General features: G+C 34.5%; 2 protein-coding genes and 2 pseudogenes across 2 annotated transcripts; all 4 read left to right on the forward strand.

Annotated features, from left to right (window-relative positions):
- Positions 1-3008: 3008 nt before the first annotated feature.
- On the forward strand, positions 3009-5046 carry LOC120122369 (G-type lectin S-receptor-like serine/threonine-protein kinase LECRK1). Its single transcript, XM_039141498.1, has 3 exons — positions 3009-3609; positions 3718-3768; positions 3917-5046. The coding sequence occupies exons 1-3, from the start codon at positions 3009-3011 to the stop codon at positions 5044-5046; spliced, it is 1782 nt and encodes a 593-aa protein (XP_038997429.1).
- Positions 5047-7082: 2036 nt separating this feature from the next.
- Positions 7083-9678, forward strand: LOC120122370 (G-type lectin S-receptor-like serine/threonine-protein kinase LECRK1). The gene has a single exon (XM_039141499.1). It carries the CDS (start codon positions 7083-7085, stop codon positions 9360-9362), a length of 2280 nt encoding a protein of 759 aa, XP_038997430.1. The 3' UTR covers positions 9363-9678.
- Positions 9679-11697: 2019 nt separating this feature from the next.
- Positions 11698-15352, forward strand: LOC120122371 (annotated as a pseudogene).
- A 42352-nt stretch (positions 15353-57704) lies between these two features.
- Positions 57705-58248, forward strand: LOC120122372 (annotated as a pseudogene).
- The last annotated feature ends 13841 nt before the right edge of the window (positions 58249-72089 follow it).

Genomic DNA, 72089 nt, shown 5'->3' on the forward strand with positions numbered 1-72089 from the left:
AAAAGCTTTCAAGTTCAGTCTCAACCATTTCTTAGTGCCAATATTGCACATGTGCAGAACAACAATCAAAGGAAATTCTCTAATCAGTTTGCTGATCAGCAGTACACTGGAAATGAGAGAATGTCACAGCAGTACTCTCGTGGTCGAACAGGTACGCGAGGCCGTGGCAGAGCTAGAGTGCAGTGTCAATTGTGTGGAAAGATAAGACACACCGTGGATCGATGTTGGCATCGGTTTGATCAGTCATTTTCTGGAGTCTTGGCTGATAAGCATGAGTCTTACAATACACAGGTAACTAACTTTGAAAGTGATTGCTACACTTGTAGTAATAATGCATGTACCCTAGTATAGAACACATCTTCAGCACCTGATAGCTCGGATAAATGGATTATAGACTCCGGTGCTACTCATCATATCACCCCAGACAGCTCCAAACTTAACAATGGTTCTGACTATTCTGGAACAGGTAAGTTGGTTGTGGGAAATGGCCAGAATCTAGATATATATAAGACTGGTTCATCTCTTATTCAAACCAGGTCTCGAGCACTTTACATTAATAATCTTCTGCATGTTCCTGATGTAACTAAGAATCTTTTATCTGTCTCTAAGTTTGCTAGAGAGAATGGAGTATTTTTTGAGTTTCATGCAAGTCACTGCCTAGTGAAGGATGAAAAGACTAGAGATGTGTTGTTGCAAGGATGTGAGACTGCTGGTTTATATCAGTTTGCTACTGATCATACGTCTTGTAACAAGGAGTCGAATTCAATAATAGTAAATGTAGCCACTAGCATAAACACATATGACTTGTGGCATCAAAGGCTTGGGCATCCTGCTCATGCATCATTGATGCAAGTTTGTAAACAAATTGGGGTCAATATTGCCTCAGCATTTAATAAAGAATGTTCAAATGTTTGTGTAGCTGTCGAATGGGGAAAAGCCATAAAATGTCATTTCATGAGTCAACCACCGTGTATGACAAACCTTTTCAGTTAGTATTTTCTGATCTATGGGGACCTTCGCACATAATCTCGAACGGTTTCAGGTATTATGTGTCCTTTGTGGATGTGTGTACAAGGCATTGTTGGATATATTTACTCAAAAACAAGGACCAAACAATGCATGCATTTCAGCTGTTTCATGCCTTTGTGAAAACTCAATTCGAAACTGAGATAAGGGAGCTACAAACTGACTGGGGTGGAGAGTACAGGCCGTTAACAGCAATGTTGGCAAATATGGGAATCCACCATCGTTTATCTTGCCCTCATACCTCGGAGCAAAACGGTGTGGTGGAGCGAAAGCATAGGCATGTGATTGAATCTGCATTAGTCTTAATGGCACAAGCCTCATTACCTTTAAAGTTATGGTCATATGCAGTGAGTACAGTTGTGTATCTTATAAACCGGTTACCCACTAAGGTCTTACATGGCAAGTCACCATTTGAGGCTCTTTACAACAAGCAACCAGATTACAGTAATATACGTGTTTTTGGGTACAGGCGCTTCCCACATCTTCGAATGTTTCAGCAACATAAGCTGGACTTCAGATATCAACCGTGCACATTCCTTGGCTACAGTGCACATCACAAAGGATATCAATGTTTGGCATCAAGTGGAAAAATTTACATCTCTAGGCATGTGGTTTTTGATGAATCTTGTTTTCCCTTTGCAGGAAATAGTGAAAAGGCATCCAACAAGAGTCAGATGCTCCCTCGAAAGCTGGATGTAATTAATGGTGCACATAGAGTGTGTGCCCGAGCAGATGATTACATACACTTAGGACAGAATTTACAGGTTAATACTCAACTACCTGAAGGCAGTTCTGTTCAATGTTCTGAATATAGACTGATGAACCAGTCTGTTGAAGCTGAAGATACAAGTTCGGTCCAGCATAACGTAACTAACAATGTTGCTGAAGAGACTGAAATAGAGCAACATGTAAATGCTGAACATTATACTCAGTCAGACTTAGAAGTTAAACCAAGCTCCAGTAGAGTACAAGGGCATCATATGATAACTAGAAGCAAGACTGAGTGTGCAAGATGATGATGAAGAAGAACCACGTTTGGTTCATGTTGCATTTAAGTCTGTTAAATGGAGAACTGTTGTTCAAGAAGAATTGATGCCTTGGTCAGAAACAACACATGGACATTGGTAAGACTACCAGAGGGCAGACTCCCAGTTGGATGCAAATGGTTGTTTAAAATAAAGAGAAATGCTGATGGCACACTACAAAGGTACAAAGCCAGATTAGTGGCTAGGGGCTTTTCTCAAATCCCTGACCAAGATTTTCAGGATACTTTTAGTTCAGTAGCTAAATCCTCCATGATCAATGTAATACTTGCTGTAGTTGTTCAAAAGAAGTGGTGCTTGAGGCAGGTAGATATAAATAATGCGTTTTTAAATGGAGATTTGCAGGAAGAAGTATATATGCAACAGCCTGAAGGGTTTGAAGAGGTTGATTTAGATGGAACTCTCTTAGTGTGTAAGTTAAATAAAGCTTTATATGGACTAAGGCAAGCCCCTCGAAACTGGTATGTTAAGCTTAAGGAATACTTGGTGCGTATTGGCTTTGAAGCATCACTTGCTGATTACTCGTTGTTTGTAATGAAAAAAGAAGAATATGTAGTCTATGTTCTAGTATATGTGGATGACATAATTGTTACTGGCGGTATGAGTTGCAAAGTTGAAGAGGTTGTTAACCTGCTTGGAGAGAAATTTTCTCTAAAAGACTTGGGGCAGCTTAGTTTCTTTCTTGGAATTGAAGTTAAATATGTAGGCGACAGCATATTCTTGAGTCAAAGGAAGTATGTGATGGAATTGTTGGATAAAGCACAAATGAGCAGTGCTTCATCGATGCCCAAGCCAATGGTCTAATCGCTCAAGCTGAACAGAGAAGCTGGCAGTCCACTCAAATATCCAAAGCAGTATAGGAGTCTTGTAGGATCGTTGTTATATGCATGTCACACAAGGTCAGACATAGCGTATAGTGTCAATAAGCTGGCACAGTTTATGCATGCACCATGTGAGCAACATTTGTCTGCTGTGAAACGTATACTCAGATATTTAAATGGCACCCTAGACTATGGACTTGTTCTATCTAAAAAGGAGTTGCCTTTTCAGCTTCTTGCATTTGCAGATGTTGATTGGGCAAGTATTGTGGATGATCGAAGATCAATCTCAGGCAATTGCGTATATCTTGTTGGTAATATAATCACATGGAGTTCCAAGAAGCAGAAGACAGTGTCCAGATCTACAACTGAAGCTGAGTATAGAAGCTTAGTTGATGCATCCTCTGATGCTACATGGGTAGCCACATTACTTGACAGCATGGGAATTAAGCTGCAAGGCACACCTGTAATCTGGAGTGATAATTCAAGTGTAATTTCGATGAGTGCAAATCCAATTTATCACTCTAAAACTAAACATGTGGAGTTGGATGTGTATTTCGTAAGGGAAAAGGTGGCAGCAAACAAATTGAAGATAAACTATGTCCCTTCCTCGAATCAAATAGTTGATGGCTTCACCAAGGCACTATCAAAAGACTATTTTCATACATTCAGACAAAGGTTGGGTGTCATTTCATTAAAAGAAGTTGAAGATGGAAGAAGCAGTAAGCATATTGGATAAGAGAATAGCATACACGAGCATGCAGCGTAGTTCAACTTAGCATTGCTTATCTGCTGATGTTAGTTTGCAGTATAACTGCTTTCTGTTACAGCTGTTATAGCTGTTAAACAGTTACTAATTCTTGTATATAAAGAACTGCTATGTAACTTGAATTCATCAAGAATCAATATTCATTTTTCCTTCTATAGAGATCTTTCATCATGGTGGGGTTCTCTATTCTATCCCAAACTGCAACATGTTTAGACTACCGCTCAAATATGGTAAAAGACATGAAAATATAAACACCACAGCCTTCATCAAGGTGATTGTCGGTTCCTCATCTGAAATCAGGCCAACATTGATAAACGAATCAAACCGAAGCCTGATTTTAACCATGGGATTAAGTCTGGGTTCCGTTGCAAGCTTGTCTTTCATGATGGCGTTGTGCAGCTTCTTGCTATACAGACATAGAGTCAAAAGTTACGAGAAGCTTTCAGAAAATACAAGTCGAGTTTTAACCGAGCAGTTTACACTACGATCATTCACTTTCAATAAGCTAGATGAAGCAACACATTGCTTCGATGATGAGTTAGGTAGAGGCTCGTTCGGAGCAGTTTATAAAGGAATTTTGCCAGGGGATGGTAAAAGTATTGTGGTCAAGAGATTGCCGAAAGTTAACGAAGGAGAAACGGATCGTATTCGAACCGAGATGATTGTCATCGGAAGAACTAACCACAGGAACTTGGTTCGATTGCTCGGTTTTTGTGTGGAGGATTCAAAGAAGCTCCTTGTTTATGAATACTTGAGCAATGGCTCACTGGCAGACTTTCTATTCAACATGAATGGACGCCCAGTTTGGAAAGAGAGAACCAGAATTGCATTGGACATGGCTAAAGGTATTCTTTATTTACATGAAGAGTGTGAGGCGTGCATCATCCATTGCAACCTCAAGCCCCACAACATACTATTGGATGATTCATTGACTGCAAAGATCTCGGATTTCGGATTTGCAAAGTTATTGAGGCCTAATCATGCAAGAAGTACCACTGGGACCAATGGGACAGAATGGTACTCAGCACCCGAACGACAAAGCAGTGCATCGGTATCGAAAAAAGTTGATATATACAGTTTTGGAGTGATACTATTGGAGATCATATGTTGCAGAAGCAACATAGAAGTACAAGTTTGTAGTGCAGACGAGATACTGCTTTCAACATGGGTATACAATTGCTTTGTTGGGGGAGAGTTGAACAAGCTTGTGGAAGGTGAAGAAGAGGTGGACATGAGAATGGTGGAAATGTTTGTGAAGGTGGGGCTGTGGTGCATTCAAGATGATCCAACTTTGCGTCCACTGATGAAGAGTGTGACCTTGATGCTGGAAGGAACAATGAATGTACCCATCCCTCCATCTCCATCACTTCCCTTGTTACTACTTAGCTAATGTTGTTATTTGGTTTAGTACTTGTCTTAATTATGATTTTCATGTAATGTATGATGTTTTTTCTAATTGTTTGGGGTGATTATAAAATAATATATGTTCAAAATTTTTGTTAGCCAATGATAACATTTATACACCTTATGGACGCAACTGCTTGAACATGACTCTTTTAACAAAAATAACACTACATTCTACTACTGATATCACTCAATGAGTTATTTTATTTAATATAGTTGAAGAATGTAATGTAAACTAAGAGATAAACTCTAGTAAATTATATTTATAATAGTTACAAAAGAGAAAACAATAATATAATGTCTTTCATGAAATATATATAATAATATAGAAATTACATTGCCAATGAATATTGGTACAAGTGGTTGGGATTCAGGAATTTGAGCTTGTGATTCAGGAATTTGAGCTTGTGAGGCAAAGTGGTGGGCAATCTGTAAATTCCTATATAAATCTCAATTGAGTTTTAGATATGTCATGCCCGTGGACTGGGGAGCCACCCTGACCTAAACTTTTATTTTACCAAAAAAAAAAAATTACACTATTTTTTCTAACTTTTTATTAAGATTACACTATTTAAATTGTTATACTATTATAATATTTATGTTAATGATAAATTTATTTTATGCTATAAATAATTTTATGTTAGTAATTGTGTGGTGCAAGAGATAGCAATAGCAAAGTTGTTCTCTCGCAACGAAGTGCTAAACACTTCCACATATTTGTTGGTCCTATCAATTAAATGGAAAGAGGAGAACAGACTTAATATCCGGTCGGTCAACCCAGAGCTGTTGCCAATCTTTTTCCATAGAAAACTCATTGGAGACCTCACCCATCTATTTGGTTACGCGCAAAAAATTTCATCATTCCTTGAATGAGTCCTAATATCATATGATGAATGGAAATATTCAAGTTGTGTTAATTACAAATAAGTCATTGAACTTTTTAAATAATTCAATTTAGTCCCCAGACATGATTTTAAGTTAAGAATGCTTAATAATTTGTTAGTAAGAGAAATTGAATGAGAATTAAGGATAAAATGATTGATATTCATGATTCTACTTCTTGTTTGGTTTCGTCTTAATTTTGTGACATTTTTATTTAAATTGGATTGAGGGTGTTATAAAATATATATTTAAACAAATATCACGCTCAAACTATAAACTTAAGTAAGCTTATAGAAAAAAAATTATAAGTGGAAAGATACTATTTAAATATTTATTTTTTATTCTTATAATATTTTAAAATTAAGATAAAAATAAAATATATCTTTTTTAATTAAGATAAAAATAAAATATATTTTTAAATTAAAATAAGAATAAAATATACGTTTTAAGTTAAAATAATAATAAATAATACTTAATAATTTAAGGTAAGAATAGATTATATTTAATAATTTAAATTAATAATATAATATATGTAATAAGTTAAGATAAAAATTAAATATATTTTTAAAAGTTAAGATAAAAATAAAATATATATTTTTAAGTTAAGATAAGATTAAAATATATTTTTTAGTTAAGATAAAAATAAAACATATTTTTTTAGTTAAGATAAGAATAATATATATTTAATAAGTTAAGATAAAAAATAAAATATATTTTAAAAAAATAAAAAATGGTGGTGAAAATGAAAAGAGACAATAATTAGATAGTCAATGGTATAGTTTACCCTATATAGTAATAAGAAAATTGCACCCTTTTTTTAACTTTTATTAAAATTAAACTATTTAAATTGTTATACTTTTACAATATTTATGTAAATAATTAAATTATTTTTAGGCTATAAATAATTAGTTCCATAATTGTGTGAGTAGACCTGAAATAACTGAGTGTGCGGTGCGCAAGAGCTAGCAGGTAAATATTTCCACGTTTGTTGGTCCTACGAATTAGTTGGAAAGAGTAAAAAAGACTTAATATACAGTAAACTCAGTGCTGTTTCCAATCTTTTTCCATACAAAACTCTTATTCGAGACCTCAGCCATCTATTTGTACCAGTTCCAAATTAGAAGAGACAAATTATTTCCCATGGCCTTGGTGTCGGCTCTTCTTTTGCTCCTTTCTTCTCTGTGTGTGCAGCAGTCAAGCTGCATCATCCCGTTGGGAGCTTCTCTTTCCTCGGCCACTCAAACAACCTCATGGACTTCGCCTTCTCGTCGCTTTGCGTTCGGTTTTTACAATCGAGGCAATGGCCTTTATGTTGGAGTTTGGTTGGACGGCAATGGAAAGAAGGCTAACAAAGTAATATGGACAACAAACCGTGATGATCCGCCCTTCACTTCAGATGCTACTCTGAAGTTAAATGAGAAAGGAGTGATTGTTTCGACGGCTGAGAGCGGAGAGATGTTTATTGCTAATGGAAACCACTCGGATGCCTACTCTGCCTCCATGCTAGATTCAGGCAATTTCGTTATCTACAACAAAGATAATCATATCATTTGGGAGAGTTTCCAGCATCCTACTGATACCATTCTAGGTGGTCAGAGTCTACTAACTAATAGTCAGTTGATCTCCAGTTTATCAGAAAATGATCCCTCAGCTGGAAGGTATCATCTCAGTATGCAAAACGATGGGAATCTTGTTCTATACCCTCTAGAATCCGAAGATTCTCCTACAACTGCCTACTGGAGCACAGATACTTTTAAGACGAATTCGTCGCTTCGCCTTAACTCGACAGGCGTCCTACAACTCATCAACAACTTTGATTCGTCCGTCTACAGCACAATTCAATTACCTAATCAAGAGGAGAGCTACAGTGACTTCACCGAGAGCAGCAGCAACAACAACAAGAGTATTGTTTACAGTGCAAGCCTTGATGTTGATGGGAATTTCCGGTTATATGCTCATGTGTTTGAGCCAAATGGTGGATTCCAAACTTACGCAATGTTGCGTGCGTTGGTAAATTCCTGTAAAATCAAAGGCTTTTGCGGTTTCAACAGCTATTGCACCTTCAATGATAACCGGCCTTACTGTGCATGCCTTCCCGGGACTGATTTTATCGATCCTAATCAGAACACCATCGGCTGCAAGAGAAATTATTCGGAAGCACACTGCAAAGGAGGGAAGGCCAATATACCCCTTTATAACATCACCTCAATGCAAGGTATAGAATGGACTTCGGGTAGATTTTACAGTAAAGAGCGATTGAGCAAGGATGCCTGCATCCGAACATGTCTGGAAGACTGCAATTGCGAGGCAGCGCAGTTCGATGGAGTTTGCAAGAAACAAAAGCTTCCACTCAGGTATTTGCTACGAGATATCGATGCTCAAATGAATTCCACTGTTTTATTGAAGGTGGGAATCATATGCCTTGAAGCAAATAACGACACTGCTTCCCCTGATTTAAAGTTCCTAATCAAACGGGAAATTTCGGTCGTGCAGATTCTTGTTTTATCTTCCATTCTCGTTGCATGTTCATGTGCTTTTCTTACAGCCTCTGGTGTATTCATCTATAAATTTCGAGTTCTAAGATACAAAAGGCTGCTGGAATTGGGAGATTTGGGCCTAGCCAGAGAGCTTATGTTGACGTCGTTTTCATACAAGGAACTCAAGAGAGCCACAAATGGATTTAAACAAGAGTTGGGTAAGGGATCGTTTGGAGCAGTCTACAAAGGAACTCTAGACCGAGGAAGAAAGCCGATCGCCGTGAAGAGACTGGAGAAGTTAGTGGAAGAAGGTGAAAAAGAGTTCCAAGCAGAAACAAGAGCAATCGGTAGAGCTCACCACAGAAATTTAGTTCGACTATTGGGATACTGTGTCGAGGATTCCAAGAGGCTTTTGGTGTATGAGTACATGGGCAATGGGTCCCTTGCAGACCTATTTTTCAAGTCAACAAGGCGCCCATCTTGGAATGAAAGAAGGAGAGTAGCCCTAGATGTTGCTAGAGGACTCCTCTACTTACATGAGGAATGTGAGACACCAATCATTCACTGTGATATAAAGCCGCAAAACATATTGATGGATGATTCATGGAGAGCTAAAATTTCAGACTTCGGGCTGGCAAAACTGTTGATGGGAGATCATACAAGGACATTCACAGTAGTGAGGGGAACTAGAGGGTACATGGCACCAGAATGGAATAGAAACACTCCGATCTCGGTGAAGGCCGACATTTACAGTTTCGGAATCGTGCTACTGGAAACGGTGTTTTGCCGACGAAACTTGGACACCAATGTGTCAAAACCAGAGGAGATCATTCTGTCGAGACTGGTGTATAGATGCTTGGTTGAAAGAGAGGTGGATAAGCTTGTGGGTGATGAACAAGTGGACAAGGAAAGCTTGGAAAGAATGGTGATGGTGGCACTCTGATGCATTCAAGACGAACCAGCTCTTCGTCCTTCAATAAATACTGTAGTTATGATGCTGGAAGGGATTACTGATATATGTATTCCTCCATGTCCAGATGCTTCCTCCATGTGATGTGATGGCCCAGACATCAATCATCTCACTCAAACTGCTCTTGCAGACACTGAATGTATGTAAGGATTGCATCATGTTTGTGTTTTCTTTTATTTGTCAATAAATCTGTAAAATTCTTTGTGCAGTGTACGTCGCCCGTGGTTTGTAGCTGTGGTAATTGTATTCGAGTTGTCTTCTTTCAGTTAATTTATTATTACTCAATAATATATATAAGTGTAATAGTCGATTTTTACTACATTTTTTCTTTTAAAAATGGTGATATTTCATTTTTATCCAGATCGTTTCATTTTATCCAACCCGTTTAATTTATCGACCCTTGGTTTTTTTTATTAATCTGAGATAAGTATAAGGCAATATTTGTTCAAAGATAACTCTCAACCATTTGATATTGAACACCTATTTATTCTCTCATTTTGGTGTATTAAGAGCTAAGAACGCTCATTTTAGTGTCCGAAAGAATAGAAATTTGCTGACCAAAACTTGTAGCCCTTTCCATTTCCTTTCGAGGATTAAGAGATTTCAACCTATTGATATTGATTTTCAGAACTTATGCGATTGGATCGATAATGATTTTAATTCCAATTTCCTTGATAATTAGGATGTACTCTTTCATTTTTGTAAACGAATCTATGTATATGATAATTTTGAGTTAAGAACGGATATTTTTAGTAAAGCTTATGGTAGATTGATCTCTATTCATCCCGGATCTATTAAGATGTATAAAGAATTTTTAGAGATTTAATTGTGCTCATGCATGAGAATAGGGCGTCATCAAATTTATTTTAACCGATAATCAAAATTGGATGGATCGAAAACATAAGGGGCCATATAGTTTACCCAAAAATTTAATTAATCTGAATTTTTAAATTTGTTACTAAAAAATATAATGAAAAAAAAAGATGGACCATGAATTTAATGTAAACTTAACATTCAAAATTTTTGTCCATTTCTTTAGTTTTGAATTTTAATCAAATTGTGTGGTATACATTTATATCACTTTTGATATGGGTATTATATATCCTCTATATTTTTTTGGTAAAATAGGAAACTAAACTAATATACTAATATTCACATTCTTCATTCCTTAAAATCTCAATTATTTCTGCTGGAGGTGAGTTCAACATTCAACATTCAACATCCAGTTTCGCCTCTTTGCACTAGTTTTGTCAACCTATCCGCCGCTCGGTTACTTTCTCTGTGCACATGCACCGTCTTCACTTCCCAATCTCTCTTTAACATCCTATTAATGTGATGCATTATTGTTAGTTCCATTGTTGCTGTTGATGTTCCATTCATGTTTCTTCATACTTCTTTGTTATCATCCTCCAGGATAATCTTCCTTACTCCTATATCCCAAGCAATCTTTTGTCCTTCGAGTGCTCCCCATAGTTCGGCCTCTAGCGACGAGCAAACTCCTATGAACTTGTGGAACCCCATCATCCATTGGCTTCTATCGTTCCTAATCAGTCCCCCACATGCTACCTCACCATTGCTTCTATTACTCGCACAATCATTATTAATTTTTACCCATCCTATTGGGGGAGGCACCCACTTTGCTTCTTGGCGATGAATGAAACTAACGTTGGTGCGCAGAGTTTTAGCTGTAGCTTCAGCTCTTTCTGTTTCTGCCACTAATCTTCTACTTTTATCCATAATTGGTTCCCTCTCTATGTAATCTGGATTGAAAATACTAATGTTTCTTTGTTTCCATGCATTCCAAACTATGATTCCAAATAATATAGTAGCATTTTTAGCGGTGTTTTTAGCGGCGTTTTGAGAGTAAACGCCACTAACTTTAAACATATAGTGGCGTTTACATTAAAAATACCACAAAATGTATAGTTTAGCGGCGTTTTTTTACAAACGCCGTAATAAGGTTCATCTATAATGGTATTTTTTTGACAAACGCCGCAATAGGATTCACTTATAGTGGCGTTTTTCATTAAACGCCTCAACAGATTAGAACTTTAGCAGTATTTTTAAACAAATGCCGCAATAATATTTACCTATAGTGGTGCTTTTCAATAAACGCCACAACATACGCCGCTAAAGACTCATTTTTTTTTAGGGATTTTTATACAAACGCCGCAATTTATCTGTTCTGTTTCTTTACTCTCTTTTTTAAGATTTTTCTGGCCTATAAGATAAAATAATTACGAGATTGGTCTAAAATTTTGTTCACTGATTTTAGAATAATTTTGGTTGAAATTACTTGGGAGTTTCCTGTGTGGCAAGAAATACTAACAGTAGAGACTAGAAAGAGAGGCGAAGAAGCCAAAGCAAATCAAGCAGAAAAAGCTTACACTTTCGCAGAGATAAATCAAAGAGGAAAAACAAAGAAGAAAAAAAGGGTAAATAGAAATGAATGTGATCAAAACCCAGCAAATATCATCTCGGCCAATCGAGAAGGTGATAGTTCATCCTTTGGTTCTTCTAAGCATCGTCGACAACTAGAATCGCGTCGCTAAAGACACCCGCAAGCGCGTCGCTAAAGACACCCGCAAGCGCGTCGTCGGAGTCCTTCTTGGCACCTCCTTCAAAGGCACCGTTGACGTCACCAACAGCTACGCAGGTTCTTCCCCCTTCTTTTCTTTATGTTTGTTCCTTCGAATTTCGTTCTAGATCTGATTTTTTTTTATTTCTGATTACATAATGCCGTTATTTTGTTTTTGTTGTTGAAATCTTATATTCATACCTTGCGAGTTTGGGTTTTAGGGTTTTTACCTTTAAAATGTTTAATTTGAATTGAAGGCAATTTGTTAGATTCCTTGACCTAAATTTCCATTTATAGTTTCTTTTTTTAAACGGATGTGGAAATGTATGTAATTGAAGGTGCTTTCATTAGAGAAGCATTTGATTAAGCTCTCTGGCCAACCTCATGCATTGATGCTTTAGTTTATTAAGATTGAGCTTGTATTAAGGCTTTTTCACCATTATTATTATTGTTATCAGTGCCTTTTGAGGAAGATGAGAAGGACCCGAGCATATGGTTCCTTGACCACAACTACCATGAATCAATGTTTTCGATGTTTAAGAGGATTAATGGTAACTCTTTTCTCAACTCAGAGTAAATAATGGTGCCAATTTTAATTTTTTATTTCTCTCCTTTCTTGTTTTGTCTGGGAAGGGGAGGGGGAAGTGTCATCCTTCATTACATGATATGTGAACCTCTTATATTTGTTGCAGCGAAGGAGCATGTTGTTGGTTGGTATAGTACAGGCCCAAAATTACGGGAGAATGATCTAGACATTCAGAGATTATTCCACAAGTACGACTATTAGTTTTCGCTTATTATTCTGTTCTTTATTTTATTTTATTTTTTACTTCATTCGATTAATCAAGTTCTTCTGGTGTTCAGCTATGTCCCAAATCCTATCATGGTGATTATTGATGTCCAACCTAAGGAGTTGGGGATACCCACTAAGGCGTACTATGATGTTGAGGAGGTTAAGGAGGTACGAACAATCTGAGTGCATCTTTTTCTTTTTATCTTGTGGAACCAAGGGGCTTACCTGTTGAGGCAGACATGCACCCCTTTGGATGTTGAGAATAACTGCAACTAACGATACTTTTTTAAAGAAGCTGCCACCTTTGGTCATACTGGGGGAGCATTTTAACTAATATGCCAGTATTGTTGCAGAATGGCACTCAAAAGAGCCAAAAGTTTTTTGTTCATGTTCCTTCTGAAATTGCTGCTCACGAAGTTGAGGAGATTGGTATGCCATTTGATGAAATTTAGTGTTATCGTTTCAGGATAGTATCCTTGTGGTTAAGATGCTCTAATAGTTTGGATTAGTTAACCATTAATTTGGTTGCTTATTACTCCTTTTTCACTCTTAAACAGGAGTGGAACACTTGCTTAGGGATGTAAAGGATACAACCATCAGTACACTAGCAAATGAGGTTTCTTTCTTTCTTTCTTTCTTAGTTTTATTTTACTGTCAAATCTAATTACATTCATAATAAAAGCTCTTAGCGTTGAAGCTTTCTTTGAACTATGAGAAAGAGAGTGTACATAGACCATGGTCTTTTCTACAGGTCACTGGAAAACTCACTGCTTTGAAGGGTTTGGATGCAAGGTTACGAGAGATACGTGCTTTCCTTGGTCTTGTTATTGATGAGAAGCTTCATTTGAATCATAAAATACTTTACCATTTACAGGTAAACTAAGTTGTTAAAGTTAACATTGAAGCTTAAGACATTTTGCAATTGTGAACTTTAAGTTTTAATATCCTGGGTAAGCTAAATGTCCCTTTGACGTTACTTACCCGATTATAACATATTCTGAATATGCGATAGAGTATATAATTGTGAATGTGTTCTGGTTAATGTTCATCTTACATGTGGTCTACCATGTTAAACCTGCAGGATGTATTTTGTCAGCATTTCTTAATGTTAAAGCTTGAGTAGGTTTCTGATTTCTTTTCTTTGAGCATGGTTGCGAGTATCTTTACTCTAAGAAGTTAGTGTCTAATTTTCTGAAGCTCTCTACTCTAAGAAACATTTCATTATAAAATACTGTGGTTTGCAATAGAGAACTTAAACGGGGTTCATTTGTTTATACTTTATAGTACTCATAGTTTCAGACAGCATTCGTATTTATTTATCAAATTCATGGATTTGTTGGATGCTTCATGAATTTTCTGGCCATTAGAGAGACTAGAACAAGTTTAATGACATATGCTTCTTGAGTTTTTCTATCCCACATTAGATGAGCAATCGAAGAACTGTAAGGTGTGATATCATTAAACCTAAATGGATTTAGGGTGATTGTTGAGAATTTGGCTTAGGATCATTTGTTGATTTATTCTGTTATTGGTAGCATGGAACAGGGATAGATCCTGTTTTCTTGAATTTGAAATTTGGTTGGGACATCATTGTTGAGGTTTATAGGCATTTTCTCTTCCTTGAGGAAAATAAAGTTTTCTTTATTGCATAAGCTATGGTATTGATGATTGTGATTAACTGTTATTCTAGGACGTCAAGGAAAACACTGTGATGATTTGCATGAAAGGGGTACCTGATTTTTCTCAATGTGGATTCAGCTCTTTGGCAGTGTTAAAGCACCACAGTAAGTGTTAGTTGTTCCTGACAAGAATATTTTCCTCGCATCCCACTTCGGCTTTTGATTGGTAATTAATATATTCATGGATGATTCTGCATTTGTTTTACCTTGCTTATGTATCTCTCTGGATATGACCCATATTTTGTCTTTAGAATAAAATAACATGATCAAAAGGATTTACGCCTGCTCTGTCTTTGATGAATGCTCCATGCACGTCCGTTTAACTTGATGTATTTTTGTTAACAAATGCATTTAGCCGATTTTTTTTCTTATCAAATTTCTGTCTGATGCAGATATTCCTTTAAGTGCAAGAAATATCCTGGAAGATCCTGAGCTGAGAAGTGCTGTCAAAGCCTTCAGGTAACTCCACTTTTATTAGTATTTTACTTTGAAGGCTAACCTTATTGTGATCTCGATAAAAAAAATGAACACTCAAACTCTCCTTTTTAACCTAAGGTTCTCTCATTTTGTGGTTTGAACATGATACCTTTTGTATTTACATTTTTTCTTAGTAAAATAACTTGTTGAATGCCGATAGTCATCTATTAATGAAGCCTGTTCTGTGGTCTGGGTGGGCTGTCTATTTTTGTTCCATCAATATTTATTGTATCTTGTGAAAAGTTAAAATTCTCTTCAGAGTTATGGATTTCTGCTGGTTGATTATATGCCAAATGTTTCCTTTTTTTCTCTATATTAAGCTTCCTGTTGATTCTTATTAGTATTTCTTATATTTTTGTATCTTCCAGACTCCTTGTTTGCGTTTTGGTTGAAGCAAAAGTCCGCGCAAGGAGACTTCTTGGTGAACCGGAGCTAGGGGATTTTTACTTCCTTTCCCCACGAAGGAGCAATGAAGACTAAATTGTAGTAAACAATATTTTTTTAATTGAAAGTGAAAGAAAGTAGACTAAATTCTAGAGAACAATGTCAAACTACATTACATTTAATTTTAATATTTATAAATTTTAATTTATTTTGTTGTTAAGTATTTTTTTGCATAACTCGTGTCTTTATTAAAATGTATGGTTGTTAATTTGATAAAGCTAGATGATATTAAATTTAGGTAATGTAGAGCAGAAATGAAATATGCAAAATCATCTTAGCTAAAGAAAGGTAATTAGCAGGTTTGTATCTAAAAACGCCGCTATAGATTTGACCTTTTGCGGCGTTTGTTCCAAAACGCCGTTATAGATCTCGATCTTTTGCGTCGTTTGTTCCAAAAATGCTGCTATAGATCTGACCTTTTGTGGGGTTTGTTCAAAAAATGCCGCTATAGATCTGACCTACGGCGTTTGTTCCAAAAACGCCGCTATAGATGTCGACCTTTTGCGGCGTTTGTTCCAAAAAAATGTTGCTATAATCTCGACCTATTGCGGCGTTTGTTCCAAAAACACCGTTATAGATCTCGACCTTTTGCGGCGTTTGTTCCAAAAAAAACGCCGCTATAGATCTCGACCTATTGTGGCGTTTGTTTCAAAAATGCCGCTATAGATCTTGACCTTTTGCGACGTTTGTTCCAAAACGCCGCTATAGATCTTGACCTATTGCGGCTTTTTTTGTTCTCAAACGCCGCTAACTTTAGCGATGCTGGTATGACCGGTGCTTCTTGCGGCGTTTTTACTATCGTCGCAAGTGCTTTTAACGGTGCTTAAAAACGCCGCTATAGGACTAAAAAAACGCCGCTAAAACTCGATTTTGTTGTAGTCCCATGCTTCATTGTTCTTTGCGAAATTCATTGGGTTTTCTAAGTTTGTTTGTATCCAGTCCGTCATCCCTAACGTAAAGAATTCTGACCACTTCTCCTCCTTAATGAGTGATAGCCATATTGTTTTAATCCTCGAGCACTTATGTAGGACGTGGTCCACATCTTCATTCCCGTCTCCACATTGATTGCATCTATCATCATTTTCCATATGCCTCCAAACTCTCTCACTATTAGTAAGCAATGCTCCCCTGGCCGCGAGCCAGATGAATGTTTTGATACGTTGTAGTCCTCTAAACTTTGCTATTGTTCTCCATACTTGTGCTTCCTCGGCTGTTGTTTGTTTTGTTATTGTTCCATAGGCCGATTTTACAGTAAAACGTCTATCATCCTGCCATTTCCAACCTATCGAGTCATTTTGAAAATCTTTTTTGGGGGGTGGTACTGCTGCTACCCTCGTAAGTATTTCCATTGGTAGTAACGGTTCTAATTTTCTCCAATTCCACTCCCCATTTGAATTTACCATGGATGCTATAGAGGTTTCTTCCAGTCCTTGAGTGCTTGAGACCGTTATATGATTTATTAGAGGACTGTACTCGTGAAGCCACACATCTATCCAAAATTTAATATCTCTCCCATTGCCTACGTTCCATATCACACCTCTACGCAGTTCCTCCCAAATCCTTACTAGTCATTTCCACAGGTTGGAACCGTTACTTCTCTTGATGCTCTCAGGGATATTCCCTTCCATTTATACTTTGCACGTAAAAGTTGAACCCATAGCTTATCCTTATCCTTGAGGATTTGAAATGCCACCTTCATCAATAAGGCTTCATTTTGCTGGATGAGCTTTTTTATCCCCAAACCTCCTTTTGAAATTTGACTACTCATCGTGTTCCAATTAACAAGGTTGGTAGTTCCTTTGTCCGACCCGTGACCCCATATAAATTTTCGAATAACAGGTTCAACTTCAGCACAAGTGTTCTTTGGAATGGTTGTTGTTTGCATTGTGTATGATGGTATTGCTGTTAGCATAGCCTTTGCCAATGTAATACGCCCTGCTAAGACCAGTTGTTTTGCCTTCCAGCATTAGAGTTTGTCTTGAACTCTTTGCACCAATTAATTGTAAGATTTCCTAGTCACATTCCCCATGTATAACCGGTACTCCTAGGTATTTCCCCAAATCTTGTACTTCCTTAAACCCTAATTCTGTGCTGATCTCTATTATTAGACTTGTCTTAACGTTATTAGGGAAGAAAATATTAGTTTTATCAATACTTACTTTCAGTCTTGATGCTTTGCAAAACTTGTCCAAAATTTGTCAAATCACTTGTAGCTGTTCAATGGATGCTTCTGAAAAAAGTATCATATCATCTGCGAAGAAGAGGTGCGAAATTTCAGGGCCTTCTTTGGACACTTTAAAGGGTTTCCAACGTTTTCCTTTTGTTTCCCAGTAGACTGCTTGCGTTAATCGTTCCATGCACATGACAAAAAAGTAAGGTGACAATGGATCGCCTTGTCTTAAGCCTTGAGTTGGCTTGAAAGAGTTTGTTACTTCCCTGTTCCAAACTATTTGCGTAGATACCGAAGTTACACACTATATTATCATTCGACTCATTTCTGTTGGAATGCCAATATCTTGTAGAGTGTCTTCTATAAATGACCATTCTAGCCTGTCGTATGCCTTTTCTAGGTCGATTTTGATTGCCATCCACCCTTTGCGACCTTTCTTTTTTCTCATTGAATGTATCACCTCCTGTGTGATAATGATATTCTCCGTTATGGAGCGTCCTAGTACAAAACTAGCCTGGGTAAGGGAGATTCATTCTGGTAGGAACGACTTTAATCGATTAACCAAAATCTTATTTACGACTTTGTAAAGTACCAAGCATAGACTAATTGGTCTGAATTGGCTCAGATTTTCAGGTGCTTTCACTTTGGGTAAGAGGAATAGTAATGTGCGGTTAAGGATTTCGTCCATTGGTCTCCCATTGAATAAATTCTTGACGTAGTTGCAAACTGACTCCCCTACAACATTTCAATTCCTTTGATAGAATAAAGCATGCATGTCGTCCACCCCTGGAGCTTTCCATGGATCCATATAAAATATTACTGTTTTGATCTATTCATTTGTGACTGGCATTGTAAGCTCTTTATTTTTTTGTTGTCCCAAAGTTTTGAATTCCCCTCTTATTTCATATTCAGATATAACCGGGTTTGAAGTTGTAAAGAGGTTTCGATAATAATAAATTGCCATTCCTTTTAAAGTATCATGGTCCATGCACCATGTTCCATCATTGTTTTTCAAGGCCCTTACCCTATTCTGCCTTCTTCTTCTCATTGTCGATGCGTGGAAGAACTTGGTGTTTTTATCGCCTTGGAGGATCCATTTATTCCTTGCCTTCTGAAACCATAAATTCTCTTCCTTCTCGAGTATGACATCCGGTTCGTCCATTAGTTGCTTCTCCAAGTCAATTAGAAATTCCGAGTGTGCTTTGTTTAGTGATTTCTGAATTCCTCGAAGCCTTGCCATAATTCTTTACTTTTTTCTCCTGATGTGCCCATATACATCTTGATTCCATTTTGTAACGTTTGTTTTGAACTTCTCCACGTTTGTAAGTATGTCTTGCTCTGGTTTCCAAGTCGATTCTAAAAATTCTTTGAAATTTGGGTGGTCTATCCATGATTCTAAGAATCGAAATGGGCTGTTTGTTTTGTCTATCTCGTTGTCACTTGTTTGCATTAAAATTGGACAGTGGTCCGAACCTACTCTTTCGAGATGAAAACTGTTGTACCTGGATGTGATTCAAGCTACTTTTCGTTGACCAAATACCTGACCAGCCGCTGGTACAGATTTCCTCTCCTCCACGTGAACTCGGTGCAGACACTAAATTTTTGTCTCGTTTTTATTATTTTTATTAATATTATTAATATTTTACTACTATTATTAGTATTATTATTAATATTAATATTAATATTATTTATTATTATTATTAAATAAATATATATTACAAATTACAATCAGACCCAGAAGGCCCAAATAACAAACTCGGAGCCCAGATGGCCCAACAGTGACCCAAACATCGGCCTAAACTAGATGGAAACCCTAAACTCATTTAGGATTTCTGCTAGGGTTTCTAACCTTAACGCCGCCGCCGCCTCAAGCTTCCAGCCGTCGCTGTCGACGCCACTACTTCAACCAACTACTGCCAGGTGCCTCATCCACCTTCTGTCGCCCTTATCAAAGACTCCAGAATCACCAGCTGCCCCTCCACATGTTGAAATCTAGGGTGAGTCACCACCATGTTTGGTGACTCACCAAAGGTCGCCCCTTTATGATCGGTCCAAGACGAGCCCCGGTGGTGGCTATAAATCCATCGAACCTACAAGAAGAGAAGGGGGACAGAGAGAGCAGAACGAACCCAACAACAAGAAAAAAAACCCGAGCGGTGAGCAAAACCAAAGAGCCATTCGAAAGCAAGGAAAATATAGAGAGAAGAAATATACCTTGTCGGAGCCTCCAAACCGCCTTGGAATCTTCATTAACCGAAGGTAAAAAACTTCGGTGTTTTCCTTAGATCTAGGGCGATCTAAGAACTTTTAGGATGAATGAAAGCCAGATTAGGCACTAGGGTTGAAAAAGGAAGCGTTTGGTATAAATTTTCAAACTCCACGACGGCCGGCGGAGGTGACCAACGCCGAAACAAGGCGGTCGACCGATGACCATTTCCCTCTGGGCAGGAGATTTTAGAAAGAATGAGGAGAGAAAATTCATTCTCTCTTTCAGAGAGAGAAATGAAATGAGAAAATGAGAGCACTTAGCTCTTTAGGGCCGGTTGGGGTGAATTTATACCCTCCCCAAAACTACGTCGTTTTGGGGAGGGGCTTTTTAGTAAATTTGTGCAGGATTAAACCACATGCGTAGTCATCCTGGCTTTGTAAACTTCCATTTTGGTCACTGAAAGCAATTATTGAGTATTTTAATTCGATTTTTCAATTTTATTTTCTTTATAATTTAGTCCATGCTATATATATATGCTTATATATATAGGGTAAATACCGAATTTAGTCCCTTACAGTTTAGTAATTATTATTTTAATCTCGAAATATGAATTAAGGTTAAATTACCATTCTAATGCATGTCTTTTTAATAATTCGAATTAGAATTTTTAATCTTTATATTTTATATTTTAATCCTATAATTTTAGTTTTCTTTATTTTGTCATTGTTTTATTTAATTATATGTTTAATTGCATTTTAATTTAATTTGTATTATTATCCTTTTAATTTTAATATGTTTAAATCAATACTTTAAATATTATTTTAACAAATAAATATGTATTTAATTAAATAATAATGTTTATTTATTTTTAAATATTAGGAAAAAGCGGTCTTAAAATAACTAGACGTCCTATTCTGGTATTTTAAAAATAAATAAATATCTTATTTATAAAAATATATATATATATTTACTTTATTTTTATTATTTTTAATAAAAATCATTATATTCTTCTTAATATTTATTTATTTTTAATATCAAAGAAAAGGGCAGTCTTAATATAACTAGATGTCATATTCTGGTATTTTAAAAATAAATAAATATACTTCTTATAAATGTATATATATTTACTTAGTTTTTATTATTTTTAAGGAAAATTATTATATTCTTATTAATGTTTATTTATTTATTAATATTAAAGAAAATGCAGTCTTAAAGCAACTAGATATCATTTTCTGATATTTTTAAATAAATAAATGTCATATTTACAAAACCCTAAATATATATATATATTTATTTAATATTTTTTCCTTAGAAATATCAGATTAAATTTGAAATAACCTGATTGTAAATTAAATTCATATTCAAATTCTTAAATTCTATTATTAAAGACAATTTATAATCGACAGAGACCAATTTTGGGCGTTGTGGGGGTGCTAATCCTTCCCCAAACGTAATCGACTACGAATCCCTTTTTATTATTAAAAAGAATAAATTTTTAGTTAACACAAACTAGTTTATCTTTTAGCTGATGTTTTCTTAAAAACTCTTTTAAAAGATGATTTTTAGGTATTCGATCTACCTGACCCAAAAGGCTGATGGCGACTCCCAAAACATTTCAATAAAAACCATTTATCCATATTATTTTTCCAGCCAAGTAAAATTTCGTGTCCGGGCAAAAATCGGTTACGACAGCTTGGCGACTCCGCTGGGGACCCTGGTCAACCTAAGTCGATTATATGTTATCTCTATAATTAGAAATTGAGAATCCAATTTTATTTAATTTATGATTCTTTTGATTTCTTTCAAATTTTTTCCTTGTATATTTTTATATTTAATTGCTTTTTATTTTTATGTAAACATTTTTCCTCACACACAGCACTTGCATTTGCATAAACATAACTCTATATTGAGCTCTTTCCCTTTTAAGTGGGAGTGAAAGCGACATCTTCGTGAGAATTTATTCTCCGTGTTAGATCTAGCAAGTAGCTTTCGGGTTCATATATCCTATGTCTTCGTGAGAATTTATTCTCCATGTCAAACATAGGGAATGTGTCCCCTCGAATTGAACTCGATCCGCTTTAGTCTGTAATGGATTAGGATTGAGGGTTTGGCAGCCCAAGGGGGCACCAACAAGGACAGTTCGAGTACCTTTACTCTTAGAACTGAAACCCTGCATATAATAAACCTTAGAACTTCACCTGATCTAAGACAATGTTGAAACCCTGTCCATAGGTGTACACAAAGGAGAAATAAGCTCTAGCTTTTAATTTATTTAATTTATTATTTCTCTCTGAATAAATGCCTGCGAACTAGTAATCATGTGGTTAGGTTAATTTTTCCAAACAAAGCATGGAACTAGAAAGCATGAGGTTAGGATATATTATATACCATGATAGATAAAATCTTTTATTTCAATTAATTGGTACTAACTATTTTATTTTTTCTTATTTTTTTATTTTTCACTAACTTGTTTACTTTAATTTCTTTTGCTTGCATTGCATGATCATGGCATAACCAAAAGGTGTTGATTTGAAAGACTGTTCATCAAATTCGAAAGAATTCATAAATGGACAAAATAATTTATGATCAAGCAAAATATGACGCAACCATGGAATGGCATCCTGAGGAAACTCCGAGGATAGAGGAGAGCTATGCACCCAAAGATCGTATGCATATTGAGGAGCAAAAGGAGATACGAGAAATAAGAGAACAAATGTCCAAAATGATGGGTAGAATATCTGTTTTGACCAAAGGAAAAGAGACCCCTGTACAAAAAGAGATAGAGGTCAATGAACATAACCCTGCAATCTCAGATATACAAGGAACTTCGGATCTTAACCAATTTGAGAAATTACAGACAGTCATCATTCGTATTCACAAATTGCCTGGAGATACCAAAGAAATGGTGACAAATTTAAAAGCTCCCAGAGATGAGAAGAAATCATGTAATCTGAAATCGTCGAAGTTTAGTCTGCTCCCAACGTCTAAAAATCAGGTTCAATCCAAGACAAAAGGCGGTTCTCATTTTGATGCTATCCCTATATTATATAAAGAGTTGTATGAAAAGCTACTTGAAGCGCGATAAGTGGTTCTATACTACATAAAACCGTTCCAATCTCCGTATCTGAATTGGTATGACACCAACGTTTATTGTGAATATCATGTCATAGTTCAAGGACATACTATTGAGAATTGTATTGCCTTCAAACGTCGAGTCCAAAGTTTTTTGGATCATGGAACCTTACAATTTATGATAAATGATCGACCTAGTTTGGTAACTGAAGGTCATGCTAGATTAATACCAAAAGTGGTCAAAGGTAAGAATATCAGTAGGGGCACGCTGAGGTCTGAGGCTCAAATACGTCATTTAAAGATTGAAAATGATAAATTGAGCACCAAAATGGAAACCATGCAGGACGATTTCCAAAAGGTCAATCAAGCCTTTCAAAATGTTGGCATAGGAAACACCCCAGAAGAGTGGATAACAGGGGTCACCAAACTGAAAAAGAACTGCAACATAAATGAAGGACGAGCCAAGAAGTTTTCTCATGATTTACGAGTTGCAGAAGAAAAATGCAATACATCTATCAGTGAATTGAAAAGATGTCAAGTCGAAAATCAAAGGTTGAATAGTTCTATAATCAACATGGAAGCATCATATCAGATCCATCAGTATCAGATTGATACTGAATTAAAAGCCACTATAGCCAAGAACAAGGCATTGAAGAAATGTTTAGATGATTATGGAGATCTTGTACGAGAACTTCTTGAACATAAAGATTCTCTCACAAGAAAAAATGAACAACATTGTTTACAATTTCGAGAATTGACACAGAAGATGAAGGAAAAAGGCAATATCATGAAGGAAGTTGATGCTCAAGGAAACAATGTGGCTCATAAGCTGGTGGACTTAGCTGGCTTTACAAGAGAATTAAGGCAAATTGATAACTCCACACCTGAGCATGAGTGGAAGTTAATTTGGCTCTTAAGGGAAATAGAGAAATTAGGAGTGAAAGCTATCCCCTACATGTAAAAGTTTTGTTTGATGCACCGAAACTTTTGTGTTCAATGAAATATGTTTTAAGATGATCACTCTTGAATAACACATTTTCATACATGTATGTGCATTTCACATCTTTGCATTTTCATTTTGTATTCATACTTTTATGTTTGCTTTTGCATTGCACAGTTTGCATTCTCATTTTTTACATTTTCGCATTTACATTACAATTTTATTTAAGTATTGGTATATAAATTAATTATAAAAACATGTAAATAATTCATGAAAGGTTTCTGTAACAGTAAAACCAAGATCATTCATTTATATTACTGTACCATCATCATGAAAACAATGGAGGAATCTTGTGAGGGACTACAAGATCAGTATCCAGGACAATTGACATGGTTACCTCATGATACAAAGAAAAAAGCATCGAATTCAGTACCAGATGAATCAAATCAAATTATTCAGGGGATGTCATCTGATAAAGAAGAGATAACTGATAAAGAACAACCATGCTATCAGATTGAAGAGTCGAGAATGATAACCTATCCTGGGGCATCCCAATCAAACCCAAAGAATAACCTCATTAATTATTCACAATATGAGGAGAGATTTAAGAGGGCATATGAAGCAATCAAAAATATGAAAGGTGTTAGTGCCCACCACAAAGAATTAGAAGCAAGATAGCTCAGCTTGGTTCCAGACTTGGTTATTCCCCATGAATTCAAAATGCCTGATTTTGAGAAATATGATGGCACCAGTTGTCCCCTAATCCACTTGAGAATATTTTACAGAAAAATGGAAGGATATTTAAGTTCTGATGATCTGTTAATTCACTCTTTCCATAATAGTCTCGTTAGCCCAACAGTAGTCTGGTACAATCAGTTGACCCAAGTACAAATTAAGAGATGGGTAGATTTAGCTGATGTATTTTTGGGACAATATCGGTATGTTAAAGGCTTAGCTCCAAGACATATGGATCTTCAAAGAGTAAGGAAGAAAGCCAATGAAAGGTTTCAAGAGTATGCCTTAAGATGGAGAGGAGTGGCAGCACAAGTTCAACCTCCCATGTTAGAAGAAGAAATATCACATATGTTTCGTGATTCCCTTCCCGCTCCTTTCTTTGAGTTAATGTTGGCAAATCCGACGAAGGAATTCGAAAATCTTATGATAAATGAAGAATTAATTGAGAATGTAATTAGCAAAGGAAACTCAAAAGTCACATCTAAGAGCCTGACGGATCAAAAAGCGAAAGCTGATGATATGAATGAGTGTCGTATCCAGAGTCCCCGCAATTACAAAAGAAAAAGAGAAAATAGTTGTTCGGATCGACCAAAGAAAATCACACGATCAAGAAAAACTCTGGAAGTGTTCCAAACTTCTATTTCAGACTTGTACCCTCATTTGGTTAAAGGTCGATACATCACACCAAGACTAATGAAAGTGCCACCAAACCCTTCTACTCATAGCTATGATCAAGGTAGTGTTTGTGATTTCCACTTGGGGGTATCTGGGCACTCAACAGAGAGTTGTTGGTCACTGTTAAAAGAAATAAAGACGCTCGTTGACAAAGAAGTCTTGACACAAGAAATGAGGGGCAAATAAGGATGAAAATCCTGGGCCAATTACACACCCAACATTCATGGAATGATGAGGCATGATAAATAAACAAGTGGAAGTTGTTATCTACCACTGTTGTACCTTTCTACTTTCAGCATCTTGTTTGCACATGTTTTTTGTTCCTTTCTCTGTCTTGTTGTGATAAATAAATTTTTCTTGCTTTTATGGTTATGAGCAAGGAATTAAATTTTAATCTTGAAATTTTTTAGTATCAAGTAGATTAAATATTCTTTTTCAAGAATTATAGATCTTTGGCAAGTGATAAAATTATACCTTCCGTCCAATGCCAATTACTTGACCCTTACTAAAATCAAATCTTAACCATACATTTATCTGAGACTTAGAAATAATGTCTCTACCTGTTTTTTAGACACCAAATCCATATGTTTACCTTCTCGGGTAGAGTTGATTAGTTTATAACATTCCACCATATACACGACTTCAAAAGTCACACATTTGTCCTACCAAATACAAAACCATCATGAACCAAAAGACCTCAAAAGAACCAAACTTTCAATTATCCGTGAATCTTCCTGCAAGAAGAGACGAGATGAGGCATCATGGACCAACTTATCGAAGATAATTTTGAGTAATTGGGGCATACTTGAAGCAAGAAAAAAATGGATTGATTTGAATAATTATATCATACATTAATTACATTGTTTTTATGTAAATAAAGTTAATCTTGAATATTCATCCCCCTGGGGATACCTCTTTTTACAAAGGCTTCTGTGTATGAGATGACAAACGACATTGTTTCATTTATCCCTTCGCAAAAGGAGAAAAATATATCCCTTGTTGTCCCCATTTGAGCCTAAATGATTTTTTTTCCTGATTCAACCTTAACCAAGGATCACCCTCTACATTGGGGGGCAAGAAGAAGGATATCTGCTCACAGGAATAAAAATTGTCAATCACGAAGGCAAATCTTCATGAAATGAAAAAAGTTTTGAACTACAAAGTAGATCAAATACAAAGTGCTTGAAGATCAACTCATTCAAGAATAACGAAAGAATTTCTGAAATACAAGAAGAAAATGAGGTGCTCAAAGCAATTGAAGTCCTATACTCATCAGAAAAAAAGGAAAGAAGAAAAAAGAAATTGAATCAAGATGGGTGACTCATTGAGCCTCAAGATACAATGTTGATCAAGTGCAATCAGTTCAAAGATTCATATTCAACAAGAAATGTAAGAGAAATGCTGGAGATATAAGAAAATGGAAATAAGCCTAAGAATTGGCAATCTAAAGGGATTCAGAAAAAGAAATGATGAAAGGCAAGTAGCAAAGCAGATCCAAGTCAAGCAAGTCAAGATTGAAAGCATCAGAATGAATTGATCATTGGTTCAATTACCCTTAAACACTTGTTTGGGCCTTTTTATTCCTTTCTTTAATAACCATGAGCCCTGGCCTACGTTACATACCTGAAAAGTCCATTCTAATCATACATGGATTTGTATGTGAAAGAGACTGTCTCTAGATTTCATTTTGCTTCTCAGGATTGATTTTTATTCGCAAAAATTAGTTTTTAAAAACTTTAAAGCATGATGTGAAAAATGATAAAAGGGGGTTCAAGACGTAGAATTTCTAAATAACATCTTGAAACCAAAGGAGGATTCGAGTCAAAAACCTAAAAAGGTGGCTCAAATATTGAATGGTTCCACAACGACATAAGAGACGATCTTAAGCTCTTGATGAAGCACCACACATCCCAAAGACATTCATGAGATTCTGGAATCAAGGAGTATTTATGAAATGAGCATAACAACCATTTTTTCAAGTTAGTGAAAGTTCAAAGATACATATATGCTGGAACAACCTGAGAGACCTTACCTTACCAGAATCAACATACACCTTAAATCAGTCAATGATTTTGACACTTGCCATAGGACTATGATTTTTTATTTAAAATTGTAGTTGATTTATTTGATATTCATTAAAATCATGTTTTATGATTTGATTCAATTGTGAACATGTAAGGAGCAATACTTTACAAAATTCTTTCATTCTTTGATAAAGAAAGGAGAAAAAACATTTTCAAACAGCACATTCTCAAATGAGGAAGGTCCTTGAAGCAAATGTTGCCTATTCTACCTCTATTGTAGAAAAAGAATAAGCAAGGCCAGAATGATGAAGCATTCTTGAAAGCAAGTGGTCTAAGAAGCCAGAAAGTCTGGAGAATTGAACTGCCATCAATCCATGTCTCCTAGAAGATCTTCCAATCACAAAGCCATAAGTCTCATTAGGTGTATTATGAGAATGAACAAATCCACCACTTGCACTCTGGTTATACCGAGATGCTGGCTCAAGTCTTGATACATCATTGTTACTTCTTCCATGCCGATCATTTTCTTTGTCAAGATTATATTCATTATGTCCTTCAAAAGATTACTAAACTTGAACTTGAGAACTTATGGCACAGAATATGACATTGGAACAGGTTCTACACTTATAGACCTTTCATATTGGGTAACATTGGTTATAGGATTCCAAAAGTAGAGATAACCAGTTTTACTATCAGCCAAACCTTTCCATGGTTCGGGAAGAGTGGGATATGGCAGTGCGTATCTTGGAGAAACAGAAAAGAAAGTCATTGTAGCAGCTGTTGCAAGAAAAGATGCCAACAAAAATCTTCTAGTCCATCCCTGTGATGTTTATTTCTTCCAGTAAGGTTGTTATACGGGATGCCATTGACAACAAGGTTGAATCCGCCAAATCTACTCATCAATTTCTCCAATCGATCACCAATCAGTTCTTGCACCTTTGCTTTTAAAGGTATGTCGAGCCAGTAAAGGGCAACATTTGTAACACCAATCCCAGAGAGAAGAGGTAGAACATTGATACCCTTGGGGAACATGTTTCTTAAGACCGAAAGATGATAAGCCATTGTGTCGACCTAGAATGGATTACCAAGCGATTTATACCACTCTATCCGACTAGATCCCTCCAGATCCAAAAAAATGGTCACCTCATTCAGAAGAGGCACTTATATCAGACATTTCTGTTAGAATGATTGATTACTTCTTAAGTTTGTGACAACATGAAGGATAATTCCTAAAATTACTTGACAACACTGTTGTTTAGTGACACCAGAATGAGAGTATTCAAGATAAACATATTTAGGACATCGTGAAAGCTCACATCAGTACAAAAAGTTAAGGCATTTTGAAGACTCGTATCAGTAAGAAAACAATTTTGAATGCATTTTGAACGTTCAGATCAGCAAATGTTGGGGCATGCTGAAAGCCCATTTCAACCAGAAATATAATATTGAGACATTTTGAATGCCTAATTCAAACAGAAATGATCCATGTGGGACATTTTGAAGGATCGCATCAACAAGAAGCAAATTTTGGGGCATGCTGAAAGCCCATTTCAATCAGAAATAAGAATGTTGACGCATTTTGAACATTTGTATTAGCAAATATTGGGACATACTGAAGACCCATACTATCTTGTGGAAAAATCATTGCTTTGAGCAAATATTTCCAATAAGACAGAAAGGAATGAAGAATAAAAATAGTGAAACGTTAACAGTAGAACTGACTATACATAATTACTTTGTTCATCAGGCAGTTATATTAGGGTCCTATTGTTGAACAAATATCTACTCAACGAGTACGATTTCAAATACCCAATATTCTTAGCCATGTGTCACATGACAACATGTTCTTTGTTAAGTTACATCATGGTTGCATGGATAAAGATGATCCCCATACAGACCATTCGATCCAGGGTTCAGTTCCTCAAAATCTCGACTTTGAATTTTGTATTCTGTGTATCAGTGATGATTGGACATATTTCTTTGAGATTCCTGGCAGTTAGTTTCAATCATGATGTTGAGGCTACGAAGTCGTTTTCACATCAGTTTTCGTTTACTTGATGACATTGAAGAATGAGGCTCAACTTACGCATATTACCCTTATTCCCGTTGTTATTGGGGTTATCATTTCCAGTCAAGATAAACTGAATTTTCATCTATTTGGTTTTATCATGTGCATTTCATCTCCAACAGTAAGAATTCCATGGACATCCTTCTGTACATGGCGCCTATAGCTGATGTGTTTCTACTTCCTATAATACTCATTATGGAAGAAAACGTGATTAATATCACCCTTGCCCGAGATGATATCAAGATCAGTTGGTATTTCTTATTCAATTCGGCACTAGTATATTTTGCGAATTTGACCAACTTTTTGGTCATGAAACACACCAGCATCCCATTTGTAATCCCACTGAGTTTTGTTCTCAAGTGGTCTTGTAACATCATACAAAAGCTTTAAACACTATGCAAAGAGCGTTATTGATGATAAATCTGGGCAGAAGCCACAGGAAAGGATGAATGTGTTTTCAAATGCTTTACTAACATCTAAGCAGAAGCCACAGGAAATGATGATTGTGTTGTCAAATATTTTATGAACCAGTGATTATGGTGCTGAACCAAGGTTGTGATCCTATTGTTTTCATTTATGAATGAAAGATAAAGTCTGTCTTCTTCAACCCCAAGGTTAGAAGTGAGATATGATGAAGATTTCTTTCCATAGAAGGAAGGCTGAAATTTTAACAACAAGAAACTAGTGGAGCCAACTAAGATTGAACAATAGGTTGTTGTTAAACATCTTGACATGATATGGTCAAAGTTGCCTTGTTCGAGATTTGATTAGATGTGGAGACATGAAAGGAATTAGGATAAATCCTCCTTGTGATATGTTTCAAAAGTCAAATCAGAACAGACTCTACTCTCTTAAGTAATCTCTGTTGAGTTTAGCATATCTACATTCTTCAAAGATGATAGATTATTTTTTTCAAAGATGATAGATTCTCTTTTCAAAGATGATAGATTCTCACTTCAAAGATGATATATTATCTTTTCAAATATGAAAGTTTTATTGGATTTCTACACAAATCCAAGCAAAGAAAGTCGATGTTCATAATTCTGATTACGGCAAAAGTTCCATAAATGAAACATTTCTTCTAAGACTTTCATGAAATAAAGAAGACACAAATATACAGATTGATCAGATGATTCTTCATAAATATAGCATAAGTTGCTACACTGATATCCAAAGGCAACCCTGGAAATAAATGATCAAGTGAAGGAAGACCGAGTTCACCACTTTGAAGTCAAATGAAGATTGCATCAATATTCATGCATTCATAAGAACATCATTTGCACAATAAACAATGCATTACATTGATACATTTGATTGCATTCAAACATAAGGTTTTTTCAGATTTTCGTATGAAAAAGAAGATTCATGATAAAAAATACCTTAAAGAAAAAGGTAGAATTCAAAACCTCTAATGCAGGAATCACACAAACATCTGAATAATAGATGATCGCAATCAACAAATATAGCATTATTTTGAAATGGGGCATGTTACCCAATCAACAAGTTATTTTGAAAAATGAGAAAACGATTTCCAAAGTTTCTCATTCAATCTTTTCTGAAAATGAAATTGTTGAATAGTAAGGAAATGATTTCCAAAGTTTCTTACTTAGTAAACTATTTCCCACATCTGTAAGACCTACAGTGCATGATGTTTTCAAAACCTTCGGGTCATCTGTAAGACCTAAAGTGCATGATGTTTTTAAAACCTTCGGGTCATCCATAAGACCTACAGTGCAGGATGTTTTCAATAAAAGCCTTCGAGAGCTTTTTGATATTTTCAAAGCCTTCGGGTCATCTGTAAGCCCTTCAGTGCATGATGTTTTCAAAGCCTTCGGGTCATCTCTAAGACCTACAGTGCATGACGTTTTCAAAGCCTTCGGGTCATCTGTAAGCCCTTCAGTGTATGATGTTTTCAAAGCCTTCAGGTCATCTGTAAGACCTACAGTGCATGATGTTTTCAAAACCTTCAGGTCATCTATAAGCCCTTCAGTGCATGATGTTTTCAAAAAGCCTTCGGGATCTTTTTGATGTTTTCAAAACCTTCGGGTCATCCATAAGACCTACAGTGCAGGATGTTTTCAAAAAGCCTTTGGGAGCTTTTTGATATTTAAAGCCTCCGGGTCATCTGTAAGACCTACAGCGCAAGATGATAAGACCTTAGGGCCATCCATAAGACCTACAGTGTAGGATGTTTTCAAAAATCTTTCGGGAGCTTTTTGATATTTAAAGCCTCCGGGTAATCTGTAAGACCTACAGTGCAAGATGATAAGACCTCAGGGCCATCCATAAGACCTACAGTGCAGGATGTTTGCAAATGAGATTTTAAGAAATTGATTTTCAAAGGTTTCTTGATCTTAAATCCTACGGGTCATCTGTAAGACGTACAGTGCAAGATAATAAGACCTCAAGGCCATTCTTAAGACCTCTGGGCATAATGTTTTCAACATTTCCATCCTAATCAATAGAAGTCGATTGAACAAAAATTTATTGTCTTTTTCGTCTTTGCCCTATTCTTGTTAACATAAGAATGGGCAAAGAGGGGCAGCTATATACACTAAATTTTTATCTCGTTTTTATTATTTTTATTAATATTATTAATATTTTATTACTATTATTAGTATTATTATTAATACTATTAATAATAATAATAATAATAATATTATTATTATTATTTATTATTATATTAAATAAATATATATATTACAAATTACAATCATACCCAGAAGGCCCAAACATCAAACCCGAAGCCCAGTAGCCTGAAGCCTAGATGACCCAACAGTGACCCAAACACCGGCCCAAACCAGATAAAAACCCTAAACCTATTTAGGGTTTTTGCTAGGGTTTCTAACCCTAGCGCCGCCGCTGCCTCAAGCTTCCAGCCGCCGCTGTCGATGCCACTGCTTCAACCAACTGCTGTCAGGTGCCTCAGCCACCTTTTGCCACCCTTATTGAAGACTCCAAAATCACCAGCTTCCCCTCCACATGTCGAAATCTAGGGTGAGTCACCACCATGTTGGTGACTCACCAAAGGTCGCCCCTTTATGACCGGTCCAAGGCGAGCCTCGGTGGTGGCTATAAAGCAATCGAACCTGCAAGAAGAGAAGGGGAACAGAGAGAGCAGAACAAACCCAACATCAAGAAAAAAAACCCGAGCGATGAGCAGAACCAAAGAGCCATTCGAAAACAAGGAAGAAAAAGATATAAGAAATATACCTTGTCGGAGCCTCGAATTCGCCTTGGAATCTTCATTAACCGAAGGTAAAAAACTTCAGTTTTTCCTTAGATCTAGGGCGATCTAAGAACTTTTAGGATGAATGAAAGCCGGATTAGGCACTAGGATTGAAAAAGGAAGCGTTTGGTGTAAATTTTCAAACTCCACGGTGGCCGGCGGTGGTGACTGGCACCGGAACAAGGCGGCCGGCCGATGACCATTTCCCTCCGGGCAGGATCTTTTAGAAAGAGTGAGGAGAGAAATTTCATTCTCTCTTTTAGAGAGAGATATGAAATGAGAAAATGAGAGCACTTAGCTCTTTAGGGATGATTGGGGTGAATTTATACCCTCCCCAAAACTACGTCGTTTTGGGGAGGGGCTTTTTAGTAAATTTGCACAGGATCAAACCACACGCGTAGTCATCCTGGTTTTAAAAACTTCCATTTTGGTCACTGAAAGCAAATATTGAGTATTTTAATTCGATTTTTCAATTTTATTTTCTTTATAATTTAGTACATGCTATATATATATGCTTATATATTTAGGGTAAATACCAAATTTAGTCCCTTATAGTTTAGTAATTATTATTTTAATCTCGAAATATGAATTAAGGTTAAATTACCATTCTAATGCCTGTCTTTTTAATAATTCGAATTAGAATTTTTAATCTTTATATTTTATATTTTAATCCTATAATTTTAGTTTTCTTTATTTTGTCATTGTTTTATTTAATTATATGTTTAATTGCATTTTAATTTAATTTGTATTATTATCCTTTTAATTTTAATATGTTTAAATCAATACTTTAAATATTATTTTAACATATAAATATATATTTAATTAAATAATAATGTTTATTTATTTTTAAATATTAAGAAAAACGGTCTTAAAATAGCTAGACGTCCTATTCTGGTATTTTAAAAAATAAATAAATATCTTACTTATAAATATATATATACATTTACTTTGTTTTTATTATTTTTAAGAAAAATCATTATATTCTTATTAATATTTATTTATTTTTAATATCAAAGAAAATGGCAGTCTTAATATAACTACATGTCCTATTCTAACATTTTAAAAATAAATAAATATCCTGCTTATAAATGTATATATATTTACTTAGTTTTTATTATTTTTTAGGAAAATTAGTATATTCTTATTAATATTTATTTATTTATTAATATTAAAGAAAATGCAGTCTTAAAGCAACTAGATGTCATTTTCTGATAATTTTAAATAAATAAATGTCATATTTACAAAACCCTAAATATATATATATATATATATATATATATATATTTCCTTAGAAATATCAGATTAAATTTGAAATAACCTTATTGTAAATTAAATTCATATTCGAATTCTTAAATTCTATTATTAGAGACAATTTAAAATCGACAGGGACCAATTTTGGGCGTTGTGGGGTGCTAATCCTTCCCCCAAATGTAATCGACCACGAATCCTTTTTTATTATTAAAAAGAATGAATTTTTGGTTAAACGCAGACCAGTTTATCTTTTAACTGATGTTTTCTTAAAAACTCTTTTAAAAGATGATTTTTAGGTATTCGACCTACCTGACCCAAAAGGCCGATGGCGACTCCCAAATCATTTCAATAAAAACCATTTATCCACATTATTTTTCCCGCCAAGTAAAATTTTGTGCCCGGGCAAAAACCGGTTACGACACTCGGATCAAATGAAATCGATGTCGTGGAGTCATGTATCAAACACAAATTCTGCAAAGCCTTTACTTATTCTAGATCCTCTCGGAACCCCTCAATTCCTTTCTTCTTTCCTAAGTATTACATTGAAATCTCCACTTACCATCCATGCATCTGTGTTCCCGAGATCTAGTTCTCTAAGCTTATTCCACAATAGCTTCATTTGTTCGAATTGAGGGCTAGCGTAGACTATTGTAAATAATATCCATATTCCATTGTCATTGTTTTTTATTCTCCCATGCACGAACTGGTTTGAAATTTTCAGTATCTCTATGTTTATATCATTCCTCCATAGGATCATGACAACTGTTGTTTTGGTGTCAAAATAAATTCCTTCTTCTCAATTAATAAATAAAAGAAATACGTAGTAAATAGAAGTAAGGGTCAATCTATAGGGACTTAGAAAAAATCCAAATTTATGTCTAAATTGTTTTAACTAGACGAAAAGTAGTAAGGGGTTTTTGGTAAAATGTGATTAAGTAAAAAAAGATATTAAATAAAAAGCAATGTTAAGTGAAAATAAGAAAATAAAGAATGTAACGTTGAAATTGAATATGGTAAAAAATAGCCTCAAGCCTCGCTTTGACTCAATTTCCTTTAGATTGTCGAATTAGATTTTCCCTTCGGGATTCACGTCGGTTACTTTGTCTACAAGGGCAATCCTCGCAACTCTATTTTGTATATCGAATACCCAATTCAATCTTTGATTTCGACTTCGGAAACTGATCTGATAAACACCAGTTTTTGTAGATCAATTATCGTTTAAGTTTGTGAAGACCGAATCGAATTGTTGCTTCAATAACCACTAATTCCGATCTCAATTCCCTCTTGGTAAGGCTATCTCGCCAAGTGTGTTCCCAGGAAGTCCAATGTGCTTTCAATAAGCCGATCCTTTATCCCACACATTTAATCGCAACAACCTCTTGACCAAAGTCAATCTTTGATTTTGAAAACTATTTTGATTTTGAAAATAAGCGAAGAGATTGAGAGAGATATTCCGAAGTTATTAAGGGTTTATTTTAATTCTCCCGTTGGAATTGAGTCATCGCTTCAGCTCTCGGTTTATGAGAAAATTAGCTAAGCATGACCAAAACCATACTTAGCATATTTAAAAATAAAGCTTAAAAATAAAAGGAAAAACTGATTGAAAAATAAAATAAAAAGAGAGAGCTTTAATAAAACTAGAAAGATCAAGAATATTGTAATTTGAGTTGTCTGTTTAGGCTTACCCCAAGGGGTATTTATAGCCTCCAAAAACCTAGAGATAAACAAAGAAATTAAAATAAAATAATCCTAAAGATAATTGTTTTTTTTATAAATTCAAACTTTCAAATAAGTCTCATAATGCAACTCTGCCCGTCGTCCATCTTCCAGAAGGCGGACTGACTAGATCTTCTAGAAATTGCCCGTGTCATGCCCAGAGTCGTGTCCATGTCTCCAGTCGAGACCAAATAATAATAAAAATACAGAATGCGCCCGTTTTACCACTAAGTCTGGAAAGTAAGATCCTGCACGAAAACAAGCATAACACAACCAAATCAGCATCAATAAATCCATAAGATCGAAGAATTAATGAGCAAATACTATCGATTCTGAACACTCATCAAATTCCCCCTCACTTATCTCATGCTTGTCCTCAAGTATGATATAATCAAATCGGTCAAAAATTTCATTGACATTTCTTTGTTAAGTTTCACATTAAAGGAAGCAAGGTAGAGACCGCAATAATTATTCAAGTCAAGATATCAATCAATTGGAACAAGTCAAATGCAATTGTAACATACATTCATTCATCAATCTCAATACTTATAACTCAACACCTTACCGGGATTCACTCAAATAACTCAATGTGTTTGGGGTATAGAAACACTCAATGTCAGAACTGACACGATATTACCATAGGCCTACAAGTAAATTAAATATCCACTACTAAAAAGAACACGAAGCATAAATCAAAGGGTCTTTGATTGGTTGTTGTCGACACCGTTTTTCGCTCGGGCAGGGAAAAACTTAGTACAGCTTGGGAGTTTTTATTTGAAAATGTTTTGAAATGTGAAGAGTCGCCATCAACCTTTTAGGTTAGGTAGGTCGAATAACTAAAATTTTCTTTTAAATAATTTTTAAGAAAACATCATTTTAAAAGATAAATCAGTCTACGTGTAACCAGAGATTCATTCTTTTTGTAATAAAAAAGGGGTTTGAGGATCGATTACGTGTAGAGAAGGATAAGCACCCCCACAACGCCCAAAATTGGTACCCCATCGATTATAAATTGTCTCTAATAGTGGAAATCTAAGAATTCAAATACAAATTTAAGTTACGATCCCATTATTCCAAATTCAACCATGCAATATTTATTGAATGAAAAATTCTAAGGAGAAATAGAAAATATTCTAATATTTCCAATCGAAGATAAAATATTCCCTAAAATACTTTAGGACGAATATTTCTCTTTCCAACTGAAATAAAAAGAATATAATAATTTCGTCCAAGAACTCAATATTAAAATAATTTGATTCGATCAAATAAAGAAATTAAGCCAATTTATCCAAATTATATATGATTAGAAAAGATAAGGGATATTCAATTATTTAAAAATATCGAGACCTAATCCCTAATAAAATTAAGCGAATTGTCTCAATAAGTTTAAATAAGTGAATATTTCTTTTCCCTTCAAACTTGATTAATTTTAAACATAATCGACTTTTTTTGGGTTTTTCTAGTGGGATATTTATTTTAAAACATCGGAATAAGATATCTAGTTACTTTAAGATGGTCACTTCTTAATATTTTGAAATAAATAAATATTACCATTAATCCAATTATGTAAACGGTTGAGTTATGCTTATGAGGCTTTCATATATATTTATAGGACTAAAATGAAATGAGCAGAAAATAAAGAGCAATAATTAAAGTACTAAATTTAAAGTATTGAAAAATAAAGGACATAAATAAAAAAAATTAAAGTAATAAAATTAAAGGATTGAAATTAACCTAAATTAAAAGGCAAATCAAATAAATTAAATGCCATTAATAGAAATAATATAACCAAATTAAAATTAATTATAAAATGCATAGTTAAAATCAAATAATAATTATAGTGACCAAATTAAATAAAAACGAAATATATAGTCCAAAACAACAATAAATAAAGCTGGAAATTAAAGGATTAAAATAGAATAAAATATTAAAATAGTGAATCAAATCATAAATAAAAGAGTGATTAAAACATAAAAAATACAAATATCACATCAAAATCATAATAAAATAATAACATAACACAAGCAGTGATTAAAATGATTAAACGTAAAAAATAGTGACTAAATTCGAACAAATCAAAAGAAACATATCACAATTAAGACAAATAAAATACGGATAAGTGACTAAAATAATAGTATATGAAATTAGTATGCCAAATTCAAAATAAATACAACAAAGAATATGATTAGCGACCAAAATGTAAAAAAAATGGTAAAGATAGAGGGACCAAAAATGAATTAACCCTTACATTAGGGCCAAAACTCAAGACACGCCAAACTTTGGGGGACCACCATTGTGATTTGTCCTTAAGCACAGTGACAATAATGCAACACGTTGGCAAAGTATGAGGACCTAAGAGCAAATAAACCAACAAGTTAACACTCAGAAAATAAAAATGGAAAATAGCAAGATAATTGCATAAATTTAAAATAAAATGAAATAGGTGACCAAAATGAAAACTATAGGAACTTATGAGGATCGCTTAAGGGATTAGACCCTTCAGATCCTAAAATGTGCGTTTGGGAGCCCAAAACAACGCCGTTCGGTCTGCTATATATATACCCCTTTTCTTTTCTTTTTCCTTATTTTTTCTTAACTCTCTCTCTCTTATCATTCAAATTCTCTCCCATCTCTCTACTTTCCCAGAAATCGGCGAAGGTGTCGTCGCAGACCACTATGTCGATCGCCGTTCGATGCAGTCTCTGGTAGCCAATGACCACCAAATTTCAAGGTTTAGGCAGTCCTTGGTGTCGTGAAGTCGGATCGAGGCTTAGTTTTACGAGATTAGGCCCTCAACTTCACGAAAAAAGGCCGAAAGCGTTTCGACTTCTTCCTCGTCGATCTTCTCCATCAGCTGTTGGATCGCCTCCGTCTCAAGATATGTTGCTCGTCTCATTGGTACACTTATCCCCACCGTTCGGGTTAGCCACAGGAGGTCCCTAACGCAGGTGAAAAGCTTGACCGAAAGGTATAATCCTTCTCATTTCTCCCCTTTTTTGTTTAATGAAAGAGCAATAATAAAAAATAGAAATGCTGCTATTTTTTTATTTCATTCAAAAAATTTCTTTCATTACATTGCTTTTGGGTTCTTATAAAACCCTCTACCAGAATTGTTACAACAATTTTGGAAATCAAATAAATTGATTGCGTGGAGACAATTTTGCAGGGCATGGGGTTACTGTTGTTGGCAGGTTGGTGGCAGCAGCATGTACTTGGGTAGGTGCACGGTAGTGGTTAGTTATTGTTTGGTGGCAGGGGTGAGGCAGCAGCAGGGCATGGCATGTTGTTTGGTTTTGGTAAAAAAAAATTGGTGCATAGAACTACCCCTCTTTGCTCGTTGTTGTGGAACATGAATGAAGCAAAGACATAAATCACCAATTTTTCATCTAATCAGATTGCCAAACACTTGAGCTTCAAGTTCTTCTTATCGGATTGCCAAACTCTTCACTGGGATGTTAATCCACTATGTTCCGCGATGGTTGACCCAAGGTGATGCTAATCCAACTCCTTATGTGATGGATTTGAGTGAAATGAAAATGTTGATCCACCTTCTTTTGTGATGAAATTGAATGAAATGTTGGTGTGGTTCCAACTCCTTATGCGATGGATGAGCCATGTATTGGTGTTGTTCCAACTCCTTATGTGATGAAAATAAGCTAAGGTTGAACAAGTTCTTCTCATTATGAACTTTTTCTCCATTATCGGATGAGTTCTTCTCATTATGAACTCTCCACTGGAATGTTGGTCCCTCAAGTGAGGTGTTGATGATTCGACTCCATATGCGATTAATCGAGTTAAGGTTGAACAAGTTCTTATCATTATGAATTTCTTTTCCCTCATCGGATGAGTTCTTCGTTATGAACTCTCAATTGGAAATTTTGATGTGTTACTGATTCGAAATGTCGTGAATCGAGCGATAGGTCGAACAAGCTCTTCTTATTATGAACTTCTTCTCTTTCATTGGATGAGTTCTTCTCATTATGAACTCTCCATTGGAAATGTTGATCCCTCGAGTGAGGTGTTGTTGATCCAACTACATATGTGATGAATCTAGCTAAGGTTGAACAAGTTCTTTTCATTATGAACTTCTTCACCCTCTATCGAATGAGTTCTTCTCATTATGAACTCTCCATTTGAAATGTTGATCGGTTCATATTCTCTTTAAAAAAAATTTAAACCTGTAAAAGATTATCATATGTCAGTAATAATTGTGTTTGAAGTACCCGAAGGTATTGACCCAAAGGTTCTCGAATCTTTACTGAGATCCATTTCTTTCAATGGTGAAAATATGGACTAATTATTTGCTAAAGTCGTGAAATGAAATCTTTGTTGACTCTTTGAATTCCTTAATGTTGCAAAGTGCTGAGTTTTTGTCTTTATTGGGTCTAACCTGGAAATGAAACTGCTCATTCTCATTGAAGTGGCCTAGAATAGTCAAGTTTGAAGAAAGACATAATTGAAAATGCTTATTGGGAAAATCTTAAGAAAGACTAATGCGACATCCCAGAAAAACGGTCCTAAGAATGACTCAAACAATTCTCTACAAAAATGATCCTAAGAATGAAAAAATAGTTTTTTTCAAAATACACTTTACAGATATCCTTATGAGAGGGAAATAAAAAATTTGTCATGTGTATGAAATAATGAAATGTATGATGCAAAGATTCAAACTCATGTATGTATGCAAGTTTTCTTGATCTATTGGAAATGGTTGCAAGAGTAGTCTTCATTCTTTTCCTATTTTGATTGTGTTTTTTATTTGTCGTACTTGCGTGTATTCTTGCGAATCTTGACTTGTGAATGGGCGCACCTTGCCCCAGTAATTTTTTTACCCTTGATAAATTTAGCTTCTTGAAAAAGATTCATCATCAGTTATCAAGAAACCCCTAAAATTATGCTTAGCTTCTTTCAAAAAATCATTTAAAAACATCAAGAAACCCCTGAAAATTAAGCTTAGTTTCTAAAAATTCTTTGGAGATAATCGTCAAGAAACCCCTAAAAATTAGGCTTATTTTCTAAAAACTCATTTGAAAACATCTTGCCCGAAGGTCTTATGGATGGCCCGAAGCACTTAAGCTGATTCGAAGTGTTATAAATCGAGCAATAGGAAATGTTAACCCCTCTGGTGGGGCATTGCTGATTCGAAGAGTCGTGAATCAAGCAAAGGAAATGTTGAAAACATCCTGCCCGAAGGTCTTATGGATGGCTCGAAGGACTTAAGTTGATTCAAAGTGTGTGAATTGAGTAAAGAAAATGCTAAAAACATCCTGCTCGAACTCTTATGGATTGCCCGAAGGACTTAAGCTGATTCGAAGTGTTGTGAATCGAGCAATAGGAAATGTTGAAAACATCCTTCCCGAAGGTCTTGTGGATGGCCCGAAGGACTTACTCATTAAGAAACCCTTGAAAATCAAGCTTAGTTTCTTAATTGTCAAGGAACCCCTAAAAATTAGGCTTAGCTCCTTTCAAATTCATTTGAAAACATCGAGAAACCCCTGAAAATCAAGCTTAGCTTCTTTCAAATTCATTTGGAAACATCAAGAAACCCCTAAAAATTAGGTTTAATTTCTTTCAAATTCATTTGAAAACATCAAGAAACACCTAAAAATTAGGCTTAATTTCTTTGAAATTTCTTTTAAAAATCATCAAGAAACTTATGAAATTCAGACTTAGTTTCTTTAAAACTCATATGAAAACATCAAGAAACCCCTAAAAAATAGGCTGAGCTTCTTTCAAATTCATTTGAAAACATCAAGAAACTCCTGAAAATCAGGCTTAATTTCTTTCAAATTTATTTGAAAAAATCAAGAAACCCCTAAAAATTAGGCTTAATTTCTTTGAAAGTTCTTTTAAAAATCATCAAGAAACTTCTGAAAATCAGACTTAGTCTCTTTGAAAGCTCATTTAAAAAACATAAATAAACTTCTAAAAATCAGACTTAGTCTCTTTGAAAGCTCGTTTAAAAATAATCAAGAAACTTCTAAAAACCAGACTTAGTTTCTTTAAAAACTCATTTGAAAATCGTCAAGAAACTTATGAAAATCAGACGTAGTTCCTAAAAAACACAATAGCTTATTAACATGCCCCACTTCAAAAATGATGATTGTTATGTGTATTGAGTTCCTTAATTCTTGAGGTTATACTACTATTAATGTAATTCCCTCCATTTGAGACTTGAATTTTGATTTTTCTTTTTTTTCTTTTATTTCCCTGGAAAATATGTAAAATATGCCATAATGCATGAAATGTTAATGCAATAGATGTCTATTTATATGTAATGCATGAGGTTCTAATATGTAGAAATGTTTATCAGTAATCCTCTTTTTTTTACTTCAAAATGGAGATCTCGGTCTTTGCTCCCTTGATCAATCTTGTATGGAGTCTGCCCCTAATGTCAGCATGGTCATACTAATCATCTAGAACAATCATGTCTTTCTCAACTTCTATATTTTGTCTTGTTTCTTCAACATGATTGTAGAAGAAATGTTTCGTCCCTTGAATCCTCGCTGTGATCAGGTAGATGATTGGGCCCCTTACATGTCTTTGACTCATTTTTCAATCAAAATTGTTTCTCAAGAGTCCTTGGCTAATTACAGCGTGAATGGTTCAACTCAAGGTGAGCTCTTTTTATGTTCACCTTTTGACCTTGGCACTCCAAGCGACGGGGTCATTCACCATATCTATTTGGTTTGAATCTTTTGATCTTAATGACATCTGGTCTAGGTAATGCCCCAACGTGGGTACTCATAGCTCTTTTCGTGCAAAATCTTAATCTTTAATGGTCTCACTCTTGAGTCGCTAATCAGCAATCATATGCCATCAACAGAAATGTTATCAAATGATGACTTAATCAGATGGAAACTTAAGAAGTGATTAATTCTTCTAACATAAATGTCTTGAATCTTTGCTCCGAGCTGAGATATGTGTCACTTTTGACTAAGGCGATCATATGATTCTTGATGGATTACCGACAACATCACAAAGGAGTGTTAACAGTTCTATCCTTTAGTCTTTATATTCTCTCGGACTATGTGAAATGTCTTCATTACTCTGGCATCGTTTGTTCTTTTATCCTTTTGAGACAAACTGGGCATCTACATGGACCTTTTTCACTTGAGATTGTCCTTTTTGAAATCATTTTTCTCTTTTCTTTTATTTTAGAAATATGAAAAAAATGTTGAATAAAATTCAAAATTGTTGTAATTTTCTTCCAGCTCACGATCAAAACAAATTGTAAAACAAGAGTTCACTGAATATCAAATAAGTCAAATTTTCTTTTAATCCTTCAAAAATTATATACATTTAAAAAGTGTAAAGATTAATACTGATAAAAGGCTTAGGCTGACTTGGGTAGGTAATGTGTTTCGGGTTAATTTGGGGAGGTAATGTGTTTCATGTTGGCTTCTTGTGTCCTTGATTCTAGTGTTTATTAATTTGATAAAGCAGCCATCATGCTTCTCTTCTGGAAACTTTGACTGGTTCTCAGCCCTCGTGAGTACCTTTGGACTGTACAACGCTTTATCAAAATGTACAAGATCGTTCTTCTGTGCAGTGGTTGACAATCTTCGTGTTCGAGCTACCTTTTCAGGTTTTCAACTTGAATTCTCCTTTGGTTTCAAGACAATATCTAAAATTTTACGTCTTAAACCCTCATTTTATTATTTTTTTCCCTATCATACATTAAAGATTATAGAAAACTAATTTTTGCAAATAAAATTAACCCTAAGGGGGGAATGAAATTTGAAGATAGTTTCTCCACTTAGAAATTCATGTATGATTAGAAGGGACTTTTTAGGCACGTAATGTAGGTTGAGGCTCATGGTTATCAAAGAAAGGGATAACTACGCCCAAACAAGTATTTAAGGGTTAACGAACCAATGATCAATTCATCATGATGTCTTCAATCTTGTCTTATTCAACTATAATCTGCTCGTCTGTCTTTTATTTTATATTCTTTTGGTGTTCTCTGATCTTCTGGAGAATAAATTTGAGATCTTTGAACCACTCGTCTTGAAATGTTTGATCGATTTTTTTTTGTTCTTTCTTTTTTTCTCTTTTTTTCTCTTTTTTTTCTTTTTTCTTTCTTTTTTTCTTATTTTTTTTTCTTTTTCTCTTTCTTTTTTCTCTTTCTTTCTTTTTGTTTTTTCTTTCTTTTTGTGTGTTTTTCTATATATCTTCTTTTTCTCTCTATGTTGTTAACTCGATTTCATCTTTGAGCGTTTCGTATTTGGTCCACCTTGTGATATCTTTTTATTTATTCCTATGACTTGACTCTGTAGCAAAATCCAGATTGATGATGTTCACTCAAGCGAGCAGATGTCATTCATCTTTGCTCCCCAGTGTGGAGGGTGATCCTTGGTTATGGTTGAATCAGAAGAAAATATACTATATGCTCATAAGGGGACAACAAGGGATATATATATACATATATTTGAAAGGATAAATGAAACAAAGTCGTTCATCATCTCATACACGGAAGTCCTTGTAAAAGAGGTATCCCCAGGGGGACGAGTAATCAAGATTAACCTTATTTACAATGAAAATAATGTGATTAATACATGATAGAATTATTTTAATAATTCTCTTTATTTCTTCTTCTTTCATTCGCTCCTAGTATGCCCCTATTATTCGAATTCTCAAAAACTCGATGTGCACCACTCCATCTTGTATTTCTTGTAAGAAAGGTCCTCGTTATGTGCCCAGGATTTATTGAGGTTGGGAAATGAATGTTGGTTCTGTGTATAGGAAGGGAAATGTGTGAATTTAAAGTCGTAATTCTGAAAAAATGTAATATTATGGAAATGTTATTTCTGTCTAGGAAGGTAAAAATACAAATTTTGGTGTCTCGAGTGATAAGGGCATGACTTTATTGTTTCGAAGGGAAGTGATCAAAGTTTGGTCTTTTGGGAGTAAATGTGTGTTATTTTAGGTAAGGAACTCATGAATGGTTATTTCGGCTTTGGATGGGGTATGAAAGGTCTAATCTTGCCCATTGTCAAAGATCTATAATTAATGAAGTAGTAAAAGAATTCATTCGATATTCAATGAACTACAAGATTAAAACTTGATTTATTGCTCATAACCTTAGAAAATGGCATAAGTTCAATTAACAAAATATTTATTGAGTATACAAAGAAAAAACAAAAACACGCTCAAATAGGACAATGTCAATGCAATAAGGTTTCACGGTGGATGGAAGAACTTTTTTATCGGCACCAAAGTGTCTCATGAGACATTAAAGGTCAATACCCCTGCTTCAAACAAATTCTGGACCCTGCTCTTCTGTGCCCCACATATCTCAATGATGTGCCTAAAACTTCGAACGGTGGTAACATCACGTCTTTAGCTCTCAATTCTTTTCTAAGAACGAAGGGGTTACTTCAATTTACCTCAAAAGATTTCGCGGGTTAATCCCAGGATCCGTTATTAATGCACATTGAGATGCAATGTATATCATGTAATGTACAATGTATGGATGCTAATGCAAAGATGCGAAGATGCACATGCAAATGAAAAGATGAAAAAATAAGAATGCAAAATGCAAAATGTAAATGCAACAAAGGCATTGATCCCAAAGTAATTGTCATAAAAAAACTTCCAAAAACACACATTGTCTCCATACACTGAGGTAAAAGGAAATTACAAATCATGTCATATTGCTCGATTCCATACATTTTCATCGAATGTGCAAGGAAACATTCTTCTTCTATTTCCTGACTTGATGGTAAATTCCAACGTTTTGACTTCTTTTCAAAAAATGCATTTGTTGAACGACCATATGTGACTGACATCATCCACTATATCGTGTTGGTTATCATTGTTGCTTGATGACTTGGAACATATTTCTTTTTTCGGCTAGTTGTATGAACATCGCCATAGCATCCTTGAAAAGCTTGTTTTGATGCATCATTTGAGCTTCATCTATTCCAACTTAATGTAGCTCTTCAGTTATTTCTCGGAGCACCCTTATGGACCATTGATGTGTTTTTACATTTCGATTCTACCTCTTCGACTGACATTGTTGTATTGAAAGCCTTCTAATGTGACCATTAACTCAGGAATTAATATCTTCTATGACATGATATGTATGAAACATGTGTTAATTCCAAGGTAATTATCCTAGAACAACTTTCAAAGAACTCATAACGCCCCAACATGTCAAAGCAGATAAAAAATTATAAGGCTTTTAAAACAACAACGTCACACGAAGGGGTAGATATTTTTTGGATTTGTTTTAGCTTGATTCTAGTGTGGTTGTTTGTCAAAGGTTTGAGAATTTCTCCTCACACACGACACTTGCATTGCATAAACATAGTGTTAATACCCGAGTTATTTATCAAAATTAGAAGGCTTTTAAAATAAAAACGTCACACGAAGGGGTATATATTTTTTGGATTCGTTTTAGCTTGATTCTAGTGTGGTTGTTTGTCAAAGGTTTGAGAATTTCTCCTCACATACGACACTTGCATTGTATAACATAAGCTCTATACTCGAGCTCTTTCCCCTTTAAGTGGGAGTGAAGCGACGTTTTCGTGAGAATTTATTCTCTTTGTTAGACCTAGCAAGTAGTTTTTGGGGTTCATATGCCCTATGTCTTCATTAGAATTTATTCTCCATGTCAGGCATAGGGAAATGTGCCCTCACGAATTGAACTCACTCCCACTTAAAGGGGAAAGAGCTCGAGTATAGAGCTTATGTTATGCAATGCAAGTGTCGTGTGTGAGGAGAAATTCTCAAACCTTTGACAAACAACCACACTAGATCAAGCTAAAACGAATCCAAAATTTTAATATCTGAAAATCTTAATCTCTAATAACATTAAGTGAATTGTCTCAATAAGTTTAAATAAGCAAATATTTCTTTTCCCTTCAAACTTGATTAATTTTAATCATAATCGATTTTTTTGGGTTTTTCTAGTGGAGTATTTATTTATTTTAAAATATTAAAAATGGGCCGTCTTAAAGTAACTAGATGTCATATTCCGATGTTTTAAAATAAATAAATATCCCACTAGAAAAACCCAAAAAAATTGATTATGTTTAAAATTAATCAAGTTTGAAGGGAAAGTAAATATTCATTTATTTAAACTTATTGAGATAATTCACTTAATTTTATTAGGGATTAGTCTCGATATTTTTAAATCATTGAATATCTCTTATCTTTTCTAATCATATAATTTGGATTAATTGGCTTAATTTTTATTTGGTCGAATCAAATTATTTTAATCTTTAATTATTGGGAGAAATTATTATATTCTTTTTATTTCAATTGGAAAGAGAAATATTCATCTTAAAGTATTTTAGGGATTATTTTCTCTTCGATTGGAAATATTAGAATAATTTATATTTCTCCTTAAAATTTCTCTTTAAATAAAAATTTTATGGTTAAATTTGGAATAATAGGATCATAACTTAAATTTATATCTTTGGTTACACGTAATTGATCCCTAAACCCCTTTTTATTACAAAAAAAGAATGAATCTCTGGTTACACGTAGACTGATATATATTTTAAAATGATATTTTCTTAAAAACTCTTTTAAAAGGCGGTTTATGGGTATTCGACCTACCTAACCTAAAAGGTTGATGTCGACTCCAAAACATTTCAAAACATTTCAAAGAAAAACCCCAAGTCGTACTAAGTTTTCCCCGCCCGGGCGAAAAACGGTATCGACAGCTAGTTGTTCGCACCAATTGTTTTACCAAACCAAACAACAGGTGATGCCCTGCTGCTGCCTCACCCCTAACATCGAACAACAACTCACCACTGTTGTGCACCTGCCCAATCCCATACTGCTGCCACCAACCTGCCAGCAACAGTAACCCCATGCCTTGCAAAATTATCTCCAACACGCAAGCAATTTATTTGATTTCCAAAATTGTTGTAATAATTCGGGGAGAGGGTTCTATAAGAACTTGAATGCAATGTAATGAAAGAAAATTTTCGAATGAAATAAAAAATATAAGAATTTCTATTTTTTTATTATTGCTCTTTCACTAAACGAAAAAAGGGAGAAATGAGAAGGAGTATACCTTTCGGTCGGGCTTTCATCGGCTTTAGGGACCTCATGTTGCTAATCTGAATGGTGGGGATGAGTGTACCGATGAGGCGAACAACATATATTGAGACGGAGACGATCCAACGGCTGACGGAGGAGATCAGCGAGGAAGAAACCAAAACGCTCTCGGCCCTTTTCGTGAAATTAAGGGCCTAATATCGTAAAACTAAGCCCCAATCCGACTTCACGATGCCAAGGCGAGCAAATTCTTGAAATTTGATGGTCATTGGCCGCCGGAGACAGCGACGAACGGTGACCGGCACGGTGATCAGCGACGGCACCTTCGTCAGTTTCTGGGAAAGTAAAGAGAGGGGAGAGAATATGAATGAGAGAGAGAGAGTTAAGAAAAAAAGAGGAAAAAAGAAAGAAAAGGGGTATATATATAGAAGATCGAACGACGTCGTTTTAGGCTACAAAGCGCGCGTTTTAGGATCCGAAGGGTCTAATCCCATAAACGATCCTCATAAGTTCCTATAGTTTTCATTTTGGTCACCTATTTCATTTTATTTTAAATTTATGTCCTTATCTTGCTATTTTCCATTTTATTTTCTGAGTGTTAACTTGTTGGTTTATTTGCTCTTTGGTCCTCATACTTTGCTAGTGTGTTGCATTCTTATCACCGTGCTTAAGAACAAATCACGATGGTGGTCCCCCAAAGTTTAACGTTTCTTGATTTTTGGTCCTAATTTAAGGGTTAATTCATTTTTGGCCCCCTATCTTTACCATTTATTTACATTTTAGTCACTAATATTCTTCTTTGTTGTATTTATTTTGAATTTGGCATACTAATTTCATATATTTTTATTTTAGTCACTTATCCGTATTTTATTTGTCTTAATTGTGATATGTTTCTTCTGATTTGTTAGAATTTAGTCACTGTTTCTTTACGTTTATTCATTTTAATCACTGCTTGTGTTCTATTATTATTTTATTATGATTTTGATGTGATATTTGTATTTTTTTATGTTTTAATCACTGTTTTATTTATGATTTGATTCACTGTTTTTTATATTTTCTTATGTTTTAATCCTTTAATTTCCATCTTTATTTATTGTTCTTTTGGACTATATATTTCGTTTTTATTTTAATTAGGTCACTATAATTATTATTTGATTTTAACTATGCATTTTATAAATAATTTTAATTTGGTTATATTATTTCATTTAATTGCCTTTAATTTATTTGATTTGCCTTTTAATTTAGTTTGAGCCGATGTATCATCTTGGATCAGTAGACAATTGTTTGTTGCATGATCAGGTAATGCACATATTCCACACGATCCATTTAGTCATGTCTTTCCTGCAACAAGAGAGTTGACGACTTCAGTTAATTTATCTATCTTATTTTCTAAAGAATATGAACTTATCTCATAAACCCTTCGAGGAGGTTCATTAGTTGTGCGGAACTGTTGGGAATTTGCGGCCATTGTGGAAATTAAATCCCTAGCCTCAATAGGAGTCACGTTCACCAAGGCTCCTCCGCTGGCAGTATCGATTGTCTTCATTTCCAAGGGATTTAATCCTTCATAAAAGTATTGAATGAGTGTTTGTTCAGTTAACCCATTTTGCGGGCAACTAGCACATAACTTTTTAAACCTCTCCCAGTAGTTATAGAGTGACTCTCCATCAAGCTGCTTGATTCCAAGTATTCTCTTTCGTAACTCACTTGCTTTCATCGTAGGGAAAAACCTGTCAAGAAAAAGGTGAGTCATTTGAGCTCATATAGTAATAGAAATAGAATTTGGGGGTAAATAAAATAACCACTCCTTAGCCGAATCAGCTAAGGAAAAAGAAAAAGCTCTAAGTTTGATTTGATCATCAGTTACTCCTTGTGGTCTCATGCTAGAGCAGACCATGTAAAATTCCGTGAGATGTTTATGTGGATTCTCGTTTGGTAATCCGTAGAAGGTAGGGAGGAGATGAATAAGGCCAATTTTTAACTGGTATGGAGTTTTGCCTTGGGGAAATTCAATGCACAAAGGCTTTTGTTCAGTAGGTGCCGCGACTAACTCTCTGATAGTAGGATCGGCCATCAGAATTGGTTCTGTATTAACGGATTCACCTGAATTTGATTCTAAATTCAATTTTGGATCTAATTGTTATCTCCGTCTTTCCTGAAGCGTCTGTGCGTGAAGTCTCCTAACTCTGGCTTTGATTTTCGGGTCGTACTCCACTAATACGTCCGGATTTGTCCTGGTCATAAATCAAAAGTAAACAAAAATTAGTAACTTTGACCGTTCATGCTATCCTCTTACCGTTTCTCTCAATACCTTTAAAGGCCAACACAGTGTCGCTGAATCTCTTTTTGTTCTTTGAATATGGGATTGGTCGGGCCAGCCCTGGTGTTTGTTGGGGAGTAGGGTTCGTTTTGGCTTCCGTTCCCAAAATTACTACTCGAATATTTTGGGTGTTCTCTTCCTGCTTGGTGAGATCGCTTCTTTCTCTACCAGCTATAATGATATCCCTGTTTCTATTTTGATTACTGGTTCGTGCTTCAGATATGGTTATTGTATGTATTAGTTTTCATTGTTTTAAGTTTATACGTGGGTACTTGTCAGCTCCTGGAGTCAGAGCACGTTTGAGTTTTCTGCAGGCATGTTGTTTGTGTAAATGTCATAGTTAACCTGTCTTTTGCTCGTTTGATATATTACAACATGTGGGAGAGTGTTTCAGGTCTTTCGTCAGAATCTGTTTCATTGTGTGTGGTTATTCCTTCAAATACTCTTCTTTGGTAAGGTTTATGGCAGAAAGTGGGTTTCAAAGGTGAGGTTCTGAGTGTGTTTATTTCAGAGAAGATGAGTCGAGTACGAGTGTGGTGCGTGTTTGTGAGGGGTTGTGGAGGCTTTAGGTTCTGGTCTTGAGGATGTTTTTCGTGATTGTTTAGAGGAGCTGAAGTAGTTTTAGAAATAGTTTTTAGTGTAAGATTTTTAGTAGGTTATTTTTATTGTTAGCCTGTTTTGTTGTGGCTTAGTATTTTTGGTCGACAAGCTGATTTCTGGTGGATTAATTCATTTCTTCGTTTCCTGTTTGGTGGGTGTGGTTGCCCAGTGGCATGTGCTGTGGTGGGTGGTGTTGTTCTTGTGTTTTGGTGATCTATCGAGTTTGAGTGTGTGTCGTTGCTGTAGTCGTCTTGTGTTTGCTTTGGCTAGCTTTTTGTTCTTTGGTGCTGCTTATAGATGTTGTCCACTGTCCGTTCTTGTGTGTGTGATTATTGGTGGTGGACCGTGGTGTTCAGTTACGGAGGAAGCAGGTGAACATCTTCGTTTTGTTGAGTTATTGGCTCACGATTTAGTTCCCCAGTTAGTGCGTTATGGGGTAGTTGCGCATGTTTTCGTTGTCAAAGGAGTGGCTCGTTTATTGCTTTGGAGGCAGCTACTAGGGTGCACGTGGGCTCTGAGGTGGATTTGTGTGATTCTCTAGAAGGAAAAGTGCTTGTTGTGCCGTGTGTGCCCATTGTTGGGCTGTTGAAAAAGAGCGATGATGATAGCATGGAGCGTTTGGATGTTGATTCCCAGACAATGCGTTATGGGGTAGTGGAGCTTGTTTTTCTTTGTCAATGGGTGTTAGTGTGAGTTTTGTTGTGATTCGGGGCATGTATGAGTGTTTATGTGAGTTTTACTGTGGTTTGGGGTATATATTGTTTGTTGCACTGTGGTATCCTTACATATGTTCTCTTCCACCCCTTGGTTCATTCTTTTTCCTCCACTTAGGTCTAAGGAGGTTTTTTAACGAGGGCTTTGAGGTGGTGTACTTTGCATCTATCTATAATAAAAAGTACCCTCTTTCAAAAAAAAATAGTAACTTTGACGAATTCCCTGGCAACGATGTCAATTTGACAACTATCGTTTTGATGTGAAAATAAATTACTTCTTCTCAATTAATTAATAAATGAAATAGGTAGTAAATAGAAGTAAGGGTCAATCCTCAGGGACTTAGAAAAATTCCAAATTTCTGTCTGAATTGTTTTAACCAGGCGAAAAGTAGTAAGGGGTTTTGGTAAAATGCGATTAAGTAAAAAAAAGATTAACTAAAAGGCAATTTTAAGTGAAAATAAGAAAACAAAGAATGTAACATTGAAATTGAATAAGGTAAAAAATAGTCTCAAGCCTCGCTTTAACTCAATTTCCTTTAGATCATCGAATTAGATTTTCCTATCGGGATTCACGTCGGTTACTTTGTCTACAAGGGAAATCCTCGTGACTCTATTTTGTATACCGAATACCCAAGGTAATCTTTGATTCCGGCTTTGGAATTGATCTGATCAACATCAATTGTCATAGATCAATTACCGTTTACGTTTGTGAAGACAGAATCGGATTGTTGCTTAATAACCACTAATTCCAATCTCAATTCCCTCTTGGCAATGCTATCTCACCAAGTGTGTTCCTAGAAAGTCGAATATGCTTTCAATAAGCCGGTCCTTCCTCCCACACATTTAATCGCAACAACCTCTTGACCGAAGTCAATCTTTGATTTTGAAAACTGTTTTGATTTTGAAAAATAAGCGAAAAGATTGAGAGAGATATTCCGAAGTTATTATGGGCCTGTTTCAATTCTCCCGTTGGAATTGAGTCATCACTTCAGCTCTCGGCTTACGAGAAAATTAGCTAAGCATGACAGAAGTCATACTTAGCATATTTAAAAATAAAGCTTAAAAATAAAAGGAAAAACCGATTGAAAAATAAAATTAAAGAGAGAGATTTAATAAAACTAGAAAGAAGAAAAAGATTGTAATTTGAGTTGTATGTTTAGGCTTGCCCCTCTTGGGGTATTTATAGCCTCTAAAAACCTATAGATAAGCAAAGAAATTAAAATAAAATAATCCTAAAGATAATTGTTTTTCTAAATTCAAACTTTAAAATAAATCTCATAATGCAACTCTGTCATTCGTCCATCTTCCAGAAGGTGCGCTGACTAGATCTTCTAGAAGCTGTCACGTCAGACCGTGTCATGCCCAGAGTCGTGTCCATGTCTCCAGCCGTGACCAAATAATAAAAAACTCATAATATGGTTGTTTTACCACCAAGTCTGGAAAGTAAGAACCTGCACGAAAATAAGCATAAAACAACCAAATCAGCAGCAATAAATCCATAAGATCGAAGAATTAACGAGCAAATACTACCGATTATGAACACTCATTAGATCCAGATTCCTCCACTGAATCCATGCGCTTCTACTCTGAAAGAGTTCAGGAACCTCTATTTTTTGATCACGTCGTCCGCTGTTCTTCCGCTGATTCTTGTCTCCAAAAGTGCCACCACCTGGGGGTTGGTTTTCCTCACCATTTCTTTAAAAATTCTTCTAAAGGAGTGGTTGGCAGCCCCTTGGCAATTCCAAGTTATGAATTTATCTATAAGATCAATTATCACAAAACGGTTCACCTTCAAAGGTTCGGGTTGCTAATCCCGTCCTGAACTACCACATCAACCAAGTTTTTGAATAGATATTCTTCATTGATTTTAATGCCTTTTTGTTCCTTTCTTCCCAAGTCTTCGTCAATCTTTTCGAGTTCATTGTTTTGGATCTCAACTACCTCTTTATTCGGTGTTAGTAATGTATCAAGTTGGTTCGAAACATCCTTTAATCAATATGCAATTTTGGGGTTTATTTGGTGGTCTCGATCCATAGATTTTCCTTGTCCTTAGTTCCTTCTTATTTGACTCATTTATTTTTCTTATCGGACCCCCAATCCCTATTCGTTTTCTTCCTTTAAATTCTCATTTCTTAGATTGATCCCTTTCCGATATTGAGATTGATGTGTGTTTTCCTTCCCCCAAGATTAGGTTATGCACTACTATCTCCGTGGTCTGTTCCTCATTGATAGGGATGATTGTTACATGTTCTGGTTCCGTGGTCTTTGAGTTCACTTTTTGCATGTGTTACCACTTCGGTAGCCATCTGAGTATCATTGTTTTCTTGGTTAATATTGCTCCTAGGTTCCTCTGTAGATGGTGTTCTAACTTTTATCCATTCTTTTGAAGATTTCCTGCTCCTCGTGGCTTTTTTCTGTTGGCTTTCTCTTCATTCTCTGCACCTTTCCTGACTTACATATGCCTCTTTTGGTAAACTATTTTGGTTTCCCAAGACTTCATGTACAACTCGATCGTTGCTTGTCCTACTATCTTTATTTTGAGATTCTTCATTTTTTTGTTGGCAAATCATCTTCTTGGAGCACGTTGAATCTTGATCCTTTTGTTTTCTCGTTCATGTTTGATGTTATTTGGAGGTTTGTTTCATTCCTTAGTCTACGTTTACTAGGTTCCACTACCATCCATGGTCCGTAGATTTCATTTGTCGGTTGTAAATCCTTGTTTTGTATTCATTTGCCTCCTTGTCGAGATCTTCCTGCCATCTGAATTTATTTCTGCCTGACTTCCGTTGTTTGTTTGCTAATCCCTCATTGTTCTTGTGCGTGTCCGTAGATTCCGCAGTTGTAACATATCAATTGGAGTCCCTCGTATTCTAGTTTTTGAATGAATCCATCTATTCCTATCTATGTTGTACGGGGACGGCAGAGGAGGGGCGTTTGAAGTACCAGAAACGTCCTTGGCACGGGGATGGTACTGGGACGGCCGGGGTACGTACCGGAGACGTGCCACGGTGGTAGGGTACGGCCGAACGATACGGGGGACGTTTTGGTGCTCGTTGGGGACGTTTCGGGGACGGCAAACGAACACCCTTTTTCTCACCAACGGAGTCTCTCTCTTCAGCAACTTCCAGGGAACCTTGTGTCGCCTCCGGTGCATCTGTAGGTTTTGGTCCCTCTCGAACCCTTGGTTGCAGATCTCGCAAATATAACGATCCGATTCCAGTAGTGTCTTTGGCGACTGAAACCAAACCCCATGAAAACGTACCTCAAACCCTTTTTCTGATCATGATTAAGTTCTCTCTCTTCTTTCTCTTTCTGCTGCTTCCGGTTACCGCTTTCGCTGTCAATCATCACCGTCGGCTTCGAACAATTACGGTATTTAATGAAAATAGGAAGTTGTTAACGCCAGTTGAAAATACCGCTTCCAGTTTTTGGTAAAAGAAGAGTGTTGCTTTATGGGGTTTAAGCCATCTGGTGTTTGTTTTGTAATAAATAGAAGAGAAAGAAGGTCTGTTTCATGTGGGGTGGGTTCCACCGAAATATGCTTGGACGATCCATAGTCGTTTGGGTTTGGTATTACGTGTATAGAGTCCAGAATGGGATGACCATCACTTTGCTGTTGATGATACCTCTCTGTTTCTGATGATCATCACTTTCTTTGGAATCTCCGAAACATATGTTTATTATAACAATATTTAATTAATTTAACAATTTAATTATGTTAGAAAATAATCTAATATACCACAACATAATGAAAAATATAAATTTAAGTTTTAAAGTTTTAGCCGAGATAATACTTCGTTTCGCTTGTGGTTTATAATGGTTGATATATACGTATATTTTTTTAATAGTTTGTGGTATTATAAAATAGTATCATTAGTCATTGATAATGCATAAATATGGCATAGATATAATTGTTTGAATTTAAATCTTTAAAGAAAAGTGACATTCTTCCTATACTATTGAAATCATTAAATAAATTCTAGCTATATTAATATATTAATTTTAATGAAACCGAAAGAAGCAGAGAAGATGAGCACCGAAACCATATTATGGTTTGATAATAAAAAGTACCTTTATGTTCATCTATACTTAATATTATGATTTCAGTCTTAAGATTTGACACTTTAATATTATAGTTTGATTATGGATTTTATTATTCTAGAGTTAATATTGTGGTTTGAATCTTGAGATTTGACATTTTAATATTGTTATTTGTTTATGAATTTTATTGTTCTAAACTTAATATTGTAGTTTGAGCCTTGATATTTGAATTTATTTATATTTTTTTACATTTATTTATAATTTTAAAATTATTTTATATGTTGTACCCTTACCGTCCCCGTACCCTATAATTTTAGAAATTGCCGTTTCCTATCCCCGTCCCCGTATCCGTATCATTGCAACATAGATTCCTATGCAAGGAATGAGAGGTTTGTTTAAGTCAGTTAGAACGGCCAGCCTTGCGAATCTACCTCGTTCTCCTCTTCTTGTATTATAATCCACTTTAACGATACTACCTATTGTAGAAGCAGTCATGTTGAATAATGATTTTGTGTAATATTTATATGGCAAACTTAGTAATCTTATCCATGCGACGATGTGTGACGGGTATTTTTCTGTAGTCGAGAATGATCGATTCCACGGTTGAATCGTGAGGTAACTTCTGAATATCGTCCAAGGGCCTTCTGTAATGACTTTCACGTAGTCTTCTTCATGTTCGAATTTTACGATAAAGTAGTTGTTGTCTAGATCTATTAGTTGATATCTTCCTTTTGGCTGCCACAGAGGTTGTAATCTTGCATCCAGGGTTTTAAAGCCAATTGTTCTTCCAAGGAGTCTAACAATAACTTATTTCTTCATGCTTCTGTCGAGCGAATTATGCACCTGTTCTGAGAATAGAATCACCGGGAAATCACCTGATTTGTCTATTTCATAATCACCAGTAATTAGTTCAATATCCTCCTCTTCCCATATTATACATGAATTTTTGTTTGCGTTATGGTTTCTTGTTACCATACTTGCGTAAGATTTTCTGGGTTCTTGATGAACTTGACTCGTTTGTTGATCTTCCATATCTTTCTTTCCTTGTCATTCCTGTGTATCATCCATATACACGTTTTTCCTTTTGTTCAGGCTGATATTTTCTTGGGTTTTACTTTTCTCAACCCCCTGTGATGGCAGAATCTCAATCGCCTCATGAATCCCTTGTTCTTGGATTGTTCTTGCAGTTTCTTTCTCCTTTTCCGAGGTCTCTGGAATTGCACCTTCTTGTTGTAGATTATCCGGTGGTCTTCCCCCACCAGCCCTGATGAAACTTGTCGCGCTATCGATATCGTTTTCTCTAAGGTTTTCCATCTCAACAGAAATATTATCTATACTCTATATTAGTTAATAATAAATTAATCTTATTTGGTAGTTTTTTACTATTCAAAAGATTAAATTTAGATAAAGAAAATAAATAGATATTATTTATTTTAAATAATAATTACTTTTACGTGGATTTTGTTATTTTTTAATTTCAAATTAAAATTTATAATAATAATTTTTTATACTATGACAATATTCTAATACTCGTTCTTGTACTAATACCTCTATAGTGCATCTTCCATTACCTATAAAGTGCATTTTCCTTATCTATTGGATTTTCCTTCCCGATATGGTTAGTTATTTAAGATAAAATAATGCAAGGGTTAGTCTCCGTCGTAACCTTAATCTCATTGCCTCTCTTTTCCCCTTTATCTGACGTTAGCATTTTTTTGCTAATGTAATATTTTATCTTGATTAATATACATTGATATGCGTTGTACACTTAATTTTAATATGTAAGTTTTTGAATAAAGATTTTTTACATAAAACTTAAAATTTATTTAAATGATAATGAATTATTTACCACTTGAATCATACGATTATAAAATTTAACATTTTATTAATATCGTTTTTTTTTTGCCTTTTCCTGGTTGCCTTCCACTTTCAGCTTATCAAGGGACGATACGTTCGAACAAAAAATATAATTAAGGAAAGAAAGAAGAGGGGGGACAATTCTGGAACAATTTCTAACATGCTGCATGACTCATGATTGGACAATTCAAATGAATACATTTAAATCAAATGGATATATATATATATATATATATATATATATATATATATATATATATATATATTGTCCACTCAAATTTTAAGATTTCGTTATGATTAATTCGAATCTATTAGTGTCATACATAATTTTAGTGGATAAGTCTCATAACAGATATTTTATACATACATAAATATTCGAATTTAAAATCTTACTTAAGTGATATTAAACTGTTTAATATTTGAACAAATTTTAATAATACTTACTGTACTTTGAGAATTCGGATAACATGAATACGGCCAGTGACTAGATTTTCCATGGAAAGCAGCAATTGCTACTTTTCTGGATGTTGAAAAGATAAATTGACCTTTCAGCAGTATTAAAAAAGATTATACGTTCAGCTACACAAGGCATAGTGGGGGATGAAACTTGTTGAATAAAACCTTGGAGTTTACTTTTTTATGCATAAAATCCTTCAATGGAACCAACTCCTTGAGCCATCTGAACCAGAAAAACACTTGGAAACTATATATGGCAACTTCAGTAACATCCACCCATTTCTCCCAGGAGTTGCTTCAAATCTTCCATTCAAGAAAATTTATTTTACACTCCTCTCTTTACCCAGCAATTTCCCAGCTCAAGGGCACAGTTATTCCATCAATGACATCATCCATACAAATGCAGCCACTGTTCTCCTCCTAGCCCTCGTTTGCACATCATTTCCGCTTCAGGGTTGTTTTGTATGGTCAAGTGTGCAACTAGAGGCTCAGTTTCTGCTGTTTCTGAGCCCAAGTTAGCCAATAGAGGAGTTGAGCAGAAAGCCTTAAATTCCTTACCGGTCGTAAAATACGCAACCGAACCGAAACGGCCGGGCCTCGGCACCGCTTGTGTTATATGCTTGTCGGAGTTCACCGCCGGGGAGGGTCTCCGTATTTTGCCAGAGTGCAACCACGGATTTCATACTAGTTGTATCGATACATGGCTTGGTTCACATTCTTCGTGCCCTACACGCAGGCACTGCCTGACTGAAACGAACAAGATTAATATGGAAAGCATGCAGCCAGTGGAACAGTGAACTAAGTTTGCACAAGGGCAGTGTTTTGAAAATCGGATCGGATCAACCGGTTCAATCGGTTCAACCGGAAATCGTTGTCTAGTCCGGTTTAATCTACACCGGTTGAACCGCTACTAGTGAACCGGTCAGAATCGCTGAACCGTTCGAACCGGACCGGCTGAAAACCGGAAAAAATCAAAAAAACCCGGAAAAAATAATTAAAAAAACCGGAAAAAACCGCCAATTTTATTTTTAAAAAAAATTAAACCAAACAACTTCGCTTGTTAAACGAGTTAAGTCAAACTCGAGTATTGCTGAGCTCGACTCGAACTTGAAAACTTTAAAAGTAAGCTCAACTCGACTCAAACTCACGAGCTAAAAATTATCAAGTTCAACTCGAACTCGAAATATAATATTGAAACTTGAACTCGAAAAGGCTTGAACTCAAAAAAATTTAAAAGTTCGATTGAAGCCTAAAATTCGAGCTTGATTGAAGTGAAAGAATAGTTCACTCAATGCTCATCAAAAAGCTCTATGATTTTGAATGTCAAATTACCTCTATTATTTATAGAAGTTAGTTGGGATGCTCTTTTATGTTTCTTAGCCATGTGAGATTGTTTTGTTCTCATATTTTTACTCTTTAGACTTTTGGGATGCTCTTCTATGTTTCTTAGCCATATGAGATTGTTTTTTTTTTAAAAATTAAACAAAAAATATCATTTTATTATGATTTTTTTAGCCCCAAATTTATTTTTTAATTATAGTTATATAATTATATTTATTATTTAATATGTTTTACCTTAAATATTATGTTGTAATTAATTTGAATCATTTTGTTTTACTTGATTTTATAGTTTTTAACTTATATATGTTATGACTTGCTTTAAATATGATTTGTGATATAAAAAATTATTTTTTATTAAATATTTTCGGTATTTTTATTTAATTTTTTAAATAATTATGATGTCATCTTATTTTTCCGACCGATTCAACCGGTTGAATCAGTAAACCGATAATATGATCGATTCGCTAATCGGTCCAATTCTAAAAATCATGCACAAGGAAAATGCAATGTGGCCGTGGTAAAGAGAAAGCATTATTAAAAGAAATAATTAAATATGAAAAGAATTGAACACGTTCGTCGAGGAACATGATTACAGGAATAGTTTAGAAGCACTTTACAGTGTCATGAAACAGAATCTAGCAACAGCAACTAAAGCAAAAGAAATAAGTATTAATGTTAACTCTGGTATAACTGAAGTGAACGGTGATACCTAGAAACAATTGTTTTTGTCTCAACTAATAAAAATAACTTATTAAGAGTATCCACTAAAAGGACTACAAAACATCCTAGGTTGTGTAAATCTGGGTACTCGAATTTTTTGGATATTCAAAATATTTGGATCGATAATTTTTTGGTTCGTGTCCCAACTCGGAAGTTTTCGGATTTTGCGGGTACTCGGATACCTGAATTTTTTTTAAACTATTAAATAAAAAACACACACAAATTTAAATGTTCGAAACTTCGAAGTATATAATCTGACAAATTTAAATGTCAGGAAAAAATGAGAAATAAGATCTAACCTAAATTAATACCATGTAGAATTGTATGTTTACTGGTGAAAATAGAACTTTTATTCACAGTGAAAAAATAAAAGCAGTACAAGGGGTTTTATACTAAAGGTGTTAGATTTCTAGTTGATCTATGAGTTAGAGATCTAGTTGATCTAAGATTCCTAACTAAATAAACTTTATCCTTATTTACAAATAAAATTAGAGTTAGAGATGAACTAAAATATTAATATTTATAATTTCATTAGAAGACTATATCAAGAGACGGTTATAACTCACAAATTATCTTATCTTGTACTGAGATAAATCTAAAATACAAGTCTAATACAAAGTAAAATACTAAATACTACACTTCTCTTAAATTGGAGATTATATATTATATAGATTTTAATTTTATAAATTAAATATTTAGTTAATATATTAAAAAAAAATTAACCAGGTACCCGGAAAAATCAATGGTAATTTTTTTAGAAAATTACCGGGGTTTTTTTAATCCGAGTCGATGGGTCGGGTCAACCGGGTCAGGTAATTTTGCATACCCCTATACCCTATAACTACCAAGTGAAAATCACATGACAAGTTAACATTATCTAACTAATTTATCATACTGAGAAAAAAAAACTAGATCACAATGAAACTCAACTACAGCTTTATATATAACTTTACAACTAATTTAAAACCATTATCTAACCGCTCCTAACAAATATAACTAATTAACTATTTCTTAACACTTCTCCTTACATTGGAGGGTGATATACATCTTTTACCCCCAACTTGAATAATAAATATTTATGTTGACTAACTTTAAGATCTTTGGTTTGGTATATCGGTTTGTTGATCATAATGAATCCTTATAAAATCCTTTTGAATATTTTCTCTTATAATATGATAATGTATCTCTACATATTTTTTGTGTTCGTGATAAATCAGATTAGCTGCAATCTATAATGCTGCTTGATTATCACAAAATACCATTGCTAGATCATCGTGTTTAATCCCTAGTTCATTAATCAATCCTTTCAACCACAAGAACTTGGCTATTGTTGAAGTCATTCCTTTATACTCGATTTATGTCGATGATCTTAACACAACATGCTATTTCTTTAACTAACAATTCTCCCATCTTGGTACTGTAATTTGTTACAGATCTTCTTATCATAGGACATGATGTCCAATCATAATTACAAAATACATTTATTTGAGTCTTGTTGCAAAAAAGATGCCTTGGTCATTATTTTTCCTCATACCTTATGATTCAAAGAGTTGCCTCATAATGCAACTTCTTAGGCCTTTGTATGAACGAGATCAAGTGTTGGACAATATATGCTATTTTTTATTGACTATGTGTTAAACAAAGTAAACGACCAATAAACCGTTGATACATCCCAACATCTTCAAGGACTTCACCCTGTGTCAAAGCCTTTGTTGCTTCATCGTATTCAACTGTGATCATGAGCTTCTGATTTTGTTCAGGTGGGGTTTATGTACATCGTGTTCCCTTTAAACCTAAATCAACTACAATCTTCAAGGTATATTTTCACTAATTCAACCCAATGCCTTCCTTTAATCTAACAATCACAATACCGACAAATTACTTGAGATAACCAAGATCCTTCATCTTAAAATTCTGATGAAGAATAGTTTATAGCTCGCCTATTAAATCACCATCATTCCCCATAGTCAAAAGACCATTAACATAGACTAACACAAAGACTAGTTTATCTTTTTTTCACTTTGTGAACATAGAATAATCATGTAGACTCTGTACATAACACAAAAGCTTTCATTAATTTCAAATTCCATTGACCCGATGATTTCTTTAATCCATACAAAGATTTAAGCAACCGAAACACACACGTCTACCTATGATTGTGAAAGCCTTCTGGAAGTATCATGTAAACTTCCTCATGTAGGTCATGTTGTAGAAAAGCATTAAACACGTCCATTTGGAATAGAGACTAATCAAACATAACATGTAACTTCCCAAACTTGATCACCATCAGATGAGCCTAAGATGTTATATTGGGCTACTGAAGAAATCACTAAATTTAAAATATTTTTCTATTTCATTTTTAAAATATATTTACAATCTCAATACATGGAATAAGATTTTATGAATACAATATCCACTAAAAGTAATAGTACAATACTTTAGAGGAAGATGTTGGAAATCATATTACAACAATGCTTCTCGTATAAGCTCAAGCTACTAACCCACAAATGAAAACATTCAAACGCTGAGACTTACAAAGCTCCATGGTATATCGTTAACCTACAATATACATCATAAATCTCATAAACATAAACATACTAGCAGAAATAACGATAAAAAATAAGTACATGAATGATTCATAAATCCAAACGCAACATGTTTAAGGTTTATTCATTTCTTTCACAATAATATTAGTCTTATGCTTTCCTTAGTCCACAACTAAAGTCCTAGTCATGAACATATTTTGATCTCTAGTCTCAACAAAATCAAGTCATACATTATCACATGCATATAAACAATTGTAGAAATCACTTTCACAATAGCAATCAGGTACTAATAATTAATGGGGAACCCGATGTCACACATGCCTTGATATAATTTCCACCAGTCATAACTAATTATCTCTTGGTCTCATCATAGCCATCGGATATAGATCATAGAGGAAACTCGATCTCACGTATGTCTTGCTATAATTCTTGTTCACAATACTTTTAGCAATGGCTCGATGATTTAAACCAAGTGGCATAGATATCCAATAATCATTATCACACACAATCACAACATGTATATGTGCACATATACCACTTTCATCAATCATTTTATTACAATGTCAATCAAGCTTAATTAACCTTAACTATTTAATTTTAGAGGAAGAAATTGTGATAAAACTCGCCCCTTAACTCTTCATATCTCTCATGACAAACAAGAAAAAAAATTAGGAGAAATGATGATGGCATAAAGGAGGTTTGAAAATGTGGGTCAAAAATGTAATTAAAAGTAAAATAATAAAAAATGGAATATTTTGATACAAGTAACCCTATAGCCATCAACTATACATGACATCCCTATGCTCATATCCCATATGAGTATTGAATTTCGGAGAAAAATGAGAAATCACCCAAATGATCCTCTAATTTTTACTCAACTCTCGAGTTCATAAAAACTTTCAATTACTTTAAGAAAGGCCTCAAAGCCTATTAAATTGAGCCCAAACTTAGTCCCGTGAAACTCAAGCCATAAATAAATCATCCATCATTAACCCGAGTCAACGTTTAAACATTGACTCGAAAATTCAAGTTGTTACATACAATCTTAGACTAGACTATGAAGATCGATGTCTTAAAAACAATTAAACATACAATGTAACTTACATGGGTTAATGAGGTACTATTGTAAGGGATTGACAATAGCAATGATAATAAAAATGGCAATGATAATGTCTAGAACATTAAAGTCATTGTATTTGACAACAATGAACACTATTGTAAGGGAATCAATCACTCTATTTGACATTAACTTTTTCTATCAACCAATTGGAATATTTGTGAGATGTAGTAAGACAACAATGGCGGAGCAAGAAACTCGCAATCACAAACAAAAGTAACATAAAACCAACAAATGATGAAAAAATCAAAAGAAGAATGATTGAAAACTTGTCCATAAATAGTGCTCTTCAAATTTGGAAAAAAATTGTAACAAATAAGTTTTGAAACACAAATGGGTGTTTTTTACGAAATAAATTTATTTGAGATGATTATAAGATAATATTTATTTTAGAAAAAATTAATATAAAAAACGTAAAAAATTCAAAAGAGTTCCACCTAAACTTTTGCAAAAATTGAATTTTTGGAACATTGATAGCTATTGGTGTTTTTCACTAAATAATTTTTTCTAAGATAATTATAATATAATACTTATTTAAAAAAATTCTTAATTATTAATAATATATGGACAATTATCAATCTAAATCAATCTCACTTATAGACTCCTGTATAAGATAACAAATCTCCAGAGTCCTAATCGCATCCAAACACATAGATTAAGAAATTTTTGACCTTTAACAATACTAAAAACAATCTAATTTCAAATTATTGTTATGTTGTTGATAAATTCAAATTCAAAATTTAAAGATAATATTATTAAAATGTAATTATAAATTTTAAATATAAATCATAAAATAAATATGAGAATATAGTAATAATAATGTTCCCAGTTACTAAATTGTATGCGTCATTTAATCACATGACCGTCTACTGACAAATGATACTTGTGCTTTAAATTTCGATATATATAAGCATAAACACGTGTGCTTTAAGCCTATTAGAATTCATATAGGAATTTATAGATTTGACTACAAAAAGTTTTGGCATTTATATTGCTTTTCAGTACAATACAATAAAATTATAATTAAATTAATTTTCTTTTTAAGATCTCTATCCTGATAAAGCTTAAAATTAATGCCCACTTCTAACGAATGATAGAGGATAAAATGTAGGGTAAATTAATGTATGTTTAGTATCTTAATTATCATTTTTATTTTATTTTAATAATTTAGTTATATTTTTTAAAATTATATTTGGCTTCTAGTTTTGATTTTATTTTAGTTATCTATTACTAAAAAATTAATGGCGACACTAACGTGTCACCATAAAGTAATATCATATTATCATTGAAAAATATAAAAATAAACTCACATCAGTAACTTTGTTAATTTTTTAACGTTGGGTGATTAAAATGAAACTAAAACGTAATATTAAATATGTTTTAAAAAACAAGGTAAATTACAAATTTCATCATTGAACTTTACTCTCTCTTCTATTTTGCTCACTGAACTTTAAAAGTTTTCAATTTTATCATTGAAGTTAATATATTGAGTTTTTTTGTCACCCCACCCTTAAATAGTTAACGACGTTTTAAAAAATAAAATTTTCACCAAAACGACGACATTTTGCATCTATATAATAATCTATTTGTAATGTCGTAATGAGAAAATGACTAAGTGACCAAAAAAACCCCAATGTATTAAATTCAGTTAGGAAATTGAAAAAAATTAAAGTACATTAAATGAAATAGGAAGGAGAATAAAGCTCAGTTACCAAATTAATAATTTATCCTAAAAAATAATTAGATGACCAAAATAAAACAAAAGTGATAAATAAAATACTAAACGTGTGGTTTATTCTAAAATATATTGGTACTCTTTTCCTACTATATGCCCCAAGTTAATCCTGATTACTCCCAAATACAATTCATTTTAAAACTAAAAAGATTATAATTCTCAAAACTCAAAACTCTACCTTTTCTTAATAAATAAAAAAACTCTACCTTTTCTCATATATAAAGATTGTGCAAATGAATTTAACAATCTAAACCTAAAATACCCAGACCCTGCCAAAACTATGTCCATTGCCACATCCACTCAAGTTCAAGATTTTCTAGGAGAATTCCACTACTTTAGAAGGTTTCTTCTGTATACACCATATGTTCAAACACAACCAAGCCCTGAAAAACCCCACAATTCTGATACCTCCAACATCATTAGCTACTTGGTTTGCTTCTTCATACGTCAACTGCAATTACATTCAATATATACATACATATATACAATTTCTTCCAATTTTTCTGCTCTCCTTCAATCACTGTTTCCTCTTTAAAATTAGGTTTGGGAAATTATGTTAGGGTCAGTCAACCATAGTTCAACATGATCAAACAGTGCCACTTAAAAGAGATGACATTCTAGCTTTCACCAAGAATCACTTGATTTCTTTACAACAATAACTTTTTTTCCACTACATCCATAATGTAATGCCATTAATACTAAAATATCCAACCATGTAAGTTAAATTAGGACTTCCATCATTAAAAAAATGTGTTGGTACCCACAATACTAGACTGGTATATATAAGCCTTCTGGTATAAATACAAAAGGCCAGAACCTGAAGAGGCAACCTACAATACAATTACAAATTCTATATCAATATATAATTTTGCAATACACCCACAACACTTGGGTCACCTTTCTAATGTTGATGAGTAAATCAAATTGATAAACACCTGTAATTTAATCTTAGACAATATTCAGTTATTTACTACAGTTCTTGAGCATGTAAAGAGCAGGGCACTGCCACATTCATTTCAAAGCAGTTTAAACCTTAATTTAAACTAAGATTATCCAGTTTTATGATTAGTTAAAAACTGAAGCAAATACCTCTGAAAACTAAAGAAGCTTTAAAACAACCCTAAGAAATCATTAATGAAATGAAATTGAAATTAGGAAAACAAAAAGAGGATGTAGAAAAATGAACCTTCAGAGCAATAGCAAACATCACAAGGTCCAGGAAGGAGGCATTGAGGAAAGGCCGAACTGATGAAGGGAAAACAAAGAATAAGAAGAAGAAGAAGAAGAAAGAGAAACACGAGCAGCCATGGAAATTCAGATTGAAAACTATATTGGGAAAATAGGGCATAATGGTCCCCTCAGATTTATTTTTGTTTCATCTACATGTTACCGGCCGCTACCAGTGTTGCTACTCATTCGTCTTTCTTATTCTTAGAATCGCCGTAGCACCAGAAGCCAAAGCCCTCGCCGATCACCTCCCTAAAGATTTCCATAACGTCGCTGCTCATTTTTATGTAGTAGGCAGGCAGCAGAAAAAGTTTTGGGCTTTTTGTTGCAAAAATGTAGGGTTCTATTTCAGTAGAGTCTTCGGCCCAGGAATGATGGAGCATATTTAAAAGTGATTTAGCTATTGGATTAAAATCTAGAGCATGCATGGACTGGTATGAGAATCCATTTTTTCTTCATAAAAAGCCATTAGTTTTATTAAAAAAAATATAAAAAATTACAACAAAGGTTTCTAATCATAATATTAAGTTAAATATATAATTAAGATATTTTTTATAATCATTGAGGCAAAAAACTAGCAACTTGAAAGATGAATAAAAGATAGATACAAACAAATCAAACTATAAGTCGAGTAACATGAGAAAACTATCAATGAACCCAAATAGCGTATCAAAGTATAATATGAGGGTCCAAAGCAGGGAAGATCATCATTGTAACAAATAAGCACTATCTTGATTAGTTGAAGTTATGTCAAATCCAACCTTGAAAAAAAGATAAACGAAAATGGCGGGCGAACAATCGATAACGTGCCAAAAAACATAATAAAACGTGTTTTAAAGGCAAATAAAATTGTACTTTAAATGTAGAATTATTAAAAAAACGCTCAACAACCATCATTAAAGGTGGTGTCGCCGTTTGTCAATCAACAATCAAAAAGAAAAAAAAACAAATTGAGAAAAAGCATAAAAAAACAAACAGCGGCATTAGGATTTATTCTAGATTGAGAATCAATTTAGAATAATAAGAAACGATCAAACTATATATATAATCATTAAATTATAAAATTTCGTCAATTAGATCATTCAACTATTAAAATGGTTTCAATCAAGCCATTGACATATAGTCACAGAAATTGGTATAATTATATATTTAGTCATCATTAATTACACATCCTATCATTTTAATTTTAATTTTAATTTATTTCAATAAACTTAATCTTCAATCTAACTGAAGAAAAATAAATGAAACAATAATAAAGAAGGGGGATTCCAACCTGGATAGGTGGGGAAGAAAGGCATGCATCTAACCACTAATTCAAGACCATTAATTAATTTATAGTTAACATGTTATATATATATGTTAAATTATGTCTTATTGGTGAAAAAAATGAAAGGGAGAGACAAACTTGGGATGCAACACCTCAAATTAATCCACAATATTTAATGATCTGAGTGTTACATTTGAGTCACTATAACAGTCTGTCACGATGGAAGGGGAACTAGGGTTTGAAGGTATTAAGTTGGGGAAATCACGAAGAAGAAAATAGGGGAAACAACAGTAGAAATTGGGCGAGGAGAGAAAGGAATTAGGGATTGAAGGGGGATTAGGGATTGAAGTGTTATCAAAAGAGGGAAAGGCTGAAGTAATACAGGAGATGGGTTACACGGATGGGGTATGGATCACTAGAGTCACTGGGCTTTAGTACTTAGACCCAATTAAGATATCAGTACGCTTATGAGTTAAAGGGTTGGGTTTGTATGCTTCTAAAGGTAGTAGGTTGGATGAATGAGTCATCATGTTAGACGGATATTTTGTTGGATTTTTATTTTGCCAGCTGGAGGTACTGTAGATATATAATTGTACCAAGAATCTATTGAGGATTATCTTATGAAATGAAATGCACGTTTTCTGTAACCTATTTTCTCTATTTTCTTAAATCCCTAAAAAAATCTTTTATCATTCTATCATAATTCATAACAAATTGGTAATCAGAGCTGAGTTTTTTGATCCAATAATCAATTTTTCAAGTTGGGAAAAATAAGAAAAATGCAAAAAACTGGAACCACAGAGGTACCAGAACATGAAACAATGGATGTTAAGGAGGATACCTTATGATAGGGAAGCGGTGGCGGATTGATGAATGTTGCTCTTGTTGAAGAATCAAACCTAGAAAAGATCTAGACTCGATGAAGAACAATAAGGGATGAATGGGGAAGGTGGCGGCAATAGATAGGGTTCTTTAGGGTTTCTTTTTGGTGCTGGAAACAAGATAAAAAATAAGATTAAAACAAGATAAAGAAAAGATAAAGGAATTGCAAATAAAATAAGATAACCAAGAAATCAAAAGATCTCCCTTATGAAGGTGAACGGTAAAGATGATTGATGACGTGGATGGATATGTGGAAAATCGATGGATAATGTCCTATCGAGCCCTCCTAGTCGCAATGAAAAGGCAAACACGATAATATGGCTCTAACCAACCCTCCTAGTCGCGATGAAAAGACAAATTGGAGTGTGAAGATTAATCTCCCTCAGAAGAACTTGAAAGAACTCAAGGAGAAGAAACTTCGAAGGCACAAGGCAATCAGCACTTGCAAAAACGAACTCTCGTTGTATTATTAATCAAAGAAATCTTGAATTACAAAGTATAATGAAGCCTCCTTTATATAGGGGCTGAGTTCTAAAGGTCCTAAATAACTAATGAATAAAATAATAATAAACTAAACATATCTTAACTCTAATTCCTAATAAAATAATAATAACTAAAGATAATATTTTTAACCCAACCTTAATTCCTAATAAAATAATAAATCTAATCCTAAAAGATAATGCATCATCCTATAGTAAGTTATATCACAAATAATCAATAAAAATATTGAAAATTCGTAATATTTACAAAATCCCGTATTAATCCCGTATAGGATTTTCTGCATGCACCATCTTCAGTAAAATAGTCATATCTTGAGTTCCCGATATCGGATTGATGCGATTCAAGAACCGTTGGAAAGATAAGAGACAGAAGATCATATCTCCAGAAGACATATTGACTAAATAAGATCAGGATCCCATTAAAAATTCGTCGTAATTCTGTTTCTGTTCTGATCTTCTTTTCCAATGCTTGGACGAGTGGATCATTTGGAAGAGTTATTACTTCTTCTTTTGATGTGAGCCTTGTGATGCATGTATCATCCTCCCTTTCTTCAAAAATATTCGACCTCGAATATGAAACATTAAAGGGAGCAACATTAGAATCGTTTAATGATTCATTCACATTATACTTACCGAATAGATATGCTTTGAATCTTCGAGACTTTGTTCTTCTAATAGGTTCGAGTAGAAACATTAGTCCAAAGAAGCATGTATTATGGACTCTGGTGCATGTATCATTCTCCCACTCCTCAAAAGGATTCATCCTCGAATCTGAAAATCCAAGAGAAAGAGACTTAGATGTGTTGAAAGGAAAACTTGTGAAACATTTACCAGGATCAATGTGATGTGTCTTTATGCGTTTCAGTCGAGGTTTCTTCTTTGTAGGAATTGATTTCTTGTAGTCTTGAAATCCTCTTTTGCATACAAGTCTTGTAATCTGATGTTTAGGTTGAAATTCAACATGGTGTTGACCACTGTTTGCTTTCTGTATGATTGCTTCAGATAATTTCTCCATGGTTTTATTCGTGTGTGGTGAGAATGAGTGTTTAAAAACCATGTCAACTGGTTTGTTAAAGTAATCCCTTAAGTCTCCTAAGTGTAGTTCATGAATTAATAATTCTCGACAGGATATTTATGGATTGTAGAACCTGTTTAGCTGGCAAGGAAACTCATATACAAGATAAAACGCATTAAAAGTACTTTTAAAAGTATGGGTAGAAATATCAGAAATATCTGAGTTATTGTGATATACATCTTTTATATGTTCAATTCTTGGAATAGTAGCATGCTTAAGAGTATACCTTCGTGGTAGTGCATCGTCTAATGTGTTTTGCTTACCTCGGTCAGCTACGCACTTAAAGGAGTTGTGTTTAGTATGGATGACAACTTCACGAGACTTACCTTGTAAGAAGGAGAAGAAGTATGTTACAATGTCATTAAAATGAGTAATAAAATTCTTACCTTTGGACTCCCGTAAATCGTGACTCTTCATTGATATGGCATAGTGATTAGGGCTTTCAGGTGGTAAACCGTCAGGAGGGTCACCTAATATTATTCGATAACTCTTGGCTATGGAAGATGGTGTGGGCCAGTCTCGTGTTGCTTTTACTATTTCATCATTTACATGGATTTCCTGTGCACGAACTATAAAACCTGTAGAGTTGTTCAAATCATATTTCGTCATTAAGATGGCGTCACGACTAAGGCTTTCCTGGATGTAGCCTTTTTGTAACAAATCCAACTCTTTGGTTTCTTCGAGATTGTATGTTTGACGAGGTATGATGGAACCTTGAATTAGATTGGTTTGGCATTGTTTTCCTCTTTTCAGTGGTAGTTCGTTAGGTAGATCACCTAACACTTCTCGAAAATCCTGTAAAAGAGATGAAAACACACTAGGAAAATCCTTGTTAATGTTAGAAATCGAAACAATTGATTCCCTAAATCGAACAAGAATGCAAGGCTATTTGTAAAGAAGGTTCTATCTCAATTCTTTTGTGCTCACATATAGATTTTGAGTCACTCTTTTCTTCTCACATTTAGGTTCACTCACCTCCCATGGGTCATTATTCTTTTGGCTTTTATAACTAGTGACCTCTTTTGCTTTTGCCTCTTTCTCAACTTTTTCTTTTTTTTTTCTTTCCCTACCTCCTCACAAATTATCATTTGATCTTTAGGGACTGGAAGTGTGTCATTCTTTGCTGGTCGTTCTTTCTCCTTTTCAGGTTTGTCATCTCTTGGCTTTTTTAGAGAAGATAGAGTAGAAGTTGAGGAAGGATTTGAAGGATTACCTTGGTAAGAGGATGATGTACCTTGGTAATGTTCACTGAATCAAGATCTCATTTGGATTTGTGCTTCGATTGTCATTGCTTTCTTTAGTGCGTCTTCAAGGTTTTCGTACCCTTGTAGATCAATAAGATCAATGATGTTTGAGTTTAAGCCGACGATGAATCTTGACACGGTGACCTCTTCTTTTTCGATTATGTTAGCCCTATTGAGTAAGGACTGCATCTCCTTATAGTACTCTTCAACTAAACTTCTACCTTGTCGAAGTCGGTTTAGTCGTAGTTTAATTTCTCGTGTATAAGGTTTCGGTAGGAATCGCTTTCTCATGGTTTGTTTGAGGTCAATCCAAGAAGTGATTGTTGGAATTTGGAAGTTTTGGATCTTTTTCATTGTTTGCATCCACCAAGTTCGAGCATATCCTTCGAATTGTGTGGTGATGAGGTGAACTTGTTTAGCTTGGGGGTAGTCATGGTATACGAACATGAGATCAAATTTTCCTTCCCATTCGATGTACCTGTCTGGATCATTGTCTCCTTTGAAAGACGGGATCATGAACTTTGGTTTTACAAAGAGTTCGGGTGCTTGAAAATGTGGTTGTTCTCGCCCGGGTACCAAACGTTCAGCATTGTTTGGTCTTGGATTCTGGTTTGGTAGATCCAGTTGTGGTTTTTGTCGTTCTCTCACGATTTCATCAAATCTTTCAACTTGAGTCGTGAGTCGGGTAAGTGTGGCTAAGATATCCGTAAGTGTCTTGTTGTTATTGTCGCTCATCCTGAAATCATAACACTCAAAAGAAAATTTTAAAGTAAAATAAAAATAAAAGGAAAAAAATTCAACAAAGCAAGTGAAGACACTAGTTTTTTTAGTTTTTTTTTTATTTTCATTTGTTTTATTTATTATTATTAATTTGTTTTATTGTTATTATTATATTATATTATTATTATGAAATAAATAATTAATTTTATTTATTATTATAGGCCCAAATCAGAGAAGCCCAACCCGAACTAGCCCAAGTTTGGA

The sequence above is a fragment of the Hibiscus syriacus genome, unplaced genomic scaffold (assembly GCF_006381635.1).
Source record: "Hibiscus syriacus cultivar Baekdansim isolate YM2019G1 unplaced genomic scaffold, ASM638163v2 tig00110387_pilon, whole genome shotgun sequence".
Classification (NCBI taxonomy): domain Eukaryota; kingdom Viridiplantae; phylum Streptophyta; class Magnoliopsida; order Malvales; family Malvaceae; genus Hibiscus; species Hibiscus syriacus.

Excerpts from the sequence above, each read along its gene's own strand:
- LOC120122369 (XM_039141498.1), top strand. The coding sequence starts at position 3,009 with ATGCATGCACCATGTGAGCAACATTTGTCTGCTGTGAAACGTATACTC. Across the intron at positions 3,610-3,717 it reads AGTTGAAGATGGAAGAAGCA|CTGTTATAGCTGTTAAACAG; the intron begins GTAAGCATATTG and ends TTTCTGTTACAG. Across the intron at positions 3,769-3,916 it reads TGTATATAAAGAACTGCTAT|CCTTCATCAAGGTGATTGTC; the intron begins GTAACTTGAATT and ends TAAACACCACAG.
- LOC120122370 (XM_039141499.1), top strand. The coding sequence starts at position 7,083 with ATGGCCTTGGTGTCGGCTCTTCTTTTGCTCCTTTCTTCTCTGTGTGTG.